The 70324-nt window shown below is 41.3% G+C and overlaps 7 protein-coding genes across 10 annotated transcripts in view; 5 read left to right on the forward strand and 2 right to left on the reverse strand.

Annotated features, from left to right (window-relative positions):
- Positions 1 to 1137, forward strand: part of LOC108933638 (pepsin A-like) — a 3766-nt gene extending 2629 nt beyond the window's left edge. Inside the window, exons 7-9 of the mRNA XM_018750814.2 lie at positions 56 to 200; positions 284 to 382; positions 1000 to 1137. Of these exons, the coding sequence (XP_018606330.1) occupies positions 56 to 200; positions 284 to 382; positions 1000 to 1137 (382 nt within the window). The remainder of the gene's footprint in view (positions 1 to 55; positions 201 to 283; positions 383 to 999) is intronic.
- A 4289-nt stretch (positions 1138 to 5426) lies between these two features.
- On the forward strand, positions 5427 to 9326 carry LOC108933633 (pepsin A-like). Its single transcript, XM_029258959.1, has 9 exons — positions 5427 to 5482; positions 5622 to 5772; positions 5939 to 6056; positions 6797 to 6915; positions 7208 to 7404; positions 7526 to 7642; positions 8108 to 8256; positions 8336 to 8430; positions 9189 to 9326. The coding sequence occupies exons 1-9, from the start codon at positions 5427 to 5429 to the stop codon at positions 9324 to 9326; spliced, it is 1140 nt and encodes a 379-aa protein (XP_029114792.1).
- A 3388-nt stretch (positions 9327 to 12714) lies between these two features.
- Positions 12715 to 19849, forward strand: LOC108933561 (pepsin A-like). 3 transcript variants are annotated; one of them, XM_018750724.2, is made up of 10 exons: positions 12715 to 12856; positions 16052 to 16121; positions 16329 to 16479; positions 16743 to 16860; positions 17502 to 17620; positions 18104 to 18300; positions 18403 to 18519; positions 18861 to 19005; positions 19088 to 19186; positions 19566 to 19849. In XM_018750724.2, the coding sequence occupies exons 1-10, from the start codon at positions 12808 to 12810 to the stop codon at positions 19701 to 19703; spliced, it is 1203 nt and encodes a 400-aa protein (XP_018606240.1). In that variant the 5' UTR covers positions 12715 to 12807; the 3' UTR covers positions 19704 to 19849. The 3 variants fall into 3 exon arrangements, with proteins under 3 accessions (XP_018606240.1, XP_018606241.1, XP_018606242.1); XM_018750725.2 differs by having other exon boundaries at positions 16055 to 16121; XM_018750726.2 differs by having other exon boundaries at positions 12834 to 12852; positions 16055 to 16121.
- A 1527-nt stretch (positions 19850 to 21376) lies between these two features.
- On the reverse strand, positions 21377 to 34961 carry irf6 (interferon regulatory factor 6). Its single transcript, XM_018751100.2, has 8 exons — positions 34667 to 34961; positions 31103 to 31281; positions 30036 to 30231; positions 29140 to 29223; positions 28634 to 28834; positions 28026 to 28418; positions 26441 to 26559; positions 21377 to 22481 (listed from the first exon to the last, which is right to left on the reverse strand). The coding sequence occupies exons 2-8, from the start codon at positions 31274 to 31276 to the stop codon at positions 22239 to 22241; spliced, it is 1410 nt and encodes a 469-aa protein (XP_018606616.1). The 5' UTR covers positions 31277 to 31281; positions 34667 to 34961; the 3' UTR covers positions 21377 to 22238.
- A 7081-nt stretch (positions 34962 to 42042) lies between these two features.
- On the forward strand, positions 42043 to 52455 carry LOC108933767 (uncharacterized protein C6orf132 homolog). Its single transcript, XM_018751061.2, has 5 exons — positions 42043 to 42205; positions 45350 to 45438; positions 47668 to 47758; positions 49195 to 51508; positions 51842 to 52455. Exons 1-5 carry the CDS (start codon positions 42127 to 42129, stop codon positions 51939 to 51941), a joined length of 2673 nt encoding a protein of 890 aa, XP_018606577.1. The 5' UTR covers positions 42043 to 42126; the 3' UTR covers positions 51942 to 52455.
- A 478-nt stretch (positions 52456 to 52933) lies between these two features.
- On the reverse strand, positions 52934 to 61733 carry wdr77 (WD repeat domain 77). Of its 2 annotated transcripts, XM_018751063.2 has the most exons (11): positions 61657 to 61733; positions 61393 to 61542; positions 60360 to 60545; positions 59991 to 60132; positions 57910 to 57959; positions 57479 to 57549; positions 57332 to 57386; positions 56875 to 56946; positions 56404 to 56509; positions 54811 to 54879; positions 52934 to 53304 (listed from the first exon to the last, which is right to left on the reverse strand). In XM_018751063.2, the coding sequence occupies exons 2-11, from the start codon at positions 61493 to 61495 to the stop codon at positions 53148 to 53150; spliced, it is 1011 nt and encodes a 336-aa protein (XP_018606579.1). In that variant the 5' UTR covers positions 61496 to 61542; positions 61657 to 61733; the 3' UTR covers positions 52934 to 53147. The 2 variants fall into 2 exon arrangements, with proteins under 2 accessions (XP_018606579.1, XP_018606578.1); XM_018751062.2 differs by having other exon boundaries at positions 61393 to 61731.
- Positions 61734 to 67311: 5578 nt separating this feature from the next.
- LOC108933656 (amphoterin-induced protein 1) overlaps positions 67312 to 70324 on the forward strand; it is a 4182-nt gene continuing 1169 nt past the window's right edge. Inside the window, exons 1-2 of the mRNA XM_018750847.2 lie at positions 67312 to 67697; positions 68479 to 70324. The exon at positions 68479 to 70324 is cut by the window's right edge and continues 1169 nt beyond it. Of these exons, the coding sequence (XP_018606363.1) occupies positions 68563 to 70074 (1512 nt within the window). The 5' untranslated portion in view covers positions 67312 to 67697; positions 68479 to 68562 and the 3' untranslated portion in view covers positions 70075 to 70324. The remainder of the gene's footprint in view (positions 67698 to 68478) is intronic.

Here is a 70324-nt window from a genome sequence, read left to right on the forward strand (position 1 = left end):
GAAAATTACCTGATTACTTAGGTTTAGAACAACTAACCATTATTACTCATTTCAGTGTGACCATAAATGGAACTGTTGTGGGATGTTCTGGAGGCTGCCAGGCGATTGTGGACACCGGCACCTCTCACATTATTGGGCCAACCAGTGACATTGATAACATCAATCAATGGGTGGGAGCAACTGTGGACCAGAATGGAGATGTAGGTAGAAGTTACTTGTTCTGGCCCTGCACTTCACAGGTGCTCTAAGCAAAAGACCAACATAGAGGACTCTTTCTCCACAGGGAATTGTGAGCTGTAGTAATGTTCAAAGCATGCCTGATGTGACCTTCACCCTTAATGGATATACTTTCACCATCCCTGGCTCATCCTATGTCACTGAGGTATGACTTAAAATAACTGCTGTTCACTTCACATACCCACTGAAGTTCCTGTATGCTTCTAAATAAGTGGTGAATATTTATACAGCATAATCAGTTAATAGAATAAGACTATAGTCAATAGAAATTAATAACTTAAAATTAAAAGTAAGGTTATAACTGAAAAAATCAAACAGAAAAACATGACTTTTCGAGATTTCCATTTTAAAACATTTCTTCTGCCTGTATGTGTAAGTATGGCCACACTTCAGTTTTATATAAGGTATCCAACTGGATATAACTGATAAAATGAATGGGAACTGAGAGAATGGAACGGGTTTCTCTTTCAGAATGTATCCTTTTGTTATTGTTATGCCTTATAGTAACAAGAAACACATGTCATATATAAATACATATCAGTGTTTTCCTTGGAGTGTCTGGTGGTAAATCTAGAACAGCAAACATCACTATTGTTTTGCATGTTTGATAACTTGTCAGAAGACCAGATGTGCACACAAAATGTTGTATATTATTTTTCCTTTTTAAAATTTTTCATGGGAAAATAGAACTTGACAGACAGTAAGACATGAATACCTTAGAAAGAGTTATAAATGTTTGTTTTTCACACTTTTTCTTTTTAGTCCAGCGATGGCTGCACCACTGGGTTTACCGGTAGTGGCAGTACCGAGTTCTGGATCCTGGGTGATGTCTTTATCAGAGAGTTCTACGTCATCTTCAACAGAGGCAACAATTCAGTAGGCCTTGCTGTAGCTGCATAATTTGACACAAATCATAAGGCAACATTAACAATACTGCCAATTTACCATCTGTAAACATCGTTTTGTTGAGTAAATTCAATAAAACTTCAATCATTCAAAGTTCTCTTTTTTCTACTTAATGAGCATTCTTTAAAAAAACAACGGGATAATTACAATAAAGATTTCAATGAAATGATTAAATTCAAGAACAAACTGTATACAAGAAGATACCAGAGCAAGACCTTTGTGGAGTTTCCTGGCAAGTTCTTCATTGACTGAAGCGTGAACAAAATGCCACGATGCTGTTGAAGCAGAGGCTGAGTATTTAGAGAAAACTTCACTTGACATTCTGCATATATCTCTATCCTTACCAGCTGTCTTGATCTTGAGAATAAACAGCAGAAATGTGATTCTTCCATTGGGTAGGTGGGCTCAGGTATACCTTCATTTACATTTATTCATTTAGCTGATGCTTTTCTCCAAAGCAACTTACAATGTTATGGTCACAATAATTACAAGCCTATAAATATTTACCCATTTTTACAGCTGGGTAACTTTACTGGAGCAACTGAGGGTAAGAACCTTGCCAGAGGTGGGTATCAAAGCTGTGACCTTTGCGTCCAAAGACAGTAGCCCTTACCACTATGCTACCAGCTGTCCCACCTCCACATTTGGATTACTGCTACACCACATCGAGAGAAGCCAGGCGATTTGGGCATCTGCTCAAACAGGAAGGAGACCCAAGGAGACCCATTATTTTCACATTTCTAGTTACATCACTTTATTCAAACTCAGTGTGGGGCAGGTGATAGCACTGCTATCTCACATCTCATGAGCTGTTTGGGTGTAGGTTTGAATCCACCTCTTTCTGTGTGGAGTTTGAATGTTTGCGGTGTTTCTTCCAGGTTTTCTGGCTTCCACTGACAGTGCAAAGCCATTCAAGTTGTTATCTTGTTGTGTAGCTAGCTTGCTAACTGTGCACTACAGTCTTTTCCCACCCTACAAAGGCAATGCGTTCCTGAGAAAGGTCAGTTCCTCAGAAGGTGCAGACATAATTTCCATAACTTTTAATGTTTTATACATTCCTGAGGCCCAAAACCCAAAAATCCCCAAAATCCCAAAACACACACACATACACAGGCTGAAACCACTTGTCCCAAGTGGGGTCATGGCAAGCCGAAGCCTATCCCGGAAACACAGGGCGCAGGGCTGGGGTAGAGGGGATACACCCAGGATGGGACACCAGTCCATCACAAGGCACCCCAAGCAGGACTCAAACCCCAGACCCACCAGAGAGCAGGACCCAGCCAAACCCACTGTGCCATCACATCCCCCAACCCCAAAACTGACATCATTTATATCAATTTTGGGGTTCAGGAAGGTATAAATTATTCATTAGTTTTCACAACATGAGATGGAAGTTTCCCTTTATTTTATTATATTGAATAGCTACATGTAGTCATTCAGTTCTTTCATAGCTCTAATGTTTTGTACACTGAAAAAACATTCAGAAATAAAAACTGCAAAGATATGATTGTGTCTGTGTATGGATTCAACCTTTAACTGAAAAAAAGGAACAGCAAAGAAAAAAAAAATCAATCAAAACAGTACAAATTAATTGTAACCCGAAGAACATAAATGAATTCATAGTAACCCAACATGCTGACATGTTGTCTCAGCACCTGAGCTGTGTGATTCAATGTGGGTCTCAGTTCGATGATCCCTGCTCAGTCTGTGCGGAGTTTGAACATCTACAATGTGTAAATATGTATATGTGTGTTTCACATTCCTCTGCTGGGTGCATGACTGTAAAAAGTTTAAAGCAGTTCATCTAATACCGTAAACTTCCTGGAATAAAGGTATCAGCTAAATACTAGTTAATCATTGCAAGTCACTTAGGAGATGAGTGAATACAATACAATACAATATTCAAAAAGAGTACACAGATACATACAGGTGTGGCACGGTGAGTAGCACTGCTGTCTCACAGTGCCAGGGTGGTGCGAGAGTATGTGGGTTCGAGCCCCCTCAGCCTGTGTGGAGTTTGCATGTCCTCCCTGGGTCTGTGTGGGTTTCCTCTGGGTGCTCTGGTTTCCTCCCACAGTCCAAAAACATGCTGTTCAGGTTCCCCATAGTGTGTGAGTGACAGTGAGTGTGTTCCACTGATGTATGGATGAGTGACCCATTGTAACTAGTGTATCTAGCAGTGTAAGTCACTGCGGTGAATAAGGTGTGTGGGCTGATAACACTACATAGAGTTCTTTGGAAGTTGCTTTGGAGAAAGGTATGTAATAAATATCAATATAAACACATAGTGAAGAAACAGAGATACATAATAGGTAAATAATCAGTTAGACAAATTAATAAGTTAGGTAGATGAACAAGCAAGTGTATTTCCATACAGAAGGGTTTTGAGACTACTCGAACAATGAACCTCGGTGCAGCAAGAAGTGGTAGGGAACAAACTAGGTTTGCTTGAGACTTTCATGTCTGCAGCTATGTCTCCTTCTCTTAATGTAATGCATAAATTGTACTTTTGCTGAGATGAACGTCGCTTTGGACAAAAGCGTCTGCTAAATGAATAAATGTAAATGTAAATGGGACAGCTAAGACCAAGCTTAGTACCACTCAGTCAGGTCACCCCCTGGCAGCGTGAGGATGTGTTGTAGAGTCTTGTGGCTGTGGGGAGAAACAACCGTTGGTAGCACTCCTTGGACCCCTGCGACTGTAGCAGTCTGGTGCTGGAAGTGCTTGTGTGTTTGAGCAAGGCTCCAGGCAGAGGATCTCAATCACTCTCCATGATAGACTGGACTTTATTTAGTGTTAGATTCAGTGAGTCAAGCCTCATACCCAGAAACTGTCTGCTGAATGAATAGATGTAAATGTCTCATGGCGCTCAGCTGTCAGCAGACAGGTAAATTAGAAAAAAGTACCTTGTAAGCCAATGTTGTGCTATTAATTGAAACTGCATGCAAATCTGAATTATTATAAGCTGAATGGGTTTGTCTCAGGGTATGACTGTAACTGAGTGACAAACTGTGCGTGTTTTCTAAACAGAATGCCAATATAAACATCAATAATGCAATATGATTTAATAGTGAAGTTAGACAACATAATTTAGCTAATGCTTGTACTGCTAATGTTGATGTCCAAAGGGCCTGGCAAGACAACAATAAAATCAGTTATACTGACTGAATACATAAAATAGGACTAATCCTATAACTTTTCACCTTTCTTTGAAGTTTGAGCATCTGAACTGTCTTTCATTTTAACATTTCTCATTTGTTAGTTATTTGCATATTACTTTGTATCTGGATTTTTTTATTACTGGAAAGTGAGTAGTGTGGTGATTAAGGATAATGACTTGTGACTTAATATCGTCTGTTCAAAACTGGAACTGCCAGTCTGTTGTGAAGAAGGCTGCCTTTATCCCAGGCTATTCTTTTGGCCTGTAACTCAACATCTCGGCCCTCTCCAAATCAGAGATCGCCCCCGGAAATGCAGAAAGGATGTAAATACAGCCACAGCTGCAGAACTTCAGCCAACTAATTCTTCTCTAAGAGTCCTCGTGCCTCTGGTGCCTCTTTCCCCATCAAGAATATTTGTTTCTCCCTGTCCACCACCCTAGCGGATGCCCCATTCCAGTTCCAGATTGTCTCTCTCACTGTCTGACTTGACTGCACACTTGCTGCTTGTCCTCTAAGTCCTCCTCTCCCATCACCTGCTTTTTGAACAACTACCCAGATGTTTAGACGAGTTTCCTCCCAATGGACAACACCCAGAGATGTCTTTCCTAAATGACTTTAACTTGCATCTTCATCACATTCATGCAACCAGCTCTTTGTCCCTTCTACAGCCCTTCGACCTCAATTTCGCAGTCCTCTCCCACTAAGAAGGGCGCAACCACCTTGAACCTTGTCTTTTCTGGGAATAGTTGCTTTCCAGTCATCTCTTCTAGTCCCCTTGATGTTTCTGATAATTTCCACTTCAAAGCCTTACTCAGTTATCCTTTTTAAATATTTTTTTTCATTAATTGCCACTTCATTATTGTATTCTCCAATGTCACAAGGATACTAGGCAAATACTATGCATTTGAAAGGCTTTTAATCTTTTCTAATCTTTTCTTTTCATAAAATTCTTCTGTCACTATCAACTTTTCTCCTTAGAAATTGAGTGTTTGCGGTGCTTTCTTAACTTTTTTCATTTGTATTGATAACAAGTGAGAGAATGTAAAATGGGTCCCTGTATATAAATCCCAGAACAGTCTCCTGACTAGGATGAACAAAGACAAGTGGACACAGACAGACATCATGAAGATAGTTGTAGTGTTTCTTGCTCTTGTGGCCCTGTCCGAGTGCCTGCACAAGTAAGAAAAAATATTCCAAAGTAAAATTTAACTCCAGTTTTACTTCTGAATATGTAACACAGAATGCAGGACAATGCTTCGAAATATGTGAAATATGAGTCTAAAATGTGACAGCATCCTGAGCTTTCTGTTCTTTCAGGATCCCCCTGATTAGGGGGAAGACAGCAAGACAGACCCTGAAAGAAAAGGGACTATGGAAGGAATTCAGAAAGAGACATCCCTACAACCCCATGGTTAAGTTTGATACCGAGTTTGCTGTTGGGAATGAGCCAATGACCAACGATGCAGATGTGAGTTTGCTTTCTCTTTCAGTGCATGTTAAACATTAGTTAATTCAAGTTGATCTGTGTGTGAATCTGTAGAAGATTTTTGTTAAATTGTTCTATAAGAATTGTAACGTAAAATGCCTTACCTTAATGCCATTGAACAAGCTGGTTCTGTCTTTCTTCAATGCAGCTCTCCTACTATGGTGTCATCTCCATTGGAACTCCACCTCAGTCCTTCCAAGTCCTCCTTGACACAGGCTCCTCCAACCTCTGGGTGCCGTCTGTCTACTGCTCCAGCCCGGCTTGCAGTGAGTGAGGGGCACTGGTGTTGATCATGGGGATGGTTATGGCAAGAAAATATGCCACACTGTTCTGTACTGTATAGTTGGTAGCAGTTTTTTTCTGACAATGAATGAATAATTTTGAGTTGTGGAGATTTCATTTTGATGGTCAAAGCTGATATCTTTACATTGTCAAATATGAGCAATAGTCCCCATAGGAGTTTTTTTAATATGAATTGCTTCAGTAAATATTAGTCAGTATAATAATTAGTACAACTACTACTTCTACTACTACTACTACTACTACTAATAATAATAATAATAATAATAATAATAATAATAATGATGATAATAATGAGCAACACAACAGGTTACATTGTGGTAAGAGCTGTCACCTTTCACTCCAAGGCCTACAGTTGGAATCCCATTTCCTGCTGTAATACCCTTGAGCACGGTACTTGGTCTAAATCGCTGCAGTAAGGAATGATCGAGATGGATAACTGGGCAAACAATTACAAGTAGCTAAACAATGTTAAGTACTATGTTGAAAATCATCAGCTAAGAAAATAAATGTAAATGCTACCTCCTTCATATTGGTTGGCTTCTGAACTGGATACTTTTTGGCGAAGCCTGAGTTCTTAAGTATAATTCTTGAGGCTAAAAATATGGACACTCAGTCAAAGTGCTATTTCACTTTTTAACATAACAATAAAAAATTATGATTCACAGTCTCAAATTCTTCTCAATCCCTCCCTTCACTTTCCAAGGCAACCATGCTAGATTCAACCCTCAGCAGTCCTCCACTTTTGAGGTCACCAATGAGTCTCTGTCCATCCAGTATGGAACTGGGAGCATGACTGGGGTTCTGGGATATGACACTGTCCAGGTAAGTGTTCGAAAGCTCTCCACCTTTGTATCACTGGACAAGTGGCAAATACAGTATAACTCAAATAATGTTCTGTGTTAAACTGACAGCCTTCCACTGTCTTAGTAAGAACTTCAACAATTTACTTCATTATTTTTATAATAATAAGCAATCAATTATCACCATACCCGTAGCCACTGCAGAAGACTGGCCGCTATAGGATTTGATCAAAAATCTCTACCTTGTGAAAATGCTTATTTTCATGGTAAAATGATAAATAGAACCAAAAAATTGTTTGTGTTCTCTTTTAAAGGTGGGTGGACTCTACGTTACCAACCAGATATTTGGTCTGAGTGAGACAGAGGCTACTTTCATGCAGTACATGCAAGCTGATGGAATCCTTGGTCTAGCCTTCCCTTCTATCTCCTCATCTGGTGCCACCCCAGTCTTTGACAACATGATGAGTGAGGGCCTTGTTTCTCAGAACCTCTTCTCTGTCTACCTGAGCAGGTAAAACCTAAGCAGATGGATCAGGAGCAAGTTGTTATGTCATTATCAGCACAATTTTTAATCAAAATTGCACTGTCAGCACTTTGGCTTGTGGGTGACCACCATGATTTCTTGCTTTCAGTGACTCTGAAAATGGTAGTCTTGTCATCTTTGGTGGGATTGATTCCTCGTATTATACCGGCAACATCACCTGGATTCCACTGTCTGCTGAAACATACTGGCAGATTACCATGGATAGGTATGCTGGACTTAATCCATTCCGTTCATTTCAGTAAAGTTTGTGCTCTTCCCAACACATAAACTTTGTTGTTCAACTATAGACACACTGCCTTAAATGTTCTTGGATTCATATGGTCATATGTTAATATTCATATTTAAAAAATTTTTTGTTTCCTATAAACTACACTTATACACTTTACTTTGCATCCTTGTAAGTTCTAAGTTCTGTTAAAATAAGGCTCTAGCTAAGAAATATGTATAGACTTATATATGTACATACACAGGACACACAAAGACATCCAGAACACAGGAAACAACCGCACTGTGTTGGTGCAAATAAGAAGCAACTTTAAGCGAAGTCAGGCTGAACTAAAACCATAGACTTTCATCTAATATAAGGTTTTCCTTACATTAATTCCAGCAATTGAAAAAGGTTTTTCCATGGTGGTATACTGTTCATTCACACCACTGTTACCTGTTTCAGCATGACCATAAATGGAACCACTGTTGCATGTTCTGGAGGCTGCCAAGCAGTTGTGGACACAGGCACCTCGCTCATTGTTGGGCCAAGCAGTGACATCCAAAACCTCAACTCGTGGGTAGGAGCATCTGTGGACCAATACGGAGATGTAGGTAGTACTTACCTTATTTGCCACTGCAATTCATCAGTCCTGTATGCAAAAAGACTAACACATGGAACCTTCACAGGCAGTTGTGAGCTGCAACAACATCCAGAGTATGCCTGATGTGACCTTCACCCTTAATGGAAATTCTTTCATAATCCCTGCCTCAGCCTACATCTCTCAGGTATGACTTGAAACCGCTGGTTATTCACATGTTCAGCTGTTTGTTTCTAGATAAAAAGTGTGTTTAAGTGCTAAATGAATAAATGTAAATGTAAGTGCATGCTACCTCAAAGAAAAACAACAAGGACAAAAACACAATGGAAATAGTGTGCACATAGTAACAGGAAGATCCAAGGGTGGGATATCATGCAGTTCAGTTTGACAATTTGACTTATGAGAGTGAATATAATAGCAATGTTGTAATGCTGATCAGCAGCTTGCCATGGTTCTCCTGCATGTCCCTACGTGACTAAACCAGCTATTTAATAAAACTCGAAAACATTATTTTAATCAATAGTACTTCACATCAATAATCTCTCAAAACAGAGATGCATGAGTCTTATATTTATATAGCATAATATAATTAAATGTCATACCATATGCATTCTCTAAAAGTTTGTATGCATAACAGTTGCTGTTCCAAAAAAAAAGAAATGTTCATGACGACGGTTAACTTATATAACAGAGATGAAATTGATCATCGAAGGATGATGAGTTTGTTGGATGCTGTCTGTCCACAGTTGAGCAACAGTCTGTATCATAATAGACTGTTTTTGGCAGTATTCTCAGCCAAGCCACGAACACTGCTGTAATTAGAAGTTCTGAAAAGTGCTCATAGGCATGATATTACCATGCAAAGGAAAGTTCAAGTACTGATGGACTGTAAAAAGATATATCCAAAAAGTCATTAATGTCTGTTTACTGAATTTTCCATTGCAGTCAAATGATGAGTGCACCACTGGTTTTGGAGATGGTGGTGATAGCCAGCTCTGGATTCTTGGTGATGTCTTCATCAGAGAGTTCTATGTCATCTTCAACAGAGGCAACAATTCAGTTGGAATTGCTGCAGCTGCATAATTGCCCCAAAATTAATTTAAAAACATGGGAAATAAAAATTTTGCTCTGTTAAATGTGCTGACAATCTAAAAATCACAATAAACTGCTCTTTCCAGTACATTATACTATATACTAAATAGAAATAATGTTTCATTGATTTGAAGGGGGCGCAGTGGTGCAGTGGGTTGGACCAGGTCCTGCTCTCCGGTGGGTCTGGGGGTTCGAGTCCTGCTTGGGGTGCCTTGCGACAGACTGGTGTCCTGTCCTGGGTGTGTCTCCTCCCCCTCCAGCCTTATGCCCTGTGTTGCCAGGTTAGGCTCTGGCACCCTGCGACCCTGAATGGGACAAGCGGTTCAGAAAATGTGTGTGCGTGTTTCATTGATTCATTAAAAGGTTTCTAGGATTTTGTTTCAACTTAATCTGTAAAAATTTGAAAAGTGTAGTGTGAATCATGTAAATTGTTTAGTTCTTGCTGTTATGCCATATTTAGACTGGAGCTCAGACAATAATAGCACCCTCCTCCATGCCTCAAAAGAAACCCAATGGAATAAGAAACATTACAGTACACATACAGACAGTGGGTAATCAATCTTACAAACACACATTTTCAGAACCGCTCCTCCCATACGGGGTGACGGGGAACCAGAGCCTACCCGGTAACACAGGGCGTAAGGCCGGAGGGGGAGGGGACACACCCAGGATGGGACGCCAGTCCGTCGCAAGGCACCCCAAGCGGGACTCAAACCGCAGACCCACTGAAGAACAGGACCCGGTCCAACCCACTGCGCCACCATGCCCCCGCTGGCTACAAACATACAAAATAACCCACTTCAGTAACACATTATCAACACCACAATTTTTGATGAACATACTACAATTAGAAGAAGAACACACAACATGGGAAGGCATGATGAGAATACTCCCCTCAAACCATACTACAGTATTAAAGAATCTCAAAGAGTATCACAGCGCCTGGGTAGTACAAGAGGATGTGGGTTCGATCCCCACTCAGTCTGCGTGGAGTTTGCATGTTCTCACCGTGTCTGTGTGAGTTTCCTCTGGGTGCTCTGGTTTCCCCCTACAGTGCAGAGACATGCTATTCATGTTCACCCATAACGTGTGAGTGACAGAGAGAGTGTGTTCCACTGATGTATGGATGAGTGACCCAGTGTAAGTAGTGTATCTAGCAATATAAGTCACCACGGTGAATAAGGTGTCTTGGCTGGTAACATTACATAGCATCCATTGTAAGTCACTTTGGAGGAAAGTGTCTGTTAAGTGAATAAACGTACGTTGTAAATATAAAGATTGTACATCAACATGTACCTGAAGAATATATTTTGTAAAAACTACACTTAAATAACATATAAAACATTGTGCATAGCGAATGAGTTAATGTGTGTTTTCAGTTCATTTATTCTCCGATTAGCGGACATTCCTTTTAAGGAAATCTGTTACAGCGCACAGCACAGATTTATACCAATTTCTTCTGAATGTTTCCTTGCCATAGTGGACAAGATTGTTGGTAAATTCTCTGAACAGATGAGCTCTTCACCCTCTTTGTGTGTAAGTTTTTAGTCAAGTACAGGAGCATGAAAGTTCAGTTTTCCATAACCTCCACACAGTAAAAACTTGTATAGTTCTTTTCCTCAGTCTTCTTCAGAAATCTCCTAGTTTTTCAGCCTGTTTGTTTCATATTTTACCACTTCTAAGACTCATTTTTTCTCAAAGATAAAATCAATGCTAGTTTTATCAGGATAACCATCCCTGCATAATAGTTACGTGATGTCATAATAAGTATTGTGTGTGCATGATGGCATTTCCTTATAAGAAGTAATGCAAACAGTTCTTTGATGGAAACTCATCTGTGACAAATTTTCAGGAACATACGGCATTCTTTCACAAAAGGTAGGGCACCAGCATAATTCCATGTCCCTCACAGCAAAGATGTAATTGTGTACAGATGTGGAAGAAATATTAATACATATTTGTATCTCTATACAGGGGGTGCGGTGGCGCAGTGGGTTAGACCACAGTCCTGCTCTCCGGTGGGTCTGGGGTTCGAGTCCCGCTTGGGGTGCCTTGCGACGGACTGGCGTCCCGTCCTGGGTGTGTCCCCTCCCCCTCCAGCCTTACGCCCTGAGTTGCCGGGTTAGGCTCCGGTTCCCCGTGACCCCGTATGGGACAAGCGGTTCTGAAAGTGTGTGTGTGTGTGTGTGTGTGTGTATCTCTATATGTGTAGCATTTGTGGGTGCCACTTTCTGTTTACCCCTCTTCGGGGGGGACTCAAGTCCCAGGGCCTGGAAATCACTCACGTGATTTGGATCAGAATGACCTTTCTGCTATATAAACTGAACTGTAAGGAGCTGCCAGTGCTGAGTCTTGCCCTTGGCACCTGGTGACACTTTCTTAGTTCCTGTCATGCTGTTGCACCGGAAGGAAGCTGTCAGACCCAAGTGCAGAGTGTCGGCGTTTAATAGGGGAATCCAAGAAACGTAGTCACAAAACAAGCCAAGGGTCGCCGATGAACAAACATAAGCAAAGGGACAATCCAAAAGCCGTAATCCATGAGACAAGCAGGAGTCGAGGGAAGGTAGGTAGCCCGGTGAGCACACGAAGAACAATGAGCAGGGCTCAACAAGGTGTTCCGCGTCTGCATGTGCTCCGAACCTCCGTTTTATGCTCCCGTCCCCTGATCCGCCCCAGGTGATCCTCGTTGCGATGCGGGGGGCGTGACAGTTCCTTACTCCGTCAGTGTTGCTCATTTAGTCTGTTCACTTATCTTGGAAAGTTCTGCACCAGTGTTTCACTAACCACAAAACTAAAAATGCACCATCCTGCCCCAGGCAATGATTGTTGTGGTACCTTGAATTACTTCCATGCACTTTTCCAGTATCATTTTAAAAATGAAAAAATTGATAATTCTATTATAAATGACAAATATGATCATTCTACTGAGGTGCAAGATTTTTACAGAACCTAACCCACAAAAAAACAACAGATGCTTCTTTAAGTAAGCTTATATTGATTGTGACTTTTAAAAGCTTTTGTTAATCATTCCTTTAATGACTGCATACAAATTAAAAAAGCCAAAAATGGGATGAATCTATTAGAAATCAGAATAGAATAGGTAGCTAGGGCAGTGAGGTGTTTTTATTTTATTAAAATCAATTAATTTCATCAAAAATGATATTTGAATAAAATCAATCATTAAAATCAACTGAAAATGTATTAATGTTGTTTAAAGCGATTAAAAAATTTATAAAACAAATGTTTACATTGTGATGGACTGGGTGTACTCAGCCTTGTGTTTTTCATTGGAAGCTTTTATTGATTGTAACGCAGCAGTTGGACTTCGAGTTTTGAGCAGATTTCTAGTCTCAGTTGTGTACATAAGATGAGGTACAAATGCACTTTATCTGGATGGTGGAGCATTGACCTGTGCAGCTGATGACGGCCTTCATGACTTCCTTTGGATCACAGCTGTAATACAGGCAGCTGGATGGATGGTTTGAGGTGGAGAAACACTGGAGTACTTCATGGAGTTGTGAGTAGGTGTCAGCCTTCCAGTTCTTCAAGCCTGGTCTGTTCTTTCTTCAGTGCCATCAAGTCAGTGATAACTCTTAGCGACACATAGAGTGTCTCCAGAGACTTCTGTCCTGCACTTGTGCCTTTTTCCAGTTCTTCCATTGCAGCTCTGCCAAGTGCTAGTCTTCAGCCGATCTCATGGATGCTGGAGCCTTTGTTGCTGATTACTTATTCCAAGAGCCAAACATTGTCAATAACGTCTGTGTCTTCAGAACGAAAGTGTGTTGCCGTCTAAGATGTTACGATTTCTGTATTCTTTGGGTTTAATCATAGCTCTACTGTACATGCTAATATATGAGATCACTGATGTTCAATTCATCGACCTTGAAACCATGGAGAATGCAGCCTTGCCTTGCTCCTTTGCCAGTGGAAAACCATTGTGCTTCTCCCTGATCTGTTTTATCTGTTGCATATACCAGTGCACAAGATCTTTGCCAGGGAAATCAGGTGTTCTAGTACACCCATTTTCTGAGTGCATTCCCTATTTTAACATGGCTGGAGTAATCAAAGCCTTTGCTGTAGTCAATAAAATAGTTGCAGATCTTCTTCTGATGCCCCCTTGTTTTTGGAATTACCCATCTCACAGCAGCAGCAATGTCACTTGTCTCTCATTTGATGAAACTGGCTTGTGTGCCAGGGAATTCTCTTTCAATGTATGACTGCAGTCTAGGTCGAATGATCTTGAGATTGGCATTACTGCCATATGAAAGTTACTGTAAGTCTGAAATGGGTGAAAATAAACCTCATCACATTTGCCTGCGGTTAATTTGATCGGCTCGCTAGAGAGGTCCCATGAGGGATTGATGGCCCCGTCCAGCCAGCGTCTCCATTCCTCCAGCATCTCCATTCCTCCAGCATCATGGGGCAGATGTTAGCATAGTGCTCAGGGCTGTTGCCTTCAGACCCCCCCAAGTTGCAGGTTCAAATCCAACCTCCAGTTACAGTACCCATGAGGAAGGTATTTACCCTAAATTGCTCAGCTGTATAAATGGGCAGATAATTGTAGGTGGACCAACATTGTAAGTTGCTTTGGATAAAAGTGTCACCTAAATGGGCAGGACCTCTTGATTATTCACATCATCCTTCTGCTCTGCTAAAGATCATTTCAGGAAAAGGAACTACAAGGATGCAATTTTGGTCGTGACCTATGGCCATGGCAAATCACTGCTTCAACTCCAATTTCTGATATCTCTACCTGACCTTAAATGGATGAGAGGGACTGGAATGTTTTAAAATTACCCATCTCTGTAAATGGCTAAATAACTGTAAGTACCTAACCAGAGTAAGTTGTATTGGAGAAAAGCGTCAGCTGAATAAATGTAAAATGTAAATGTTTTGGGATTGGACTGGATGTGAAGCATTGCTTTAGTTCCTCAAAAGTACCACAGGCATCCAAGAGAACTTTTAAGAATTAGCCCCAACAGATGTAAGGCTACTTAAATGGTAACAATGCCTGAAAATGTAAAAAAATTCTGAAACTCTTTCAGTTTGGGGTCCTGTCCAGAATACAACTTCTTACATCTGCTCTCAGTCTGTTTCCTAGGCATGTAACACTAAAAATAACACTGTGCTACTGAGAAACAGGTGCTCTTCAGCCTTAACAAATTATAATAATGTTCTTATGTCAAAATTTCTGACTCAAACATTCATAACATGAGGTGGTAATGTAATGGAAAGTACAATCAATTGAAAACAAGAACAGCCCCGTCCTACAGTACACCTGACCCCTGACAGCTCCTTCCTGTACATATGGGTCAAACAAATTCAAAAAGCAGGAAGTCTGCAATCAAACACAGTTCAAAAGGCATGCAGCCTTCTATTGTCAACATGAGCACCAAGACTTTGATAACTATTAATAACAAGCAGGATAACACTGAGATAAAGGTTTTCAATAGCCTGGCACTAATGAGGTTGGGTTGCTCTATAATTAGACAATTACTAGTGGTCAGTCAATCCCTAAAAGTGGAAAAACACTTCAAATGTTCCAGTTTCAGCTTTAACAGTAAAAATAACCCTTGGGTGGCCCGCTGGTACAACGAATAGCGTTGTTGTCTCATAGCGCTTGGGTGATACAAGAGGATGTGGGTTTGATCCCCACTCAGTCTGTGTGGAGTTTGCATGTTCTCCACGTGTCTGCGTGGGTTTCCTCCAGGTGCTCTGGTTTCCTCCCACAGTCTAAAGACATGTTGTTCAGGTTCTCCCATAGTGTGTAACAGAGAGAGTGTGTTCCACTGATGTATGAATGAGTGACCCATTGTAAGTAGTGTATCTAGCAGTGTAAGTCACCTTGGTGAATAAGGTGTGAAGGCTGGTAACACTACATAGTGTTGCTTTGGAGAAAAGTGTCTGCTAAATACACACACACACTGTCTGCAACCGCTTGTTCCTGTTTCCTATTCTTGTTATTGAATCAGGATCACACTTGAAGATCATTCCACTCTTCTGCTGAACTAAACATAAACATTGTCTTCTCATCTTAAAAGCACGACAAGGATCACAATTCTATTCACATTTTATTTTGCTCCCAACCCCAAAGTCACTCAAAGTGAGTGACAAAACTGGATTTTGTAACGAGGGACATTTTAAGGTCAGTTTTTCCACTAAACTTGCTTTATTTAAATTCACAAGGACACTAACTCTGCGTGATCTGCTATGCTGGTACATGTGTTTACTTGTATAGTTTCTACAATTGAAGTCTTGACAGGCTACAATCTAAGGTATCGTACATCGTACAGTTGATTTCATTGGTTATACTCTGGCTGAGCATTCGTGAATCTCCCCACGGTACAATTACTGGTCCCATGGACCACACATACGTCTACAACTGACAATACATCCCATGGCTTTTCCGACACCATCGAACTAATGTTATTTACATCATTGCACTATGTTATGGTAAATGTTACCTTGTCTCGCACATCAGTGTCAGAAGAATGTGATGAAAATGTATTTAAAGAGGGTTTGACCTTTTTCTTACAGAATGTCCGAAAGGACATTCATTGATATCTTGCTTTCATTATCACACCATAAATGTGCTTATCTCTATTTCCACTGAGAGTTTGTGTTGTTTTCTTATCCAACTGATAAAAAAGTTGGAGCCGGTGAGGTCGGTCTTTGTATATAAATGCCAGAATGTAATGTTATTTCTTCATTCCAAGCAGAGACTGACAACATGAAGCTCATTTTTGTGCTGTTTGCTCTCGTCGCCCTGTCTGAAGGCCTGAAGAAGTAAGATCTTAATGCTGTTATCTCATATTTTTTGCACTGGATATTCACATATAAAAAAGTAATAATCTTTTAAAAATGTTCTGTTTGTAAGCTAATATTTGTGAATGTAAGTAATATAACACAATGTAAAAGACTCTAGAAAGTGGCACCAGGACTCGCGGGGGGGAATTGAACAGGCAGCTGAGTCTGAGCCTTCTGTTCCTTTAGGGTCCCTCTGGTTAAGGGGAAGACAGCAAGGGAGGCCTTGCAGGAGATGGGACTATGGGAAGAATTCAGGAAAAATCATTCTTATAATCCCATGAGCAAATTTAATAGGAGTTTTGCCTTTGGGAGTGAACCAATGACTAACGATGCTGATGTGAGTGAAACAAATAAATTTTTTTCTTTCTGTTTTTCTCTATAAACTCATAATGTGTGATACATGTGGATCAACGGAAATAAGAAAACCTTTTTTTTTTATACTTTAACCCTACAATGCAATATTAAATTAGCTGTTATTTTGTGCAATTATCAGGTGTTTTCTCTGTTTTCATTTTACATATTCGTATGTTTCACAACACCAGAATCTAATACTTATTTTCCTCCATTCAATAAAACTGTCACATCTTTCTTGCAATGCAGCTCTCCTACTATGGTGTCATCTCCATTGGAACTCCACCACAGTCCTTCCAAGTCATCTTTGACACAGGTTCCTCCAACCTCTGGGTGCCGTCTGTCTACTGCTCCAGCCCGGCTTGCAGTGAGTGAGAGTTCCTGTTCACACCCGAAATCTGGATCAAAGCTCAGGCAATCTTTAATTTTTCATGTCTGTGATCAGAATTAGAGGAGAAACCAAACACGTGCTAAGGGAGAAATCAAGCATTAACCTACATTACACAATGTCCTTTATAAGTTTTTAAATAGGTACCCTCAGAACTGCTGAATCCTTCTCAACATTCAAGTAGAGTCACAAAATACATTCTTGCCTACCCCTTTCTGTTGTAACCTCTTACCTCCTCCATAACATTCCACTAAATTATCTGTCACAATAACCATTGTATTCCTTATCAATTATATATGCAGCTACTAATGTAAAGTGCACCTGCAAAACGGTATTATTGGACAAACTGACTGTACTCTGAGAAACCCTAACTCTACATCTTTGGACTTTTATTTACTCTGAGTTGTACACCACTTTGGAGAAAAGCATCTGCTAAATGGACAAATATAATGTTATGTGAAGGTACAATAGCAGGACTCCATGGAATATAGAGAGAAACTTTGGTTATGATTTAAAAACCTTAGCGCTTCAAAGAATACTTGGTCTCCCAAGAAAGCATATGTAGGATCAGATCACTTTATAGCTAAATTCCATAACGTCCCTCTCTTCACTCTTCCCAGCCAACCATGCTAGATTTGACCCCCAGCAGTCGTCCACTTTCAAGGCCACCTCCACTCCTCTGTCCATCCAGTATGGAACTGGGAGCATGACTGGGGTTCTGGGATATGACACTGTCCAGGTAAGTGTTCGAAAGCTCTTCACCTTTGTATCACTTAGTCAGGTGGCAAATATATACACACACACATTTCTGAACCACTTGTCCCATACGGGGTCACGGGGAACCGGAGCCTAACCCGGCAACTCAGGGCGTAAGGCTGGAGGGGGAGGGGACACACCCAGGATGGGACGCCAGTCCATCGCAAGGCACCCCAAGCGGGACTCAAACCCCAGACCCACTGGAGAGCAGGACCCGGTCCAACCCACTGCGCCACTGCGCCACTGCGCCCCCCTTGTGGCAAATATAACTGAAATAAAGTTTTCTGTTAAATTTCAAAAAATGGCTAATGACTATGTGTATGTTATGTGACATGTGTTTGTGTTTGGGTTTGTATATTAAATGGCAGGTTTTTTTAGAGGCAAGTGCTAATTTGTCAAATTCTATCACTAACTTTCCGAGAAAAATTACAAAGGCAGTCACTAATCTTTCCGTTCTCTCTCAAAGGTGGGTGGATACACTATTACAAACCAGATCTTTGGTCTGAGTAAGACAGAGGCCCTTTTCATGGAGTACATGCAAGCTGATGGAATCCTTGGTCTAGCCTTCCCTTCTATCTCCTCATCTGGTGCCACCCCAGTCTTTGACAACATGATGAATGAGGGCCTGCTTTCTCAGGACCTCTTTTCTGTCTACCTGAGCAGGTAAAACCTAAGCAGGTGGATCAGTGGCACATTACTGTTTCATTATCATCACAACACTTTGTCTTGTACGTTAAGGTAACCAGTATTATTTTTCACTTTCAGCAACTCTGAAACTGAGAGTGCTGTCATCTTTGGTGGTATTGATCCTTCATATTATACTGGCAACATCTACTGGATCCCACTGACCTCTGATTCCTACTGGCAAATTACCATGGACAGGTAAAGTGCTTAAGATCCAATTATTACAGCTTTTTGCTATTTATCAATATGAAATAATATTCCCTGTCTTTCAGTTACCTCATAATAGTGCAGTGTTGGTTCAATAATTTTTTTTTCTTCTGAATACTTTACCACATGTAAATAATCCCCAACACAGCCTTTATGGGTTTTTATTAGGAGCTATTCCATAACAAACCCCAACGAGACATTTCAAGTCAAAGTACGTTTACATTTATCCATTCATTAGGTAGAACGGGCAGTTTTCTTTAGTACAAACACCTGAGATCATCTCATCCTCATTTACCTGGATTTCAATGTCTCAACATTACTACCTATTGCAGTGTGATCATCAACGGAAACACTGTCGCATGCGCCAATGGATGCCAGGCAATTGTAGACACAGGAACTTCCGTCATTGTTGGACCAAGCAGTGACATCCAAAACATTAACTCCTGGTTGGGAGCATCTGAAGACCAGTTTGGAGATGTAGGTGGTATTTATTTGTTCTGCGATTGGCATTCTAGTTGATCCAAATGCACCGAAGTGAGATGTACGACTCTCCCCACAGTCTTTCGTCAGCTGCAGTAACGTCCAGAGCCTGCCTCATGTGACTTTTACCCTTAACGGATACACCTTCACACTTTCTGCATCTGCCTATATTTCTCAGGTATGTTTCAAAACATTCAATATGAATAATTCAAATGGAGCGGGATGTGGTGGTGTTTGGAAAAATGTCATACTCCCGTTACATCTGCCAAATTTTGTGACAGCAGTTTTAACTCATAAATATGAGCAGAAAGGGTTGCGTTTTCTTCCCGAACATCCTGCAGCATTTCTTTTATCTACCTCAAAGTTTATCAGTTGTACTAATATATATGGCTATCATATGCCAATGTATAAGGGTTGCCAATGGTAACCATTTCATTTGCGTTAATCATAAAAATAATGGTGGACAAAATTAAAACTATAAATTTAACATTGTTGGATCATTATCGTTACATCATTAACACCTTTTTTTTTTTTTTTTTCTCACATTTGTCTTTCAGACCAGTCAGAACTGTAAGACTGGCTTCGGCAGTGGAGGTTCTGACCAGCTGTGGATCCTGGGTGATGTTTTTATCAGACAGTACTATGCCATCTTTGATAGAAGCAAAACTTCAGTGGGTCTTGCTGCAATTGCATAATATGAGAGCAACATGCTAAAGATATACTATTGTGAACCAAAATATTTAGTAAATCCTTGTCAAACCTGAAGAGTGAATGTGTTACACTGTATCCTAAATATTGAATGTAATAAGCTGCCTACAAATAAATCATTGTTCAAGGAAAATTGTCTTCAGGTTTCTTTGTAGACAGTGTGAACTTTTAGATTTTCTTCTAAAATATTACAGTAACAGTGTTAAGGTGTTTTATGGACCTGAAATGAAATCACTCTCTGATAAAAGTCATTGACAGAAACTAATAATTTAAATTACTTATTAATTTGCATGAAATAATTTTTTCATAATTTGCATGTGTTAAAATGGGAGGGGGGCACAATGGCACAGCGGGTTTGATCAGGTCCTGCTCTCTGGCGGGTCTGGAGTTCAACTCCCCCTTGCGGTGCCTTGCAATGGACTGGTGTCCCGTCCTGGGTGTGTCCTCTCCCCCTTCAGCTTTGCGCCCCGTGTTGCCGGGTTAGGCTCCGACTCGCCACGACCCCGCTCAGGACAAGCAGTTTCAGGCAGTGTGTGTGTTCATTGAAATTGATTAAAGGAACCAAAATAGCTAAACGGCACATGTATGTGTAAGCAAGCATGGGGAGTGTAGCAGAATGAAACTGGATTTTTCCAGCTCAGTTCCAGTGTTTACAATTCTTGCCCGGTGTTTGAGTGTGTTGGCGATCAAGATGAACATTGCACGTTTATGATGAAACAGTGAACATTCACTACTGAATAGGAGTTTGTGGGCATAATGGAATTAATTTTAGTATTAATTATAATGTAAGTCAAAAATAAAAATATCTTTTTTATTTTTATTACAGAATGTCCCATAAGAACGAATCATTTTAATGGTTGATCCTGTTCATAGTCTCGGTATCAGTTATTTTTGGGGGGAAATTTTTTTTTTTTTTCCTTTATACATTGGAAGAATAGTGCAGTGTGCTAGCAAAATAGAATAAAACAAAGAAGCTATGCTGTAAGAATCATGTTTGTATATACCATCTATTGTAGAATGTACTTTTGTTTACTCTTGCTTGTACGTCACTTTGGAGAAAAGCACCTGCCAAATGCATATCTATCATCCGAGACACCCAGCAAAAAGTTTCTGGATATACTTCTGGGATGTTGTGCATGCCCCACCCCAGTCATGAACCATCATATATTATTATAATATTTAATAATGCGCAGTATTAACTACAGTACAATTACCTCTGAATTTCATTTTATAATGCACTATATACTTATTTTAAGAAGTCAAATAATACAGTATGTCAAATCAGTGAAATTTATATTTCAAAGGCCTTTCATGTAATGTACCACACACATTTATACATCCTTATGGTTCATACAATACAGTACAAGGGGGTTACCAACCAATGAAGTAAACCAGGTATCACCAGAAAGGAACTCCCTCATGAGTGGAGGACCACTTGTACACCTGGTTATTTATTTATGCTCTCTGCTAGTTAGCGTGTGCTTACGAGCCAGAAACGGCAACTCACGTGTGAATCCATGGATTATTTTCCTAAAACTAGGAAGAGCATAACATTGTGTGTACATGAACAAAAGGAATGTCAGTGCAAAGTGCACATAAACGTGCCTTACGAGGGTGATTAAAAAGTCACCATGAAGACTGAACACCATGCTTAACAGTATTTAGGGAGTCATTTTTTATATCTGAACTATGATGTTATGATGATGAATCTCAAGTGCAATCATCAGCAGTTTAATGCTCTTATTTAAGGATTACAACATTTATTGCAGTCTGTTACTTCAAAATAGGAAACAAAGCAAATTAACAAATGAAAACTAAAAAAAAGCAGCCACCACAATCCCTTAATAGGGCAGCAGTATTTAGTATAGAATTTAATTATATATTTTTGGAACAAACTAATTATATTTTGCAGTTATGTACTCCAGGGATGGGTAACTCCAGTCGCTTAGTACTACAATAGGGGTAATACCTATAATTAAGTTTTGAGACCAGGTGAAATACTTGTAGATGACATTCGCAGCACGCCTAGATCCTTAGATCAAATGCTAAATAAACTCCAAGGTACACTACATTCTTGAACAGAACTCTGCCTCAAGCCACATTCACATTCTTCCAATTTAATCCTAGGCACAGCCTGCTAATAAATATACATAATGATTTGCACTGGCGATATATGCACAAATGATCCTTTTCCTACCAACTCTAATCTATAAACTGTAAAATGCCAAAGTTCTTCGCATACTGAACAAAAAGTAACAAAATGTCAACAGAAGATGTTATCTTAAAAATAACAGCAAATAGACTGATGATGAAATTTTTCTTTACATAAGTAAAACAGGTTTTCTATCAAATGCGGCAGGTCTTGAAGTCTTACGAGAATATTTCTTTTACTGTGCTATTCAGACCACTAATCTTTCACACGAGTGAGAGAAAATGTGTGCTGATCTACAGTGTCAAACTATGCAGAGAATGCGCACCATCCTGAATAAACACGAAGCGTGGGGGCAAGGTTGTAAGATTCCTTACTGGGGCTGGAGGGCAGTGTGGAGGGGTGCAGAATGGGGCAGGTTGGTCCCAGGAGGAACCAGCCAGGCTTCAGACCCCTGCTGGTTTTGTAACATGCAGTAAAGCTGCTTCAGTTGAGCCACAATGTTGTCCTTGATATCAGGCATGGAGATCTGCAGCCGAACACTGCCGCTGTCAAGGGACCGCATGGCATCCCCCGAGAACATCTCGTTGATGATCCGCGCTACCACCGGTATCACCTGGAGGGCAGGAGTAAGAAACACTGTCTTGGTCAGACAACCATCTCACTAGCATTTGCATTCATTCAATTACATGACACTTTTCTCCAGTGTAACAATGTTAAACTACTTACCATGATTTACCCATTTATACAGCAGGATCATTTTTACTGAAGCAATGTGGGTAGTTACCCTGATGAAGTGTACTACAACACGTGGTAGGATTTAAACCTGCAACTGCAAAGGCAGCAGCTCTAAGTACTTCGCGATGAAAGATTATATTTTCTGCCCATGCAAGATCATATTTTCAGCTACGGACAGAGCTTCTTACCTTGTGCAGCCATTTAAGGCTAGTCCCCCTAAACAATCACATACTAGTTATCGTGGTGTGAATTTTTGGATCTGCACAATATCAACAATCCACAGTCAGCCTGATTAGTCCTGATTAAAAAACAACCTACAGTTTTCAAACAACGTCAGCGAGTGACATTTGCGGCCTTGGTTTCATGGCTCTCCATTTAGTGTCACCACCTTTTGACGAAACAACTGTCTTGTTCATGTTGATCGACAGACAAAATGTGACCACCCCCGTTCTCACCAGCAGCACTGGGTAATTCAGTAAAAATCACCGTCCACCCTACTATGATGAAATTCAGCATCTGAAACATCATTTTCAACCCAATCTGTTCTGCAGCAGAAAACCTTCCTACCTTGCAGACAATCCAAAATGACTGTCATTATATTGGTCACATGACCATAATCACAAAAAATAACTTGATACTAATAATTTAAAAAAAAAAAAAAAAAAAAAAGATACCTAAAAGGGCTTGATTGTTACAAAGCTTTGAAGAATTGTATTGCAATAACTAGCAGAAGAGTAAGAAATTTGACAGTTTCAGCTATATTGTCATTTTACATTAATGCTAAGACCTTAAAATGATCAAAATTAGACACTGCTCAAAATGTCAAATACAGAACAGTACTGTCACTTTTGAGTTCTCACATTAGAGACACAACCGATAGCACAGTGCTTAAAGCTGCTGCCTTCAGTCCTGAAGGTGACAGGTTTGAATCCCACCTACTGCTGTAATACCCTTGAGTAAGGTACTTACCCTAAACAGCTCCAGTAAAAGTTACCCTGCTGTATAAATGGGTAATACAGTGTAGGTAGCTTAATAGTGTCAGCCACATGAGTAAATGTAGAGATTGGAGATGGGCAAGTATAATTAAACCATTGTGTTATCTGGACAAAACTCATTCAAGAACTGTGTGTCCCAGAAAGGTTTGTAAGGTACATGTGACCATTTCACATTACAATGAACAAAATAATTTGGTTTTGTGCGTAACATGATACCTGAAGGCATTCCTGTTTGACCACATGTTTGTTTTAAGTGATGTAAACTATCTCAGGGCAGCCTGGTGGCACAGCAGGTAGCACTGGTGTAGAACAGTGTTAGGGCTGTGTGTTCAGATGTGGATTTCAGTTCCATGTTTGGGTGATCTTCCCTCCATGTGCTCTGGATGAACCCCCCCCCCCGTCCAAAGGCTGGAATTTCAGGTGAATTGGTGGCTCAAAATTTCCCACAGCACGTCAATGTGTTTTTACTCAACTACCCTGAAATGGACTTGGGCCCAATCCATGCTGTACTCTACCTCTGTGTTTCAAAGAAAGGCTCCAGACCACCAAGACCATGCATTACAACACACACGCACACACACACACACACACACACACACACACACACACACACACACAGAGTCTGAAACCATTTGTCCCAAGCGAGGTCACGGCGAACCAGAGCCCAACCCAGCAACACAGGGCACAAGGATGGAGGGGAACACACCCAGGACGGGATGCCAGTCCATTGCAAGGCACCCCAAGTGGGACTCGAGCCCCAGACCCACTGGAGAGCAGAACCCGGTGAAATCCGCTGTACCACTGCGCCCCCGCATTACAATACATTTATCAATAATAATTTAAGGATTAATTAAAATGTTTATCTGAGACAGCCAATTTGGAATTCACATATATCATCTTAAACTTCTTTTGTTCACGTCTCTTGGATGTGAAAGAAGAACAAAGGGCAAAACTCAGTGTTGCACTTGTCATAACATACATCCTGTGCGTTCACCTTAAAGCCAACCACCAAGCCAGATTCCAAGTCTTGAACGTCAACATTTTAAAATATCTTCCCCTACATGTTGAAAAAAGCGCCAAGATACAAAAAAAGATTTTTCTGTACGACACTACCGCGATACAACAATCATTCAAAAACTTGCAAATATATGAATAACAGGGCCTCCAGCTTTAGCCAGAGTTTCCATGAATGGGCACTGTATTTGTTTACACTACAATGAAGTCAACTGCCTTCCATGGGATCTAAACATCATTGAACTGGAGAGATTCGAAGATTAATGACGAAGCAGATGTTTTGTTTTTTGGAACTGTGATGTGCATGACATGGGACTGCTGTTATCTAGACACAGGTGCTGTCCCTTGGACCCCTCTGCTCTTCATATCTCGTTCAAACTGTTTCAGCACTTGCCCTTTGTACTCACATCTACACCCCGTCACTCATGTCCGACGGTAGTTTCCCCCCCACTTATGAATATTCATGTCCCCTCCCTTATAGCATAACATTTATACCTAAGCGATGCTCTCTTAGGGGAGCCTCTCTTCAGAGTTACCTCTCGGCCTGCTGTTTGTACGGACACTTGGAAAAATTTAAATCTTTGACGTATCAGACTGTGTGCATTCAAACCAAATTCCACAACAAACCTTTTAAGGAAAGTTCTGGAGAGCAGAGAGCAAACCAAATGTGTCTGTCTCCTTTTTGCCTCATTGAAGAAGAGGGCAATATCACACTACACACAGTTCAGGACTTCGCAGCAATGTAAGGAGGACTGAAGTCATTTTAAAGGATCAAGGTATTAGGTCCGTGATATTAATCTATTGTTAAGCATTTTCATTATTTTGTATGTTTAACGGGGGGGCATGGTGGCGCAGCAGGTTTGGCCAAGGTCTGCTGTCCGGTGGGTCTGGGGCTCGAGTCCTGCTTGGGGTGCCTTGCGACGGACTGGCATCCCATCCTGGGTGTATCCCCCTCCCCCTCCGGTCATATGCCCTGTGTTGCCGGATTAGGCTCCGGTTCACCGCGACCCCGTATGGGACAAGCAGTTTCAGACAGTGTGTGTATGTGTGTGTGTTCGTTCAACAAATGTTGTGCTAAAGTTTTTTTATGTTGATGTTTTACAGAAGTGAGCTATATTGCATGTTTGTTTGCCTACTGCATCTCCCCATCTGCTGTTTCAGTTTGTCATCTAGAAAGCTGCAACAAGAACTGCTGAACCTGCCAAACAATTTCCATGTGTCCCCCCTCCTCATCCCTCCACTGGCTTCCTTTCCTGTATCAAGACTCTTGCGACAGCCTATAAAGACGGTCAGAAACTAACCCCAGATACCTACAAGGCCTGAATAATCACTACAAATTTTCAATCATTAATTTAGGAGAGGTATTTAGACCGTGGGAGGAAACAAGAGCACCAGGAGATAACCCATTTGAACAAAGGGAGAACATGCAAATTCCATAGACACTGAGCTGGATTCAAACCCACAACAGAACGTAGTGATATCAACCAGCAAAACAGCAGTATCAGACAAACAAGCTGTGATAATTTTATTGTTGATATTTTTTGGCAGGTACCTCCGTATGTTGTTACATACAGCATTTTCTCCAGTAGCCGTTTTAGATTTTGGTAACTAGTGTCAAAAGGATCAATGTTTTCATTGCCCCTAAACATTTCAAAAATTAACACTGAATACAAGGATTCTCAGTATACGCAGCAGGAGCTATTTATCCTGACACCAAATGTAAAATTACACGGAAAATTTTAAACTTGGCTTGTCAGAATTGAAGCATATATAATAGACAGCATACAAAAAGCATCAATGACAATTTTAAAAAAAAAAAGAGAGTCACCTGCACCATGATGAGCTTCCGCTCCAGAGGCTTGCCATCTGGCCATTCCTCTCCAAAACACAGCTGTATCTCAAACAGAGGGGGTTGCTGTGCCTGGCCTTTCTGATAGGCAATCACACCTGCACAGGGAAACACCCACATTGCACACCTTTTCAAACCACTGTGTCACATACAAAATATACAGTATCCTCTGCTGCCACGTCCATTTGCTGAACATGAATTGGCTATAATGTGATTTACGAATAGGTGTGTGTAAAACACTGAGCAGGACCCGGTCCAACCCACTGCGCCTCCCTGTGTGTAAAACACCGCATGTAAAATGCAAACTTTGCAGCGCATAACAGCGAGGGTAGATAAGGTCCAGTAGAAAGATCGCATCCAGGTGGTTGTCTTCCATGGGGTAACATCTGGGAAGACTTTGCACAACTGTACCAAGTTTAAGCTCATCTGTGCCTCATTATTGAAACTCTAAAGAACCTGGAACAGTCTTGAAAGATCAGTTCTAAAAAAAGAACTAACATGTATTACATATAGTGTATGTGCTTAGACTTAATGTGCATAACAATGTGACATTTTTTCTGTCTACTGAATTAATTTTAGAAAAGGGCTGTTTATTAGCAGGGGGCGCAGTGGCACATCGGGTTTGATCGGGTCCTGCTCCCTGGTGGGTCTGGGGTTTGAATCCTGCTCGGGGTGCCTTGCGATGGACTGGCGTCCCGTCCTGGGTGTGTCCCCTTCCCCTCCAGCCCTATTCCCTGTGTTGCCGGGTTAGGCTCCGGCTTGCCGCGACCCCGTTTGGGACAAGTGGTTTCAGTCAATGTGTGTGTGTTTATTAGTACTGCTGTTTGTGTGGTTGCACTGTTTACTACGTGTACTTTTCGGTTGGGCGGGACTCATGTTCTGTATTTGGGTTTTAGATTTGGGGTTTGGGCAGCCATTAACAAGACAGCATGCACCTAAATGCACCCAATACATGGGTAAAATCAGGGAGGCTTGTCTCATAGCTGCTGTTGATGGTTCAAATACTTTTTTCAGTCTTATGATGAAGCTATATTTCGGGTAACCATATTTCTTGCCAACAGTAAAGGTTTTGCATAACTAAACCCTGTAATATCACGCTCTGACTAACTGAACAGCAGAATACACTTTTGTAAACTTACTATGCCAACCAAAATAACCTAATGCCATTGTGAAATTTTTATTGTGTATTTTTAATCCTAATTCTGCAGCCACGACAGTACCCAAAAACTATGACGACAACCCTTTGCAACCTCAAAGCCACCCTCCCTCCCTGTCAAGTTCTCTTCAGTTGTCCCCCCACATCATAAAGTGTTTATTTCAATATAAATTTCACATGTATTCAAAGTGCTATCATTTATGTCAGACCCATAGCACAAGATCTCCAGAATCTGAGCAAAGTGTCTGGCTTTGTGCTAAACACCTGAATTCATACAAACACTCAGTATGCAATGGTATTTTCAGATAAAAATTTAAAACTTCTGTGCGCCTCATCTTAGTAGGAGTATACGGTGCTGTCATTTTCTGGTGTCACATGACAGAATGACAGGCCACAGGTTACACTCACCACTGAGGAAGGACTCCAGGCAGAAGAGCTTGATCTTTTTCTGCCGTTCAATCAGGTTGGGCGCGGCTTGACTGGGAGCACAGGGACCAGACCAGTACACCTTGCACTGGCAGAGGCGTACAGCATATATATCGTGACCGCTGACCTCCAGGATGAGGCCACGATCCATTACATCCAGCAGACGGCTGGTGAAGAATCGTTGTTTGTCATTAGCGATGTGCTCAGCGCTGGGGAAGCGCAGCTGTTCCAGGCCTACAGGGCCAAACAGCTCCTCTTGATTAACCATGGGGCCCAGGTCGCCATAATAGAGCCGGCAGCCGTGCGGGTTACTGACCGTGAGAGGCGGACACACCTCTTTACCTCGGTACTGGAACTGAACCTCCAGGTCTGTCACTGCAGAACATTTCATGCAGAAGTACACAAACACAGACAAGAGCCATTAATGCAGGTGCATATAGGCAGAAGACAGCACAGATGGATACAGAAATAAAGATTTGTATTAAGGTAGAGATGTGCAGCTTGGTCAACAAGACAATGAGCCTGTAACTAAATGCAGGCAGAGCCTAAGACCTTCCCTCCTGAGCCACTGGAAATGGCTCAGCCCTTACTGGGAAGGGAGCTGATCCACATCTGGGGAGATGAGAGGAATGATTCTTGCAGGGGTGCAGCTGCAACCTCCATTTCCTGGGCCTCTTCTTTGGGCCACTCTGCACCCGTGGGTTGGGGTCTTGGGGGTGGCATGGGGGACAACAATGGAGATACAGACGCCACTGGTGACCATGCGGTAGACAGCGGGGATGCATCTGTCCCTGGAGATGTAAGTGCACGTGAGCAGACTGGTGGAGGTTGTTACAACCACATCCTCAGAGAAAGCGTGAATACCTGGCCTGAGTGCCCTGAGCAGGAAAAATCTTTACATCTTAAATCTAAATACTGATTAACTGTAGGCATTAGTGTCTTTTCCCTCAGTCTTGTCAAATCAACCCAAATCAAGCCATGAATAACCAAAATCACAAAGCTACTCTACCAGTACTCATCCAAAGGGTCTAACCAAGTGTGATGATATACACTTCCGTGACACATCCACCATAAATAGGAGAGAAATAATGCTCACCGTTAGCTGGGTATGGGGGAAGAGGGGACTCGGGGGTGTCTGGAGCGTCATCCTCATCTTCCCAAGGACCTGAGCCGGCTGACCCTGTGCGGCAAACCAACAGTTACTTTTTTGGCTCACAGGCTCACATATGATTGCACATCAGGAATAATTCTAATCACTTTTTATCTTTGGACAACCCTAAGTCTGTCAGCATGTTGTTATCCATACTATCAAGTAATTAGACTTTATAAAGTACCCCCACCACAATTTAGTACCAGACAGGTGGCTTCTAGTTAGAAATTTTAGCTTAGCATCTTGTTGAAAATAGGGCAGTCCCCACAGCAGTAAGAAACTAACTTCTTTTTATCTGGAATATACTAGTTGATGGCTGTGAGATCAAGGCAGAAACCAGCTAATGGCACTTTGAATGTAGATTTTTTTATTTTTTTTATTTTTTTTTTTTTTAAAAAAAAAAAAAAAAAGATGTTAAAGGAGGGAGGTTTTGTAGAGAACCTCCTTGTAAGCATTATTTTTGTTTCAGCCCAAATGCAGGCAACTGTATTCTAATAACATAACCCCTTAATCACAAACTGTCCTACCACTGTTTTGCAGGGGACCCTAAGCTGTACAGAGATCTCCTATCCCTGACGATAACTCTTACTACAGTCAGGTACAAACAGTATTGGTTCATCCTATACAGTGGTAAATGGACTATATAAATGCCTCCTACTTAAGAAGGATAAAGACAATTAAACACTTCTTACTACCTTGACAAAGACGTGCCACCTTCTGTAAAGGGGTAAGTACAAATAATGCCACATGTTGAGGACTTGAAATGAAAAGCTGAGTGAACATGAGCCATTGTTTCAACCGATTGCCTGGATTATTGACTAGAATAACGAGTGTATAGACACCTGGGTTGCTGATTGGTTGAGGGATGTCGCACACCTCATAGATCTTCAGCGGGTTTATGGGCACCTCCTTGGTACCATCGTAGATAAGCTTGAATTCACGGCTTTTGTTGAGGGCACAGCGGAGCTGAGCCTTCCACTTGGCAGGGTCTGGCTCATCCACGCCTTCTTGAAACTTCCCCGTCTCTACAGCCCAGGCCTGTACGTCAAGAGAAGAAGTTTAAACACACTAAAATATGCACAAGCACTTTCAGCATGTGTAAATAAAGCAACTGTGAGAAAAGACCAAAGGGTTCATAAACCTTATCTGAATTTCTGCCTGAATGGCTCCTAAAATGTGATCTGATCATCAAAGATATAATAATACTCAGAACAACAAATACAGACAGTAAAGTATAAACCACTAACTCAAAAAAAAGATATGTAAATGTGTGTCACTTAGATGAAGATCAGATTTTAGGAGCCATTCATGCATAAACCCTGATAATTACAGTCTTCACAAACTTTTTCCTCACAACAGTGTACAGGACCTTAACCGGCATGAATTCCTTATAAATGTTCTATAATGATGGAGAGGTAACAGCCTTTAAATTGTGCCGTTAACCACTTCTGCATCACAGCACTGCAGTACATAATGTAGTATCCCCAGATAAGCCTTAACACAACCACTACTCCTGTATTGTATGTAAATGTTTGTGTACCTTTTCCAAAAAAAAAAAAAAACTGTAGGAAGGTTATCAGGATTCAGCTATCCTGTGTTTTATGCACCTACTCGAGCGGTGAACATCAGTGCATCAAGTGGAAAGAAAAACTAAATTTACTTAATCACATGTCTGCAACTACGTCTTTCTCCTATAAATTGTATTTTTGCTGAGATGTACGTCGCTTTGGAGAAAAGTGTCTGCTAAATGAATAAATGTAAATGTACATGTTCCAGGAAGACATTGTCCATATATAGGTGAAAATGCATGTACTTTGTCAATATTCTTTCCACTGAGCACCGAGGCTGCAACTCAAGTAAACGAGACTAATGGCCTGACAACGTCTCCACACACAGTAAGTCTACATACCTTGAAGATGGTGTTCTCCTCATCCTGCTGTGGAGAGTGGCGTGTGGCATGCTTCCAGGGGATCTGGAAGCGCTTGGCCTCACGGTCTAGCCAGACCAGACCCGGGTACAGGCCTAAGTCCACCTGCGCCACCAACCAGGGCTTCAGACGCACGCGCCGGGGGTGAGTTGCCATCGTCCCTTGGAGAACAAAATTGTCCATAGGCATCAATCGCTTGCCCAGATAAACTGAAATTTATAAGTTTTTTAAGGTGGTATCTTTGTTCAACGTGACTTACAATGACGAACTGCATAATACAAAATACAGCTTGGAAGGTCAGAGGATAACAATAATACAATAACAGAACAGGATGTCAGTGTGTGGAGCTTGCATCTTCTCCCTGTTGGCATGGCTTTTCTCCAAAGACGCATTTCAAGCGAATTGACAACTCTAAACTGCCCACAAAGTGCGAATGTGCAAGTGAAAGTGTCCAATTGCCCTGCGACTCTGAAGAGAGAAAGTAAAAGTACCCTGATGTATGGATGGGTAAATCCCTCTACGTAGTTCAATGAACAAACCTGACCTTTTATGTTGCCTTGGACAAAGGTGTCAGTTAAATAGTTACAATAACCTACCTAGTCCAGGTAGGGTACACTGTTTTAAACATTCTCATGGAGGTCTTTAAGGATCAAAAGCCCCTGGTCAGCTCCCATTGGAGTTATGCCAGGCATGTCCTGCTAGGAGGACACTCCATGGAGAAATTAATTCCTTCAGCTGTCCTGGGAATGCCTGTGGATCCCCCAGGAGGAGCTGGAGACTGTTACTGGGAAAGGACATTTGGGCTTATATGTTCAGCTTGTCACCACCACGAAACTCCAGGACAAGTGAAAGGATACTGACAGACGGATTAGTCTTAACAACAATATCTGTGTTAATAACTCCCCCCCCAAACTTATACCCAAGTAAATTTCTATACGTTTTTTTTTTTTTTTTTTTTTTTTTTTTTTTAAAGTAACAGCACTTTTGCGTTGAAGATTCTACCCACTTTTGGAGATTTTTTTTTTTTTTTAAAAAAAAAAAGGGGTTTCTCCATGGTATATTTTAACTTTACCCCAGACAGTGCACAAATTCTTCATAAGAAATATCACGTGTTCTGCTACACTCATTTTCTTGAGTACATTTCACTTTTTAACTTGGGGAAGTCTTAATCAAAGATTATTAAGGAAACCTATGAAGGAAAGCCTTAATCAAAAGCTTTACTTCGCTCAAAACATGTTGACCTCCTTTCAGCATTTTTTAAAATTATCCATCGCATTCTGCTGTGACAAATGTAAGAAAAATAAGGCAGTTATGCAGACACCTGTACATAACCAGGTATGTGGAGACAGATGTGCACTCAGCACCAGTAAACATGCATCTTGTAATATACTGTAAATCCAGCCAAATAAAAATCAAGGTCTCAAGAAAATAACATAAGTATAATCAAACTTCTGTTCATAGATCACATACTAGACAGTTCAAACACCAGCAGAAGAACAGAATTGAATGACTCAGCAGACCTAATGTTGACTTTTCACTTCAGGTACACAATCACAACAGACTTCTAGTTGACATATTGTCTTCTCAATGTCATATACTTACAAGAACAATAGAGAGAGAAAAAAATATCAGACAATGAAATACAGTTGGTCCCCAACAGGAATTTAACTGAACAGATTCAAAACAGTTTTAGTCTTTGGGATGCTGTCATACAAGTCCTGAACTGTGTATAGTAGAAACTGCCACATTCAACAAGAAAAGCCTTCAGTTCTTTGAGGGTTGAAGAAGGTTGAAACTGATTTCACCCTCTGCACTCTGGCACATCCCATAAAGGTTCAATGATGTTTAGATCTCGTGACTGGGGAGATCATGGAAGGCATCTGACTTCATCATGGTTTTTAGCAGTATGTATGGGAGCATTATCATCCTGGAACAATAGAACATTACCAGGCACCAATGTTTGCACCATAGGATACACCTGGTCCTGTACAATCCTCTCATATTCCTTGTTTGTAGCCATGCAGAGTAAGTATTGGACCTTATGACTCTGATAAGATAGTGTCCAACCCATTACAGCTCCCCACCATATTTAACAGTTGGCAACAGACATTGAGTTGAAGGCATTCTTTGGCTAAATGTGAACATTTCCAGTTATAAAAAATGGATTGAATAATGAGTCATCACAACATATGCTTCTTCTCCATTGCTCAGCGAGTCAAATTTTTTCCTACTTACACCAGGTTGGGCATCTCTGCGTGATGGCCTTGGATACAAGTGGTTTCCAAATGGCAGCCCTTCCATAAATTCCAGATTTGTACAGTTCATAACATACAAATTTGTTCAGACTGGGCTACAGAGGTGGCGATTCAATTCAGTGGTAATTTTTGAGGCTGTACTTTTGTGGCATTTATCAACTATCCTGCAAAGTGTCCTTATATCTAGGTCACTGCACTTTGACTTGCGACCACCATTGCTCTTTGTTGATGCAGCATGTCCACGTTTAGGAGATTGCCATTATTTTTGAGACAGTTCCCCTTGACGTGTTAAATAATTTTGCAGTTTTTGTAATCAATACACCTGCAATTCTGGCAATGACTCTTTCGCCTTTTTGTTAGTTGCTTTTATGCCGCTTTGAAAACTCACATCAAAATACTAATTGTTAGATTTCTACAGCTGTTACAGCTTCAACTTTACAGCTGACACATAGTGCTGCCTGGCAATCAACCTAATTACATCTCACCTTCACAGTTCGTTTATAACTAGTTACTTAAAATTTAAACTCCCTCTCATGAATTTGTTATTTTGTCCAATCTCTATATCCAATTGTTCCCTTAATCCACATCAGTCTTGAACATAAGCTTCATTTTCACTCCATTTTTCACTGTTATATACATTTTTATTTTATACAGGAATAATTGAGTGCAATGTTATGTTCACATGATGAGCATTGACACAAATAACTACACAAGAAATAACTTTAAACGTTCAAAACGCATCTTCCTTTCAGAAAGGCTTTCTTCATGGTCTGCATGTAGGCTATTATGTAAAATAAAAATAATTTGTGACATGTCAGCAGCGCGTACCTATTCAGACTCACGAGTGCAAGGGTGCCGTACATAGATGATTCCCGCCTACTAGGCGCCAAAAAAAAGCGTAACGGCGACCACGATCGTATAACAGCATCATGTAACAAAAGAGAAGAACAACGAGTTTAGCTGCGACACAACAGGACATTCGCTTACGGCTGAGTTTTATCTGGATAATCGAACGCAAAAGGCCGCACTTGTCGAGCACAAAGCCAGAGGTATCAGTTATCAGCCCCACTCAGTTATCATAGCACATACCTGCAGGCTGCTGCTGCTCAGGCCCACCCGTTCAACCCGTTGTGTATCAGTGGGAAAACATAATGTAGCAGCGCATCTGGAATCAAATAGGCTACCGACCCCTCAGATTGAAACAGGCCAACTCTGTCTGTGCTGGTAAACTAGTAACTCTGTTATTAGAAGAAGAATAATCTACGCAGCAAGGCAGTATTGTTCACCTTACCTGCAGTCACGATCTACCAGGAAATGCGATCGGATCGGAGCGTTTCCGAACACCGAAACTTAAATAAATCACTTTTCTTTCACGGTCCAGAAGACTGGGGCTACAGGACGGGTGACTTCCACGACGCCCGCAGAGCGAAACGCGTACTTTAGACACTTGATGACGTCGAAAGCCGCCGTTGTAAGAAGCGACGTCGGGCTCCCGTCTCGGTACCGCGCAGCGCCACTGCGCCCCTCCGCGCTTCCCGAAACTCAGGTGAGTCGGTGACGTAACGCGCGCGGAGGTGGGACACACCTTTCGGCCGAGCAGCGCTCCGCCCCCCTCTCAGGGCGCGCGAGAGTAACTAGTAACATAGTTGCGCTCTTGGATTCTGTTGCTTCTACCATGAACTGACCTGCTTTGTCATTTGACCCTTAACTAGGGAGACGCTACAATACTCATAATCAACAAAGTAAAAATGTTTCTAAAATAATTAATGGCCGTATTATCGAAGAAAAAATATTCTAAAAGATTTTATTTACTACTACGGAGCTACTAGAGACGTGCGCTTTATTAAAAGCGCATATGTCTCCAGCAGCAGTCTTAACAAAAACGCTTCAGACAGTACAAGACACACTACACTTCCGAATCCCCCTGGGTCACTCCCAGCCCCCCTGCTGCACCCTATGGTTAAGGGGTTCCCCCCGGGACTCCCCAGAATCCCACTCTTGAACACTGAACATAAATAGGACGACAACCAATCAGAAACCACACACAACTATGTACACACACATAAACACTAATGCCAACTATTTACACATTTACTCCCCTCAGCGCTGTTACAGTATTATTTAATTTTCTTTCTTAAAGTCGAACCGCTCAATTTGTTGCTCTAATGCTGAGCTCATTCAGGGATGGTAAAGGTAGCAGAAGAGCGGAGCCTTAAGACATTAGAGAAGACTCTCAAAACACGTTTCTTTTGGACTCTCTTCAACATCAACTTGCGTCACGTGTCACGATCCCCTGTGAATTTCCTGCAGATTGTACACGTGACTACTCCCTTCATAAACACACACACACACATTTTCTGAACCGCTTGTCCCATACGGGGTCGCGGGGAGCCGGAGCCTAACCCGGCAACTCAGGGCGTGAGGCTGGAGGGGGAGGGGACACACCCAGGCCCGGATGCCAGTCCGCCGCAAGGCACCCCAAGCGGGACTCGAACCCCAGGCCCACCAGAGAGGAGGACCCACTCCAACCTCCCCCCCCTTCATAAACAATAAATAAATAAACGTAAAACTGAAGAATCGATTAAAAACACAGAGGAAAAAAAACTCCAAGTGAAGTAGCTGATATATGTTTCCCAAACAATGGAATCGGTAGATCAGTACCATGGCATGGGTGCAGTGGAGCAGCAAGCTTGTCCGGCCAGGTCCTGCTCTCTGATGGGTCTGCGTTCGAGTCCTGCTTGGCGTGCCTTATGATAGACTGGCGTCCCGTCCTGGGTGTGTCCCCTCCCCCTCCAGCCTTACGCCCTATGTTTCCGGGTTAGGCTCCGGCTCCCCGCTCGGGAGGATCGTTATGTGTGTGAGTGATGTCCTCTAACTGCTTTGTTATAATCACAGATTTTTTCTTTTTTTTTGGTCATTTCTGATCTGAGACATTCCTGTATTTACTGTGCTCCTTTACCACGCCCTGAAACGGCTGGAGGCGCATGTTTTGCAGAATACACCCGAACCGGTATCGACGTGCATGAGAAAAGAGGAGTGGAGCACGTCGAACAAGATTGCGCAGCATGACCCTGACTCAACATTCTGCCTGTGAGAATCAGTGCTTCCAAAATGTGCATGATAAATGAAGGGATATGAATGAAGCCCCTACCTGAGTTTTACAGCTTAAAAAAATAAATGAATAAAATGTAAAAAGAAAACCCAAAGTGAAAAGGCTTTTCAGTCAAGACCTGCAATAGGTGTTTATGTATAACATCACAACGGGCTGAACATTATATCAGTGTGACTGACTGTGCTTGAGAATATGGCAGAAACAGGGCCAACACGAATCTGTGTGTTGCTGGGCTCTTAACTTTTGAGGTAAGCTGCTACAAGGTGTGATGTCATCATGGCAAATCTCAGTCATGGCATTACTGGAATGTGTTTCTATTGAGTCATCTGAACACCAGAGGTGGCAAACCCAGGACTGAGGTACATATGTGTGACAAAGGAACATAGGTGTAACACCAGCGCCAGTATTCTGTATTGCTTTTATTAATGTGAAGTAAAGGGGGGCATGGTGGCAGCACAGGGGCGTGGTGGCGCAGCAGCGTGGCAGGTTTAGCCAGTGCCCGCTGTGTGGCAGGGCTGGGGTTCAAGCCCTGCTTGGGGTGCCTTGTGGTGGACTGGCATCCTGTCCTGGGTGTGTCCCCTGCACCCTGTGTTGCTGGGTTAGGCTCTGGCTCACTGTGACCCCACTCAGGACAAGTGGTTGTTGACAATGGATGGAATGTAAAGTAAACCAGTAAAAAAATAAATAGGAAAACATTATGTGTATACAAGTTATATTTGGCTTCTTGAATGATTTAGACTCTAATACCTTGAATTTTGAGGGGGCGCAGTGGGTTGGACCCCGGTCCTGCTCTCCGGTGGGTCTGGGGTTCGAGTCCTGCTTGGGGTGCCTTGCGGCGGACTGTCCTGGGTGTGTCCCCTTACGCCCTGTGTTGCCGGGTAGGCTCCGGTTCCCCGCGACCCCGTATGGGACAAGCGGTTCTGAAAATGTGTGTGTGTGTGTGTGTGTGTATATATCTTGAATTTTAAGCACTAAACATTGATTTACACCATCAAAATATTTGTTTCTTTGTTTATTACCTAATTAAGAAAACCTTGGTACCAGGATGACTATACCAGTACATGTGGGTTATCTGCGACACCCTTGTCTGCTCCAGCGAGCTAGTGATTTGTTTCACAGTGACAAACATGTCAGAATATTGTCCCCAGTACCCAAATTTATCACAGGAGAAGGATACCCACCTCCCCAAAATTAAATTTTTCAAAGTTGGGATTTGTGGAGAGTCCCAGAGACACAAATTCATTAAGCCCTAGAATTTCCTCTAGCTGACTGAGTTGCTCAGCAGGACACAATGCGCTGGTGCATGTGGTGTGTCTGCCAAGAGACGTGGTCGGTACAAGCAGGCCTCTCATGTAGATAAGATGTCCAGGAGTGGCCACTGATCAGCTGGACATGGAGATTTTCCTTAGTACTTGGGTTAATGGGTGGGTTTAAAGGATGTAGGGAGAACTTCCTCTATTGCTCCTTCTGGCTCTAGAGCATGTCCTGCTGGTTGTCTATCACCTTCTTCACATTGTCTGGCCCTGTGATGTTTATGGGGTTCGATGATCAATACTTACCCATCTACCGCATAAGTAATTCAAAATGAAAGCTACTTATAGGATTGTTTTTATTGTTAATAAAACTATTTGGAGTGTAAGTGCAGACCATGGCTGTAATGCATACCTAAAACTACTTCCATTTAAAATTGTGTCTGACAAAAGAAAGAAAAGATGAAGTATGCATCAGCTTTTATCTGCTGCTGTCCTCTTGATAAGGTCTTCTGATCCTACTGCATTTTCATTTATACCAAGGGCAGAAGGTAAAGTAGCAGTTATGGACATGGACTTGCAAAGTTGTGGGTACAAGCCCCACTTTATGCCAGGGCTGTAGTACCCCAGCCTTGCATTGCTCCAGCAGATATCATCATACTTGCTGAACTGTGAAATTCTTTGTCATCTTTGATAACTCGGGGAAAAGCAACAAAGGTGGCATCCAAATTCCCCACAATGACCATAAATTTATCAATCTGAAAGGAAAATAATAAAACATTACAAACATCCTGTACTTCCCATCCTGAACACCCTGAGACTTTCTAAGAACTTCTCTCAGACCACTGTCATTTCCATTGGGGTCTGCTTCAACATGAGACTGGGCTGCCTAGAATACATTTAGGAGGACCTTTATCCTTAACAATAAGTCAAGGAAACTTTAAATTCAGGGCGTGGCAACCTTCTGTGGTTGTGAAAAACCACATGAACTTCTGCTTGGGAACTCCATAACAGCACTAAGAACTAGACTGACTGGTCTAGAATGTACCAAGCAGAGTTGGGTGGGGTAAACAAGGAAAAGCAACCAGTCTAGTCTGCACTAAGTTTACGTCTTGTTCACATGAGTAAGAAATATTTATCTTTCTCTTCATCTCTTTTCTTGAGAATATAGATTTCTCCTCTGCGTTAGTTCTTCTTAAAAGGAGATAACAGCTGGTGCTTGCTTGATCAATACACACCGCCAGAGATTTACTTGTATCATGTTGCACATCATAGAGAATGTTTCTGAGTAAAGAAAAGGTTCTTGGTGTTGAGGTACAAGGTCTGCAGATTTGCCAATACAGCAAACAGCACCAACACCTTGTGTACCTGAAACCTGTGCTACATTTGCATCAATATTTGTATAGGGCATGTTTGGTTTTGCATGTGTAATGCATTTTTTTTCATGCCTCTTATATAACACGAATGTAAAATGGTTAATGGTTCTTTCTCAGCCCTGGGCTCTACAGGGACTTAGGCAACTTGGTTGCAACAATTATCCAACAACCTTAACATTTATATCTTTATTTAGTTTTGTTTTAGGTGTGATTAAATGACATGAAGGGGGGGGGCGCGGTGGCACGGTGGGTTGGACCGCAGTCCTGCTCTCCGGTTGGTCTGGGGTTCAAGTCCCGCTTGGGGTGCCTTGCGACGGACTGGCGTCCCATCCTGGGTGTGTCCCCTCCCCCTCCAGCCTTATGCCCTGTGTTGCCTGGTTAGGCTCCGGTTCCCCGTGACCCCGTATGGGACGAGCGGTTCTGAAAATGTATGTATGTAAATGACATGAAAATTTAATAAACATAAAGACTCTAGATTTTTGGATCTGAGTACAATCAAGGAGCACAATTTGGGTTAAGGTTTTGAACAGCAGTTTTAACTATAGTTCATACTTCCAGCTACTTGGAAATAGGGTTAGCTGGTAGTAGTTAATGCTGCTGCCTTTGGCTCTGAATGTAGCTGGTTTGAATCATACCTACCATTGAGCAAGATAGTTATCCTAAATTGCTCAAGTAGAGATCTCCAATTGTACAAATGGATAAATAATTGTAAGTAGCTTAACATTGTAAGTTGCTTTGGAGAAAAGTGTCAGATAAATGAATAATTTTTTCTGGTATATCAGGCATTGTCTAGTATCTCCTTAATTCAAGATACTGTACATTTGATATGTAGTTAATGCCAAATTTACTTGTTTTCTAATTTATCTGAGGTGCCAAATACAAACGCATGAAATTGTCATGATGAACAGAGGAAACGGAGGAGGCTGGTCCCAAGTGCAGGATTGTTAATTCAGTACCAAAGGACTAGGCTTGTTCTCATGGTCGGGGATGGGCAAATTGTCAGTCGATCAGCAAACTGGACAGAGCCGAGGATCTGATGTCGTGGTTGAGGGACAAGTTGAGTGGTCATAACCAAGGAGTTGTGGAGCAGGACTAGGGAATATGAGGAAGAAGACTTGGGATAAGCAAAGCAAGGTAGGTTTGAGAGCGCAGTGGTGCCAGTTGTCTCAAGTGAGATTCCGCAAGTGGTAGAGTGGTGCTTTTTGTAGCCAGGTGCTTCTGGTTGAGGTGCAGGTGTGGTCGTGACAGTAATAAAGCTGACAGTCATATGACAAAAGGCTACTGCCACATTATGTAGTTACAAACCAGCAACAAATCTGTACAAAGGAATAGCACACCTTGTGAAGAGAAACCTGCCCATAAGTTCATTTGAGCTATGAGTAAGCTGTACAGAAGCAATCAGATGGTTAGAAAGCAAAGTAAAATACAGTAACAACAAAGCAAAGAATTTATTTTCAGAAATGTACAATTGTAACTATGACTTTATTTGTTCATCTCAAAGAGAAGCTTTAATTGAAACCGAGGGAAGAAACTATTTTAGAAGTCCTGTATATTTTGTCTTAGCTAATATTTTAAGACTAAGAATCCCGTTATCTCAGTTTTGACTTTTCTTTATGTGTCTGTGCATCAGAACTGAGATTGTGGTCATTAACTGATGTTAAGAACTTATCTGTAGCTATGTTAAGCAGGTCTTGGTATAACTCCATTGAGTACTTTTGTTGAGATTTTGTTACCTTCAATACCTGTCAAGTTGATACATCACTAGTTAACAGGCAGCCTTCTGGCTATGGGAGAATGTGATATCTGTGATACCTTTCTGTACAGACAAAAAGACAAAGACTTACTGTCAAAGTCAAGCAGCAGAACATTGTTGTGTAACAAAATTAAGGAGACAAATTGTGTGCATTGATCTAAAATACATTCAGTTACACATACTTGAACATGTTGTGTATTTAGTAGATGTATAGAAAGTCAAAGATTCCATTTTACTGCCATATCACAAAAAATGCAAAGAATTCTGTTAAGTGACAGTTAAATAGCAATGTCATATAAGGGGTGGATACTGGCAATATACTTGTGAAATTGTTTGCTTTTTATATTCAGATACATAACACTGAATGATCTGTGAAGGCCTTTTAATACTTTACCAAATAACTGCACTTAAAAGCATGTGTAAATATATAAATGGTTGGATATTCACTCAGACTGGTTACAGTGTAAAGCCACCCTTCTTCACTGTGTGCCAAAAGAACCGGTTTCCCGCAGGTCGCCATGGAGCATAACTGTCATAAACATACACTGTACCACTGTCAACTTGCAGTCTACACAGAGGATCTGTTATATAGTCCACTAACATTAATTATTATTTTCCGTGGTCATCAGCTTCCTGCACCTGAAAGTCACACACACAGCATCACTATTGTTGAAAAAAATGGTACTGTTTTACAACACACGTTCAAATTAAATTCATGTACTCTTTAAATTTTTATTCTGTTAATTCTATTATTATTTATAAAGTTCAAGTTTTTATTCTGGTTCAGGCGTTTCAGTGATTAAACTTAAAGTGGGTGAATCCCTGCCCTGGTAACAACAAATGATTGAAGGAAATGAGTAAAGAGCGACAGGAACGTCTCGGCCGCTGAGGCGACGTTGTGTTGTATCCGTTGCCATGGAAACGCTGAGTAATGAAGGGCGCGCGCCTCTGTTCACGGAATCAACCTGACGCCACCTCTGGAACTTGGGGGATGGAGGTGTGGCGTGTCCGCTGCCTTTGTTTATTTCACCTGTCGAAAGAAGGAGGGAGGAAGGGAAGGAGGGGAGGGATGGGGCGGAGACCATTTTATGAGCCCAGTGTCCGTGAGCACAGGTGAGGCAGACATACTGAATCTACCTGGCAGAAGGTTGCAGCTTCGAGGGTTGCCTCTGATTTTTTCTCTTTTTTTTTTTCTCTCTCTAAAGCTCCTCTAGAATGGAATGATACTGAAGACCTCTGTGGAATACTTTAGTAGATAAAATGAAGAAAGGAGCTTTGAATTTTCTGAGTCGGAAGAACCAGTCTCTTTTCGACCCGAAACTTGAAATTAAGGAGCTGGGTGAGTATCGATCACTGTCATTGACATTTTCAATGGTCGATCACTAAATTAACGGTCAAACATTTTTTTTTTTTTTTCTGTCTGATCGCAAAAATATCGCCGGTTGGCACCTGGGATGAAGGATTTACAAGTGCGTGAGCTGCGTAGATTCTGCGAACCCATGATGGACTCGGTCAGTCCACGAGTAAAAGGAAACGCGCAAATTCGCGATAATCTGGTCTCCAGATGCATTTGTGCAGGAGTCTTCAAAAGAGCGCGGTCAACGAGTAGTTACCCACACACACACACACACACACACACACACACACACACACACACACATTTTCAGAACCGCTTGTCCCATACGGGGTCACGGGGGAACCGGAGCCTACCCGGCAACACAGGGCGTAAGGCCGGAGGGGGAGGGGACACACCCAGGACAGGACGCCAGTCCGTCGCAAGGCACCCCAAGCGGGACTCGAACCCCAGACCCACCGGAGAGCAGGACTGTGGTCCAACCCACTGCGCCACCGCACCCCCCGAGTAGTTACCCATTTCTTTCAAATGTGATTTAAAATATGTTTTTTTTTTTTTTTTTTTTTTTTTTTTTTTTGGTTACAACAAAAAGGACAGGAAGCAACTTATTTTAAAAAAAAAAAAAAACTGACCAGCCAGGTTTCAGCTGCAAATTCTGTGGTGGAGTCAACTGACTTGCATCTGGGCCGTTTTTGTGTATAAATTGCTATACCCCTTACTAAACATGATATTTTATACAGTTATTTATTATTTAGAAACAAAAAAGAAACTGAGCACTTATTTAAAATAGTTACATGGTGCTGATGTTGACTTCTTTTTCACAGGCTGAACAAAACATTAATTTTTCATAAGACATGTACATCTTATATCAGTAGTGGAATTATAATTTCAGAACGTGTTACTTACTAATTAATAGGTTTGGAATTAACGATTATTTTGTGTCCTCGTCTAAAAATGGTTTGCAGTGTGCCATGAGTTAATTCAACAAAGTAGTTATTAGGCGAGCATGTGATTAAGAAGCTGTGTACCCAAGAGTTTACATCCCTAGTACTTTACTAGTATGGTCTCGTGAGGAGGCCATGGTTCTGAAAACCTGAATCACACCAGTTCAGCTGGTTCACAGGCGTATTCTGAAGATACACCCAAATGTACTGAGCTGTATCTGACATTTTAACTGGACTACTCTTGGGTGGAGCTTGAAAGCAAGAACATACAAATTTATGGACATAAACATACTTGAAATTTTGCATTATTAAGGTCAGCAAAATATCGTGCTAATTTATTTTTGTAGTACTTTAAATATTTTTATATGGTTTCATCTTTTGGAACAACAACCAATTTAGCCATTAAAAACTGAACAGTGAAGAATTTATGCAGACTGTGGATACTGAAGAGCACTGAAGTCATATTTCCCAAATAATTGAACATTATACATCCTTTCAGGGCAAGTGAGTTTTTACTTCATAGTTCTTACAATGAGAGAGAAATTGCATGATGGTTTATGTAAATTTTTTTTTATTAGTTTTGCTTCTCAACAATAACAAAATACTTCCTTTGATAACCAAAATGTATAGATAAGTATTAAGTTTTTTATGACTCCATAGGAAATCTGCTGGAAACCATTTGACCTTTTTGAGGATAACTGCAAAGTCGTTTCAATTACCAACCAATAGGTTAACTGGGGCTGCAGGTAGTGTAATAGTTAGAGCTCTCATGTTGCCCTTGAACAACCCAGGTTTGACTTGCAGTTCCTCCTGCAGTATCCTTGGTCAACGTACTTACCCTAAACTGCTCAGGTAAAAATTACTCTACTGTTTAAGTGGGTAAATCATAATAAGCTGCTTTGGAGAAAAGTGTCACCTCCTTAAATAAAATTGCTTTGCTTTGTACTTGAGTGGTAGTTATAGGTCTATGTTGCAAATGCCCTGAGTTTTCAGCTTACAAACCCGGGTGGGACAAGAAGTCTGCCCGTAACTTCACTTTTTTGAAATCCAGCTGCTATATCACAATCAATAAAAGCTTAATTGTACAGATGTTCCTCATTTTTTTCACAAGCTAGGTTGTATAACAGATTGACAATGAATTAGAAAATTTGCTATGAAACTTTGTCCATTCCTACCCAGGAAACACAGTGCATGAGGCAGGCTACTTAATGTACCAGGCACCAGTTCAGCCGAAGATTTTTATTATTTTTTATTTTTTTATTATTATTAGCTTCAAACAACATTAAAATTAAGTCCACTGCAAAATTACTGAAAATGAAAAATACACAATGTCCACAGTGCCCTTTATATTGTCTATTGTTTGCTCTTTTATCCCATAAACATGTTTATGGGAAATACTCTTCATTTTGTTATTGATCACTAACGCTCACGGACACCAGACACAAGCTGCAAACACTGTTGAACTCAGCTGAATTAATCCACTCCCCCATTCTTAGCCAATTACAGTAATGGGGGGAAAAAAAAATAATTTCACAGAGAAGCAAGAGACCAAACTCCTGTCGACATCCATTTTTCAATATTAAAGTGGGTGCTAAAAATCCTAACAAGCCTACACACTTCCGCTATTTCCAGCAACCGTCAGCCCATCTTAAACCCTGGCAGTGGCGTCACAAAAAAGGGAGGGCTCTATAACCTCATTCAGCAGCAGCTGCAAGGCTTTCAGAGGACTCCAAGCCCATCAAGTATTCGTCTAAAGACACAACCACCGTCTAACGCTTCCAACTGCTGGACTGACAGCTGGATGCAAAAACACAAAACCACTTGCTCTCCAGCAAAAAAAGAGTGAAGAAAATACAATACAAATAAACTGAGAAATATTCAAATCTGCAAAAATGTGTAACTTGCATCTTTTAACAGATACTTTCACATCACATACAGTTCATGTAGTGGTTGCCCTGTACTAATTATGTATCTTTGATACTTTGATTTCCACAGGAGAGCCTCAGTTGTAATTTCTTAGTGTTGGGCATGTGGGTCAGGTCTTAGTACTTCATCTCTTTTTATATTCACAATCCCTATGTTAATTTAATCCATGCTGACATCTTTTTGGCATGTGTCTTATATCGTATGTTATGACTAAAAACAAAATGGTGGTTATTAACTGGGATATCTTTCTTCCGTTTAGAAAATGCAGACTTTGTGTGGGATTCCTTAGCCATTCCTGAATCAGGAACCGCAAACGTGCGCTTCAGACCAACAGTCAAACATAATTCGGTAAGTCTGTGCTCACACCCTAGTTTTTAGGTTACCCTCAAAACTTGTCAGAGGGTAGTATGATAAAAACACATAGCAGAAATAATAATCACTAAAGTACTTAATGTGCACCCCTTCCCAAATTTTATTTGATGCCCTGAGAGAATGGGAATGTTTGCAGCAGGTGGCGCAGTGGTTAGAGCTACCACTTTTGGACTCAGAGGTTGCATGTTCAGATTCTTGCCCTTGAGCAAGGTACCAACCCTGAATTGCTCCTGTAAAAATTAGCCAGCGTGATGAATGAGTAAGTAACTCTAAAGAGCCTGAAATTGTATGTCATCTTGGGGAAAAGCATCAGCGGCAGGACCGCTTGATTCAGCTGGCTTCCACTGTGTCTACAGCAGCTGTCTGTTGTTCCTGAGTGTTGATGACCAGTAACAATGTGTCAAACACTGGATAAAGTCATCAACAATGGGGATTGAACAGGAACTTACACTTTTTTTAATTTCAGTGGTTTCTAAATCTTATAATTTTAAGATAGCTGAAAGCTAATGGTAAAATACAATTGTAAAATCTATTCATTTATTGTTGCTATATTTGAAATTTTACAGAACCTTAGGTGTTTATTAATTGTGATTTAGGGAGTAAGAGTGACTTTGGAGTTACAAACAAAATGAGTTAACAGCAGACCTCTGGTTCCAGTTGCATGTGTAGGTTGAGGAGCCAGTGCATTTCTGTCATTTATCAATCTATATAGTAAACTTAAAAAAAAAAAAAATTCCTACACTGGGTTAATAACATAAAAAAAGAGAATCCCTACCCCTTCTGAACTTCTAACCCTTACTTCCAACAACACAATGCTGCTGTGAACCCAAAACATCAAGTCGGGTTTTGTTATGATCATTCAACACATACCTATACAAATATTATTATAATATTTTTTAAAAAATTTAAGTTGTAGGTTCCTGTTATTATAATAAAGGAACAACTATTTCCCCTTTAAGCTTTCAATGTATTTGCTAAAGTAACATTTGGTTCCTTCATTTGACGCAAGTTCCACATGACCTTTCAAAATGCGCCTATTGTAGTCTTTCGAGTACAACATTGGAACCTATCGGTCACTTTCATACATGAATGTTTATACTGTTGCTGAGCTTTGTGGGTTAGGTGACTGGCACTGAAAGCACTTCCTCATTGCTGTGATCAGTCATGTGGTGGTTCACACACCCAGTGATAATTGTCTGTGGCTGTGCGAAGACTTTGTCTGACCTTAACCAAGGTGGTAGAGCGGCCTCCTAGGCTAGAGGAGAAGTGCTTGTGCAAGGTGCCTGTTGACCTAATCGTCACAAATGTGATGTCAACAATACGACTGCTCTTTGTCCAGCTTCTCAGAATCAGGATGGGAGATTTCTCCCTGAGGTAGCCCTGAAATTCACACTGGAGCTGCTGGTTGGTGTATGCAGTAGAAACACAGCTCGTCTGCAGCAATGCCTCCTGTTTTCCAAACATGTCCTTGTGCTCTAGCAACAGATCATGTTGTGTATACACGGTCTGTGTGTCTTTCTAGTGTGCGGTTTGTAGGTCGCAGAGGAATATACATCTGACTGGACGCTCGCAAAACTCAAGTGGCTTTGAATGCAAAAGGAGTGCACTGATTTATACGAAAGATTTGTTTAAATCAAACACCCATCGCATGTATGAAGTATTGTTTTATAGTGGCCAGGGGCTGGTCAGGGCTAATCGGGTGACCGATAATAGAAACGGATTCAAAGGAAAAAACCCTGCAGGTGGAGGTCAAAGCCCAGTGTGTCACTGTTTCTTGGTATTTTGAGATTACTGTGTTTGAATACCTTTTAGCCTGACACTGAGCACATGGTCTTGGCAAAGAGTCAAGGTGCCCTCTGCTCCCTGGGAGGGAGAGGAAGCATAACCAGTTTACCCAAATATCTTCTAGCAGAAAAATGCATATGCAAAAATGCTTCCTAGTAATCCCTCAACACATGTATCTATTGAATTACACTGTAATACTCAAAAAACACAGCACACATATCCAAGGGTGACACTAACATAAGTGTGTCAGCTTGAACAGAAGAAACACTTGATTACTCTGTGTTCGGTGCCACCACCTCTACCCTACGACAGCTTTGGTCCTGCTATACCTGTTTCCTCACCTTCTCTCTGCTTAGTGCCAATATGCCACCTCTGAGGGTGGAACACCCAACTCACTGATGTCCTTTTTTTGTCCATTAGTCTTCCTCTGATGTACTTCAAGGATTTGCAGTCCCAACGCCGAAAGCCCCCCTTCTACCTTCTATCAATGGACTGCATACACCTGAGAGAGGTAATGCCCTGCCCCCTTGACAGCACGGTGCTTTTGGTACACGTTTACTGCATCTGCACTACAGGTGTCCTAAGCGGTAGGGCTGTCCAACATGCCAAAATATTGTCAGGATTAAAAATATTTCCAGTAATTATTATAAGACTTGGATCAAATAATTGTTTTACATACCAGAAATATTTTCATTTTGGTTCCACAGAATACAGAAATAAAAACTCAATTTCAAAGTAACTTGAATAGGAATTAATTTACAAGGCTTGTAATTTTAAAAGTTGCAGCAACAAAAGTTTAACAAAATTCTATTTTACATCTCTATAATTAGTCATTTTAACATAAGTTTTTAACAAATGGGAAACCCCCTCAGTCCTCCAAGCAGGTATAAGATTATAGATATTCTGTGTTTGGAAAAAACATCATGTTTAATTGATAAGTAAACCCTAATACATACCAGAATACATTTAGTCACTTGGGTGACCATTTTCTACTAAGCAACTTACAATGTTAAGTTAGTTACAACGGATTTATCCACTTACACAGTTGGCTAATTTTTCAAATCTGCAGCCTCCCATTCCAAAGACCACAGCTCTAATCACTACACCATCTGCTGGCCAGTAATTCAGTATAATATATTTTAAATTATTAAGAGTCAGTCTTCTAGCTAATGGTCTCCTACACATGTACAGAAAATAGAAAGGAGTCAGTCGGTCAGTTCTTGCAGCAGCTGACTAAAGGTATAGGGATTTTTTTTCTTACACAGTTCATAGACTTTTGCCAAACCAGTTAATAGTTTTAAATACACTAGCAGTGCTATGAAGGTGGACATCACAAATGGAGTTATTGAAAAACAATTTTGTGAGGATTTTTCTTAACACTTCCAACCTGATCAAATGGAGATGCTATTCCACAGTGAACCTCAGAGGCAAGTACCCAGAACACCCAAATACTTTTTGTGATAACAGTAATTGTGTGTTTGGTTTTTTTTTTTTTCTTCATATAACCCCAAGCAACAAATTTATTGGTTTTCTTGTCAAGTAAAATTCAAACCATCAAAAGATGTACCAGGCAGACCTACATAATGTGAAAATGATATATAAGCATTTTTATGATGAACATTGTAGAAGTAATACAGGAACAGATACCATTTTATCACCTATATGTAATTGTAAATATTTTGTAAGTTTTACTAAAGCAGTCTGTGCTATTGGTTAAGACCTTTTCTTAAAGATTTATCAATAATTAAAATAATGTTTAACATATGATGAACAACCTCTTATTTATAATATTCTTTAAAATATCTAAATGGATTGTACAGCACATAGAAGAAACCTCCTTGCAGCATTCATAACATCAGTAAATTCATTAGCTGCAATAGATCTAAAGAACAGTAGAGTTTTTCACTAGCAATGGAGTTTTGACATGGTCCTCTATTTTTCCTTTAGTTAATGGAGACCAGAATTCCAGAAGTGGCCCTTTGGCTATTCGTCATTCAGTTGAAGGAGAGATCTTCATCCCACCACCACCTTCCATGGCACCACCACCACCTCCACAGTTCATTCCTCCTCCACCAGAGTTTGGCAGCAGGCTGAACTCTTCTTATGAATCTCCACCTGCATCCTCTTTACAGCCTCCACCCATGTCCCCTCCAAAGCCTCCATCACAGCTTCCTGCAGCAGAAACTGACCTGGCTTCTCTCAAGCCACCATCAATGGCACCTCCAAAGCCTCCTATAAAACCATTTAGCACCAAACCCTCAGATGTTGTTGGATTATTTCCATCCAATGACGAGATCATTCCTGAAAAACCTACATTTCTTCCCCCACAACCTCCCACACTGTCTGTGGAACAACCTCAGATTGCTCATCTCAAGAGTCATAAAGTTCCACCTCCAAAGCCTGTGAGGCTCTCTTCCATACCCAGCCAAAATGATCTGCCTTCATTCATAGCCCCAGCTCTATCCACTAATGAACCCACACCCTCCAGCTTCAACCCACAGAATTCTGCTAAGCTCTACAATGTACCCAATACACCCATCCTGAGTGGACAAAAAAACCATGAAATAAAATCCAAATCCATTATAATTTTACAAGACCCCCCTACTGATAATCACACAAAAGGAAAAGTTCCTTCTGCTCTGACTGATGTCTCCACAAAGTCCGCCATACCCCCTGTGAAGCCTGCTCGAAGAAACAGCTCTGGAATGCAACTAGAGAAGGATGTAGAACATTTGAAATACAACCTTCAGTCCACCCTTCCTAGCCAAACCAGGCTCAGGGGAATTAATGTTTCTGAGTCATTAATGAAAAATGAAGATCCCCCAGAAGCCCTCTCTAAGCTCCAGGATGTCCCTACAGTCCCTCAAAGCTTAGAATCAAGTATTATGAAGTATTCAGCAGGGTCACCAGCCAGAACTCACAAGTCCTACAGCGCTTACAGCCACATACCTTATGGCCACAGATCCACTGGCAGTTCCCCATCCCCAATGGCTCTCCTGCAGGCTGCCAAAGAGAGAGAGAAACAGAAACGCACAATGTCTGAGGAAAACTACACTAAAACAAACAGCTCCAGTGAACTCCCCACCATGAGAATCTACTCAGCTGAATCCAGACCAAACAGTATCATGGTAGTTCCTAGGAGCACTTTGTCCTCTTCTCAAACAGGACAAGAGCAAATGGACCAAGGCCAGCTAAGTATCCCCCAAGACGTACATTCAATGCAGATGCTCTCTATTAGGCCTTACCAGATCCCTCAGAGCTCTGAATCAATACAGGAGAAAGTTGCTTTCTCTGACTTGAAGCCAAGTAATCTCCACTCCTCTGTATTTTCAGTCTCTAGCAAAGAGACTAAGCATCAGCCTGATGTGCACACCACTCCCACTGTGCCTTGGTCTAACTCATTCATGGATGAAGAGAATGGTGAGGATATGGGTGTGCCCCTCATCCCTCCTCCTCCAGAATTTGCTAACTCTGACATAGAGGATGACCGTAGTTTGGTCCATGTGGAACAACCCCCCAACCTGCCTCCTCCTGATCCCCCATCACAGAAAAGCCAGTCTCCTGCATCATTCACAATCGCAAAGTTCCAAAGCAACATTCCTGCACGTCCTTCTGATATCCCATTACAGAAAAGCAGCCACCCCTCTTCATCTTCTGTAGTACCCACTCTCCAGAGAACTAGTCCTCTCCCTACCCCTGATCCCCCATCAGAGATTACACAGCCCTCTGCATCATCCACAGTTCCTGCCCTCCAGATCAACAGTCCTGCACCTTCTGACCATTCATCACAGAAAATAACCCAGCACCCTGTACCTGCAGCCCTCAATTTCCAGAGCAGCCATCCTGCACCTCCTCCTGACTGTCCACCACAGCCACCTATATTACCACCGGTGCCAATCATCCACAACAAGGGTCCCCCACCTCCCCCAAAACCCAAACCTTATGTTACTCCTTTGAAACCCAATATGAAAACCAATCCCTTACCTCATGCCCTCCCTAAGGGAATCAATCCCATGTCTCCAAGTCAGGCTACTCTGTTGAGTATTTTGCAGAAGAAGATGCTGGAAATGGACCAGAAGCATCTGCTGCCACAAGTGGACTCAACAAGTGATGACTGGGGTACACCATTCTCAGATGAAGAGAGTGGTGATGTCTTTCCAAAGAAGAAGCAACTGTCTCAGAGCCAGAGCCTAGATCTGGGCAAGCTGGAGAGCAAAGAGGCCAAAAGGGTTCAAGCCTCATCTGTAAAACCTATTGCCAGGTACTGAATTTTTCTGCCATTCTAAGTAGCCTCTGATTGTTTTATTTTCTTCTTAGCATAGTAGTACTCTGTGAATCTCAAACATACATCTTGAGTAGACAGAAATCCATACTAAATGTGTTATTTTTGTAAAAAAAAAAAGAAACTTGTCTAACAAAGACTGTTGAGGATTTTGGGACCTGGCAAAAAGTTTATTTAAAAAAAAAAAAAAAAAGTTTGAATGCTTTCTTTGGCTATGAAAGGGAGCTCATAATGTTAATTTCACTAATGGTTTCTTGCAAAGTAATTTACCTGTTGCTTGTAAATAAGCTTTTCCTTTGTGTTTTCTTGTAGCAAGGGACCTCAGTCAAAGCCACCATGTGGCATGACTTTTACCGTCCGACCTGGAAGTAAACAACCCATCACCCTCATCAGTAAAGAGGATTCGTCCTGAAGAACCATAGGATATTCTACACTCTTGCAAGTGTATTTACAGCAACCTTGTTCAGTGCTGTGTCATGGGTGAGAACAGCACTCCATAACAAACAAATAAATATGTAACCAACTTGCAATAGCTGCCAAAACACAACAATATTTTTGTGACAAAAACTGGACTCAAATGAGGAAATGTAGACATTCTGTAAGTCTTAATAGCTGTATTACTATGCAACTTGTACAAAAAAATATTTATTGCAACTAAATCCACATATCCCATAAATCTGTCAATTAACATAGTATCATTTCACTACCTTAAATGGGTGAATATATCTATAAATGTAGAACAAAGAACAGCAGTTCATGTACAGTTTGAGTAATGTTTATCTGAAATGTTAAAGGAAATGTTTTTGTGAAGAGTGCAATAGCAGTAAATCTGTAAAACATGGGATGTTCAGGGGATTTCTATATCTTAAGAACTTCAATCATGTAATTAAAATTACTTCCAGTCAACTTGAGGGAAGGTCTTATTAATATTAAGTGCAATATTTCATTTGTTAGGTTAAGCCCTTTATGCAAGGTCTGCCCAGCAAGTTCCTTGACACTCAGGGCAAAGTAGAAAAGGCCAGTATGGACACTGAACAGATATGAGGGATACATACTACAAATCACTGAAACTTTACCCCGCCAACATTTGTCTCAGCTCTCTGAAAATCTGGTTTCTTAAGCTTCTTAACTAAGAAGCTGGAGTGTTAAAAATTAAGTGACTGGGGGATGGGCAAAAATCCAGATTAGTTTACAACTAACCTCTGCAATTGTAAAAACATGATACAGAGCATGAACATATTACATATTTTCATAAGAGAAAGACTTGTATCTGTATTAATATTCATTCTTTATTAAAGTGGGGCCAAACCTGCATGTATGCAGATACATTATCAACCCCAGAAGTTCTAGTTTCTATTAAAAACTATGCACATTTTCCAAAGAAAATGCAACGAAACAAACATGGGTCTGCTCAGACAAAATGGTGATTTAGGTACATTAAATGACTAAAACAGGTTCAGGGATACAAACTTTATTTACAGTTAGGGAAAATGGTCATCATCCATAGGAAAATGAAATGTATAAATTCCATGACTGCTCCCACATACTGAAGTGTTTGATCCTGGGCCTGAAGAGCCACATGATCTGGACTTTCGTCCCTTCCCCAACATGGGCAGTCCTAGGATGATGAGCTGCAGGCAGCAGGAGCAGGAAAGGCTGGGTCCACTGTGTGGTGGAGGACCTGATGGTCCCATCCTACTGTGGTCAAGGTGGTGGTGCCACTGGGGGTCCAGCAAAGGCCACTCACAAAGTCTTGGTGCCGTCGGTCCCGGTAACTGAAGAAAGCCCAGAAAAGCCAAAATTACAAGCTCTACAAGGTCACTGTTCTAAGTTTCCAACAACAACTCTAATGCCATCTGTACAGATATACACACAACTTTATTACACAGATTAAGGTCCAAGCAGCAGCTCAGCTGGATATTACTATTTTTTTTTTTTAGTTACCTCTCTTTTGTTCAAGGTGACTTAAAGTTTTCCTTTTACATTTGCCTTTTTAAGACTTACTGGGGTGTGCTTGTTGCTCTTATGATTGGAGTATTCAAAACAAACTTTAAAAGATTTTAACTACATTTTCTAATATTTCTCAGCAACAGAGCAAAAGGGACCTGTGGTTCTCTCCCTTGTTGTGAACTGGTAGTAAAACACACCAAAATAATACAGAAGTGTAGCATCACCTTCATTTAGCTCCCTTCCACAAAATTCATAACTTGTGCCTGGTGTTTGTGAAAATACAAGATGACAAACAATGCACATTTGAGAGGTAAAGTATTCTTATATTAGTCTAAATTAGTTTTAATTACACTAGTTTGAACTTAAAATGTTCACATAAGTCATTTTTTCTATATTATACCTCTATCTGGGACTTTTAGAAAACATAACCCATAAACAAATGAACGCCTGTATTATTCATCTTCTGGTTGAGTAGATCATTAGATCATTTGAAAGTGACCAAAAGCTGACAACACATACTTATAAATGAATCAGTAAACTCAGGACTGATAAGGAGATCGTGAAAATGACAATTTCAAATGACTTGGGGGGGGTAAGAAACCATTTTAATGCTTTTTGCAGTTTGTTAAAAACTTAAGCTATTCCCTTGCCTCCCCTCAGAAATTCATCAACAAAATCCATCTTTAATGCAAACCCCACTGCTTCCATTATCAGCATATTTTCAAGATTAGTAAAAATAAATTACTGCATTTCAGCAATGCAGCATTTAACAATAGTTTTCCTCTTTATGATAACCAGGAACAGTACATCACTGCAATGACGACTGACACAAAGCACCATTACGAAAAGCATCCAGATATAGTATTTATAAACATAATGCACATTTATCAAAACTGCCTATTGTCTTTGGTTTATTTCCAGTTGTACATTTTAGTACAGAAAACCAACTGCTACATCTATGGAAGACTTTCATATTTGCATTCTAGTCATGTTTTGGTTTACTTCTTGAAGTAAATTTCAAGCTGTTTAAGATCCTGTGTCACCCTACCTATTGCAGGTATGACAGAAGAATGAAGCAAAAAAACAGATGACTTTTTAGAAATAGGTATTTAAAAAATTTCAGTACAATAAAAACTTCCCCTTTAGGAAATAACAAATTAGCATTACATTCAAGTCTAATAAAGGATAACTTCAAATGCATCTGACTGCTTCAGTAAAAATTGGCTGCATCTGTACATAAATGTTTTAAAAAGCTTTTAAGTATGGTATAAAAAAAAAATTGCATGTGGTCACAAAGACGAAGCAGCTACGCATGGCTGTACAGTACTTACATCTCTGAGAGCTGAGTGTCCAGCACCACCACGGAGCAATCGTCACTGACAGAGGCTAGAAGGGGGGCACTGGGGCAAAAACAGTAAAATGGGTTTTTACTGCATTGTAATGAGCTCATAAGCAGCTCTACTTCCCAAATTACAACCATCATAAAGCAAATCTGGACAAGCAATTGGCCTGTTTGGAAGCATGGACTTCAATCTGTCTCTCATAGAGAAACAGGCATTTATACTGTAATCCAGTTGCACATGTAAAAGATCATAGTGAATTTGTAACACTGGTTTGGACTTTGGATTTTGAACCAGCCAAGTGTGAATACACTACAGAGATGATACAAATGTTCTGTGTTGTTTACAGGGCCTCTCTGGGTAACTTTAAAGTCACTAACTCCCAATAAATAACAGCATTCCCAATGCAGGGTCACAGTGGTCTGGAACCAATCCCAGAATCATATGGTGCCAAGCTTGGCATGGTAGACCCCAGATGAGACACCAAAGCATTAAAGATTAGCCCCACACACACACACACACACACACACACACACACACACACACACACACACACACACACACACACACACTACGGGTCATTTAAAGTCACAGGTCACCTGAAATGTTCGACTGCACAGCCTCTACTAATGAGGTTATTTCAATCAGTGAAATCCCTCCATTGGTGAATTCCTGTTGTGAGGGTTCATGTAATTGTTATTACAGAAAATTGTTTCATAGATGGAAAATATTAAAATTAATAAACCAAAATAAAAGGTATTTTATGCATGACATTTATATCTGTGTCAATGTTTTCTTGTAGCTTGTTTTTCTATGTGTTTCCATTCATTTATTCATTATCAATAACCACTTTTGGAGTCTATGACAAAGGTACTGGGTTTGAGACAAAGTACACTGCAATAAGATATTTTGATAATTTGGCTTATAGATGTCTATAACACCAAGTTGCTCAGGAGAAAAACAAACAAACAATCTAAATTAAATAATTTTGTATACATGGCTAAATGAATTTTTTTTTTTTTTTTAATTTTCTTAAAATGTTCCCATCTGTTGCTGCTGTGGTAAATGACTGCTCTAAACTGATAACCAGCTAACCAGGGCAAACACCTAAGTGTTGTGGACTGCAGGTCAGTGGTTCTACTGTATGATGAGTCTTTCTCTGGCTTGGCAAAGCAATTTTACAAAAGGAAAATGACCATATAATGAACCAAAATGATAGTACACCAAATTCATAAGCCCATATTTTAGAAAAGCGTTATATATTCCCACAAGCCATTATAGCAATTTTTCACTGTTTGGGATTTCTTCATGTGAAGGACATGTGTTTATGTTCTGATTTGCAAAACCACATTCAAGAAACAAAGTGGAAGAGTTCTGAATGAATGACAACATTTTAAACATTATTTCTTGCAGAAAAAAAAAACATAAAATTGCTGCCAATCTGCATTCAACTTATCCTGTAACACAAATCTAGTTAAAAGTACACTGGCCATATTATACACATTTGTTAAGATGCAGAAGGGATCTAGAATTTTGGCACCATTCCATTACATTGGTAAAGACAACCACATAAAGACTCCTTACCTGTGTGAAGAGAAAGCTATGCCGGAGACATGGCGGCTATGGGTGCTGAATATTTGTATTCGCTCTCCTTGGATCTCCCTTAGAGTCACTCGTCCCAGAACATCACCTGAGCAAGATGACACCTCCTTTATCACAGCAAGTCAGATGTGAGACATAGATTTGCATCTGGAATCCCTCTTCATCAAAAGGCCAAAGTTCTTTGCAAATTTAATCTTTTAGTATTCAAATCTGTATTTTCTAATATTCTATCAGTCGAAATTGGCACAGATTAGGTGCATAAAAAATAAAAATGTATCAAACTCCAATTTCTCAGAAAACTAATAATTGTGTTGAAACAAAGAATTAACACTTGAGACATAATTTCTCAATATGGGCTTCCAGTCACCTGTTAACCCTGTTGTAGAACTCATAATGTCAGATGCTAGGTGTATGGAACATGAAAGAGTATCAGTGTTTTTCTATTTTCATTACCGTAGGCAAACATGTTGACATGTTGTGGATGCCATGCCAGTGATGTAGGAGAGCAGCTGGGGGAGACAACATCTGAAAACAAACCATAAAGCATTTTGAACAAGGTCTGTTGAAAATGTAACTCGTCTAGCAAAAATTAATGTAGGGAATGACTTCATAATGTAAGCATACAGGTAAATGAAAGAGATGCACTGAATATGTGGATACTAGTGCCCGACTGCGAGAGCCAACAGGAAAATTTGTTTAGACAACAGTTTTGAAAATGTCAAGTTCTAATATTACGGCACTTACACAAGTATACATCCTGTAACTGAGATGGTACACAAATACTGTAATCCCAAACCTTATCACTATATCTACATTAGCAGAAACACACAGCAACGTTATGCAGATTTGCAAAACCACATAAAAAGTGCTGCCTTCCTGAAGACCTGGTGTCCTGAATATCGTCACTCACCTATACGGGTGGCTGGCTGTGGTTTCCTCTTATCCCAAAGCAGGATCCGACCATCCTGCAACAAAAATGTGGGAGTACCACAATCATTGACACAGCAAAACTGGAACCATGAAGGGTGACTGAAAGAAGACACTGAGGTATTCTCACCTGTCCAGCTGACAGGAAAAGTGCTTCCTCAGTTGGGCAGCAGGACACACATGTGACTGAATCTGAGTGAGCTGCAGAAGGGGCAGAGTCCAATGAGAACACAGGTGGCAACACAGGTATGAACACTCAGGACAAAATATAGAAGGACTCATGAGGCAGGTGTGGATGTGGGTGTCTGCACCCACTAGCTTACTCCAGGAGGAATGCAACAGCACACAGAAACCCACATCCAGCAGAGTCCAGCACTCTTTCAACATTTAGGTGTGGAAAGGAATATCCAGACTCTCAGTAAAGTTTCCATAATAATCAAACTCAGTGTATACTTTATAGAAACAATAAACCTTGTGTCAAGGACAAGCGCATGAAAGATATATCAGCTCAGCCTGACCTATTGACCCGGATACAGTCTATCAGAAAAATGCCTTTCTTACCATTGTAAGAGTTAACCACTGTCTCCTGGCTCAAGTCCCACACCTTGATACTGGAAAAAAGCAAATGGGAAAATCTTAAGGTATGACAATCAAATAATATCAACAGTGTGCCCAAACACAATGCAAACAGCTGTCCATAAATGCAACTGTCCAATTAGAAACAAACACCAACATTTACATAAAGTACAATTTCAGCCTGCACTGAGTCATTCTTGAGCATAACCACAAAAAGATCTTTTTACACTGAACAATTTCAACTCAAGGTGACAGTAAGTACTGCTCAAAGCTCAAATTAAAAATTTAGCAAAGATACCATTGCTAGGATGCAAATAACTACATAAATCACAGAACAATGGTTAACTGCTTAATTGCCAACTGTCATTAATACACAAGATGATCAAAAGTGCAAAGGAAAATGAGCAACTAGTACAAACCCAAAGAGCCTGAAATAATAAGATTAATGAAAAGCAGTTATAGACCAGTACATTTTATAATAATATACACAATGTTAACTATAAAGTAAATCCGTAGCAACAACGCTTTGTGTGTGTGAGACTGCAAAGGAAATGTGTTAACTAACAGTCACTCTCAAGCTGTTGCCTACCACAAACCCCAGTGTGAATACAACCACGTTCATTTCCATGATGGGACAAGAATCTTGACCAAAGGTGAAACATTTCCAGCAGGGTTTAATTGCCGGAAATTAAAAACGGCAATATGAAAATGCACATGCTAGTAGTTTAAACTGCTAGTAAGAAAACAGCTGGCATGTGCGGAGTGACCTCTCACTGTGTGAGATGACATGGGTTTGGTCCCAGCTTAGTATATGTTGAGTTTGCATGTTCTCACTGTGCTTGCATAGCTTCCTTCTGGGCACTCTGGTTTCCTCTCACCATCTAAAGACATGTTTCAGGTGAACCAGTGACTCTAAATTTCCCAGTTTTTGTGTGTGGGAGAATGTGTTACATTGCTCTGCTGTATAGATGACTGTATCTAACATTTGATTTCACTTTGGATGAAAAAGATGTCCACTATATTCTATACAAAAAATAACAAGTTAAACATGCTAAATGAATAAATGTAAATGTTCCTTTACAGGTCACAGATTTCTAAATTTACAAAAAACTACCACTTTCTGTATTTAAAGAAAACTAACAGTTTAACAATACAATTTTATGCCCATTTGCACAAACCATCTGGAGTACACATGAAGGTTTCTTAAAATTTCAAAGTTGCACAAAATAAACTTCTTTAACATCCCTAAAAATACAAATTTTAACCTTAACTCATATGCACATTATTATCCTTAGAAATCTGCTAATAATTGTGCAAAATATCTTAACAGGAAACACTGAATAATTAAAAGGAAAATAGTAACTACTGTGAGTGTTTTGAGATAAGGAAAATATTCCTAGAAAGTTCTTTGAAATTTGCAATGTAATGAACACTGCAAAACTGCTGATGTGACAGCAGAAAAGTGCCCAGTATGGATACATAAGTGGATTTATGAAACAAGCAAATTGCACAACATGCACTTCTCCTTGATGTGGATACTGCATCACAATTTTAATTAAAAAAAAATTGCAATATATACTTCTGTCAGTCATCACATTAAAAAAATACAACCTGATAGTGACTGCAAGGAACCAGTTCTACAGCAGAATGACATTCTTTTAAAACTTACCATTTTGGTGTAATTTTCCATTATATATGTATTATGTATCTATTTCAATAACCCCAAGGATGTTTACAGTTTCAACCAACCAATCTCACTTTCAATCCAAATTAAAATTCTGCTTCACTGTATTTTTCTGAAAAAAATAATGGTATTTAAAGCTATAGTACCTAGGTGATTGAACATCTTCTGCATACAATGAAACTGTCAGGTCAAATCATGTTGTAAAACCATTAAGTGCTTTGTGCAATATTCCTGCTTAACTTCCTTAGGTATGGGGAAATAATCACGAAAGGGACAGTCTTATGGAAGCGTTCAAGAGGTGTTTTGCAAATCAGCACCGAAGTAATACAACTAGAGTACAACTGGAGCGCAACACTAGCATCGGCCAGTAGGCCACACCCACCAGCAATCAAAGCTGCCGCTGACAGCCAACCTGCCGCCGGCCATGGGACTGATGCTACTGACGATGTCGTCGTGCTCATGGCGGCTGAATTTGTTAACAATCAGCTCGCAATCCTCCGTCAGCTCCCAAAGTTCCACAGCACCTGCAGACATCAAGGCCAACATCTCACACCAAGACACAGGTTTGCGGTCACACTTAACCTCCTAAAATGTTTCTATGTCCTGCTCAGTTAACACCACAACAACCAATGAAGTAGTTTTAGGAATTAAAAAAGTCAAAGCCTAGATAACAATAACTATTTTACCCTGAAATTATGTTTTCCAGGTTAGAAAATGCTGGAAAAGGGAGCACAAAAAGATGCAGACTCACCTGAATCGGAAGCCACGAGAATGCCTCGTTCCATGACCCACCTGGCCTCGGTGACGCCAGCCTCTATCTGCACTCCTGCACTACAGCAACCCTCATTGGGAGACTGCCTGGGGTCCTGGTACACCCAGATGGAACCTGACCATGATCGGCCAGTCAAGCTGGAAGCCCCCAACACCAGAAGGCCATCTGGGGTCAAGGGAATATCACACTAATGTGAACAGGACAAATGCAAAGCTATTTCCATTCACAACAGGTACCTGAACTGAGAGTTTTCACCCACTCTTGCAGGAACTTTGGATGTGTAGCTCCTGTAAATATCCATGTACATTTACTCATCTGGCAGACATTTTCTTCCAAAGCGACATCAAACTCTGATCAAACACCCCACAACAAATAGGATGGCACGGTGGCACAGCTGGTAGCACTGCTGTCTCACAGCATCTAGGTGGTGCAAGAGGACATGGGTTCGAGCCCCCTCAGCCTGTGTGGAGTTTGCATGTCCTCCCTGGGTCTGTGTGGGTTTCCTCCAGCTGCTCCGGTTTCCTCCCACAGTCCAAAGACATGCTGTTTAAGTTCACCCGTAGCGTGTGAGTGACGGAGAGAGCGTGTTCCACTGATGTATGGATGAGTGACCCATTGTAAGTAGTGTATCTAGCACTGTAAGTCACCACGGTGAATAAGGTGTGTGGGCTCATAACACTAGAGTTCGTTGGAAGTTGCTTTGGAGGAAAGTGTCTGCTAAATAAGTAAATGTAAATATGAATTGCTTTAGAGATAATAAGAATACAAAATCAAGTCCAATAAGTTTCTTGACAGGATAAGAAGTTATTGACTATTACATGTGTTTCTTAGGTGACATTCGACTGGATGAAATTCAGACCAAGGCAAGGGGTTAAGTTAAGAAAGCTTAAAGAAAACTATTTAAAACCCCTGGCTTATTTTAAACACAATTATCCACAGGAACTGGATTTTTCCTTATTAATTAAAGCTTTCCCTGCACCGCATAATTAACGCCTGGACGTGACTCACGTACCTGCTCTATAGTGCACCGTGTTCAGGTGCTTCTCCATACACGCCGGGGCGCTCGGGGACACGTTCCAGGGGTTCTCCTTCGTCATGGCAGCCGCACAGCTCATCCAGCAGACACCGCGCCGACACTCCGACCGCTTACTTCAGCCGCCCGCTGACAAAGAAAGATGCAGCTCACCCGCTCCAACGGCTGAGAGAAACTCTCGACAATTCCGTACCCGCAACAAAAAGCCAACCCACTTCTATCGAAACGCTCGCTTGGACTTACACTCTTCCAAGACCGCGCACGTCGCTGGTGAATGAGCCGCGGTCTTCGAGGAGCTGGTCAGCACGTGCGATGCCTACTTCCGCTTCCGGGTCGAAGGTTCACACGGGTGCAAGCGTCCTCGTGCTGGACAAAAGAAGTTTAATTTTCAGAAAAGACTGACACCAACTGTGCGAAGCGCATTTGTTTTGCGCTATGAATATGTACTGTTTGAGTTCTTCCATTTTTATGGGAGTACAGCGAAACAGGCATATATCATTAATTTATTAATCATTTTAGGCGCATATATTATACACAAGTCTAAATTTGCTAATAAAAAACTAATATTTCTGTTTTTCTTAAAGAATTTACGCAGTATATAACACTATTGATAAGTATAATAATAAGGCCATTAAGACTGTATATTATTGTAATATTTTTTAGAATGTTGATGTCTCTGATTACCAGGGGGTGCGGTGGCGCAGTGGGTTGGACCGCAGTCCTACTCTCCGGTGGGTCTGGGGTTCGAGTCCCGCTTGGGGTGCCTTGTGACGGACTGGCGTCCCGTCCTGGGTGCGTCCCCTTCCCCCTCCGGCCTTACGCCCTGTGTTGCCGGGTAGGCTCCGGTTCCCCGTGACCCTGTAAGGGACGAGCGGTTCTGAAAATGTGTGTGTGTGTGTGTGTGTCTCTGATTATTGGAGTGTCTTCTAAGTTTTTCTGTGTATTTATTTATATTTATTTACTTATTTCTTGAAGGGGTGCGGTGGCGCAGTGGGTTGAACCACGGTCCTGCTCTCCGGTGGGTCTGGGGTTCGAGTCCCGCTTGGGGTGCCTTGCGACGGACTGGCGTCCCGTCCTGGGTGTGTCCCCTCCCCCTCCGGCCCTATGCCCTGTGCTGCCAGGTTAGGCTCTAGTTCCCCGTGACCCTGTATGGGACAAGCGGTTCTGAAAATGTGTGTGTACTTATTTCTTTTTGTTTACTTTCCCCTGGCTAGGTTTGATTGTTCTGGATTAATGTTCTTGTATTCTGAGTGTCTGAATTGTTTAAAAGGGGGGTGTGGTGGCGCAGCGGGTTGGACTGGGTCCTTCTCTCTGGTGGGTCTGGGGTTCGAGTCCTGCTTGGGGTGCCTTGCGACAGACTGGTGTCCTGTCCTGGGTGTGTCCCCTCCCCCTCTGGCCTTACGCCCTGTGTTGCCGGGTAGGCTCTGTGACCCTGTATGGGACAAGCGGTTCAGAAAGTATGTGTGTGAATTGTTTAATTTAACAAAAAAAAAAGTGTGTGAAAAGAAATCTGAAATTGTTCTGAACTTATTCTGGCAGTGCTCAATGCTGTAACACTTTGGCAAAAAGTGCACAATTTATCAATGTAAATATTCATCATCACAAACCATTGTGGGGAAAAGTACAGTTTGATTTTTGAGTGCTCCAAGGACACACATACAGTCTGAACTGCCTGTCCCATACGGGGTTGTGGGGAGCCAGAGCCTAACCTAGCAACGCAGGGCGAGAGGACACACCCAGGATGGGACACCAGTCCATCGCAAGACACCCCAAGTGGGACTCAAACCCCAAACCCACCAGAGAGCAGGACCTGGTCCAACCTACTGCGCCACTGTGTCCCCCCCACTCCAAGGACAACAAACAATTTAATTTAATCAGTCTAATTTTATTGTAAACTAAATTACATACCCAGAAATGCACATTTTCTAATAAGAAACCTGACTTTATAGCACTCTCAAATGAACTCAAAAAGTACATTACTACTGTCCAATACTCTACCAATAAAAAGCTATTAAAACTATAACACTCTGTAAATCTTTCCACATCTTTAGATAAACGTAATCTGCATTTGTATTCCCCTGGCTACATTTTTTATATATGGTATCTTTATGCTTTTCTCCTCTTTGCTGCTGTCGTTTGTATTATTGTGTCACGTCACAAAAAAAAAGTTTTATTCCACCAAGTACTTCAACACTTTCCAATTCAGACAGCACATCTAAGAATTACATTATTTTTAACTATTACTGGTTTTATTGATTAATTTGAGCTTACAGTTCAAATTTATACTTAATATGGCAAAATGTTTAACAGTGAGAATGTTTTTAATGTCTTTAAGGCATACCACCAACGTCTTTAACCAAATGTTAAACATGTGTAAACATTGTGTAAACTGCTTTATTAGGCTTTCATTATTGATGAATATTCACTATTGATGATTTGATGATACGCAAAATGAGATTGCAAAAAGCCCAAAATTATCTCACTCAAGTTGCTGAACTGTGACGTCACCGGATGGAGGCGTTTTGATGCCTTTGTCCTTTTCCGCCCTGAGAACGTTTGCCGCCGGAAATAACGGAAAAAAACCCGCTGGGGCTCCCCCTTGCAGTGATGCTAGGAACTGAGCTGCTGAAGCTGTACCGATCAGTGTGAAAATTGGGGAAAATTGCATTACTTATGTTGATATAAAAATTTTGTATTTGGTTATAGATATTGGAGATTCGCCAGCAGTTAACTGGAAGGCATGTGCCAGTGCAAACCTTTAAGAGGCTGTATGAATGAGGTTCTGGTGGTGTTCTAGTATTCTCTTGTTGTGTGATAATAAATATGGCTTTAGAGCAAAGGCATTCTTACTATAAGCTTGTCTTTTCATACTCTGTCATCAACCTTTTTCTATAAGAAGTTAATAAATGACTTGTAGGCCTGAGTCACAGTATTCTTGCTTATGATTCCTTAGGGGCCCTCGGGTGTCTGGGGGGAAAAAATGAATGGATTACATATAAAATCAAATTGGATTTAATTCTTTTTTACCATCAATTGACACACAATACCCCAAAATAACAATTTGAAAACATACTTTTAAAAAAATTTATTAAAAATGAAAAACATAGATCCCACATTATATAAGTATTCAGAACCTTTACAAATTGATGTTAGATTTCTTTTAGTAATCTTTTAGATCTCTTTAGAACTTGAATGTAGTCCACCTTTAGTAAATTCACTTAACTGGATAATGATTTAAAATGCACATGCTTGTCTTTATATGGTCACACAATTCACAGTACTTGACAGAGTAAAAACTAAGCTGTTAAGTTTGAGGAATTGCCCTAGACCCCCAAGATAGGATTGTGCCAGTGCATATAGCTGGAAAAGGGTATAAATAATAGTCAATGAACTGAAGATTTGTAGGAGCATAGTGGCCTCAATCATTGTCAAATGGAATAAATTTAGAACTTTCAAGACTTTTCTTGGAACTGACTGTCTGGCCAGATTTGGTATTTGGGCAAGAAGAGCCTTAGTCAGGCAGGCAACAAGAACCCAAGAACAGCACTACAGATCTTCAGAGTTCCTTCATACAGATGGGAGAACCTGCTTGAAGGACAACCATCGGTGCAACACTCATTCAATCATGTTTTTAATGTACAGTGGCTAGACAGAAACTGCTCCTGAATGCACATGCACACCATAACATCATATGACAGGCCACCCAGAGTTTACCATGTGCATGAGAAAAATTATTCTCAAGTCTGATGAGATAAAAAATGAACTCTAAGACCTGAATGCTAAATGCCTCTCTGGAGAAAATCAAGTGCTCATCACTTGGCTATTACCATTCCATAGTGAAACAAGGTGGTGACAGCATCATGCTATGTGGATGCTTCACAGCAGTAAGGGCTGGAACAGTGGTCAGGACTGAGGAAAGGTGAATTGAGCCAAACACAGAGAGGTCTTTGAAGAAAACCTGCACTACAGTACACACAACCTTGGGGTAGGATGAAGAGTCACCTTTCAGCATGACAACAATCCAAAGCACACTACTGAGACAGTGCTGGAGTGGCTTCAGAGCAAATCTCTGAATGCCCTTGAGTGCCTGTGTTTAAACCGCATGGAAAATCTGTGAAGAGACCTGAAGACTGCAATACACCAAAGCTCCTCATCCAATCTGACAGAGCTAGAGAGGATCTGCAATGAAGAAAGTTAGAAGCTATCTAAACCCATGTGTGCAGAGCATGTAAAAGCATATCCAAGAAGATTTATCATTCCTAAAGGTCACATATTAGGAAATTGGATCAGTCTTCAAGAACAAAAAAAAAAAAAACTGGTTTCTATTGCTGTGCCAGTTCTGAAAACTTCACATCCACCACAGTCATTATTTTTTTCGGTCATGCAGGTCTATATTTTGGTCCAGTTCTGATATTTTATATGCAAGTTTAACTACATGCACTTTTGAAATACTTTCTAGTAATGTGAATAATGTTTCTCTTGTTAAAGCACAAATTAAAAGACCAAAAAGACATTTCCCAGTATTCATAAATGAAGTAATTCATTCCCATGTCTTTGGTAGCATGCGAATGGTTTACTGAGTCTATTCTCTTAGTAGCATTAGCCTACATCTAAAAGTTGATGTACCTTACTATATAGAGAGAGATGAATTCATCTCATATCTATCAGACATTTGTTTTACAGAAAAGTGGCAGGCAAAGTGAGAAAGCATATACCGTATGTGTTTGTATCTGCAAAGATGTGTCCACTCCCAGGAGCAGGGCAGGAATGAGTAGACTTGAGGAAGATTTTATTTTTCTGTAGTAAGTTGAAAGAGAACTCAAAACTAAATAATTCAGTAAAAGGAAATGGGCTTTTGGCTCAAATACATGAAACCAAGAGAAAAAAAAGCTCTCAAGTGCTATATTATGTATGCTGTATGTATTAGTATACATGTGTTACACAATTACACACACTCAGTCCTAAGTTTGTACGTCACCTTAGACAACATCAACTAGATAAATATATAAAGGAAATTAGCAAACAGTCTAGCAGTCTGAGTGGGTTTTCCATATTCACTTGGGTTTCGCTGCAGGTTCCTGCCACAATTCCAAAAGCCTGCTGTTTAACGGAATTGGCAACCCTAAACCCTAGTGTGCCTTATGTGAGTACCTCCCAACAGACTTGTTTAGCTCCTATAGGGTGCACCTTCTCTTGCACCGTGTGCATCCTAGAATTGTCTCTGGATTGCTGTGTCCTTGTCTGGGAAAAATATCAAAGTGAAAACAGATTATTAAGTGTAATTTTTCTTAATGTTAAGCCTAAGAAAAAGTGTTGGTGCCAATTCTATAGGAATTGTTATATGGGAATAGCAACACACCCTGTTTTCTGTTATATTAATGTTAAATTCCAAAGGAAAAGAACAAGTAGACATTGTCATTGTAATCTTTGGTGGGAAGCGTAGATTGAAACTGACACTTCGTCAAAGGTGGTCTAAAATGTTAATGTACACATTCATCCTTGTGTGAGCACACACACATTACATATTTATGTGTTTCTGAGAACTGATGTTTACCACTCAGAAATGTGCGTTATGCCACTTTGATGTATCTGTGTTATTCAATCAGTGAAAGGCATTTGGAAATTAAAAAAATCACAGTGGCGGAATGGGATGTGTGCTATGTAAAACAAGCATTAGGAATTGTTACCACTTAATGTAAAAAAAAAAAAAAAAAACTGATGTTCGTTTCTTTGTTGTTATATCTTTACCAGTAGAGGCAAATGTATGCAATTTACAGTACTGCACTTATTCCATTCCACTGCATTGAGAAAAAAACTGACTGGTACGCAACGAACCATCTAACGCCGGTCTTTTCTGGAAAAGACCGCAATAAAAGCGCACACACAGCCGCTCAGAATCCTGCAGCCGGCCGCACTGTAACAAGGCTGCGTCACTGGGCTGTGCATCGCTGCTGTTTCTCCTTTCCAGCAGCTGGAGGAGCAGCTGCTGAGACGCGCCGAAGTGTGCGGGACCAGCCATGGTGGAGCGGCCGCCCCCCGCAGCCGCAGCGCGCCGCGGCTCGCCCGAGGATGGAGACGCCGCCGCCGCCGTCGGGCCATCGCACGCGCATCACGCCGGGGCACTTTGTCTTTGAACCATCTTGCTTTGATCCACATGGGAGGGACGCTGCGCGCGAGGCCCCGTTTTCCGAATAAGAAGAAGAAGCGTTGGCAGAATTTCGTGTGCCGATCCGATCGGTTCAGATTTCCATCGAATCGCTCTTGTGAGGAGGAAACCGCGGGAGGTAACGTAGCGAGCCGCGTCCCGAGGGTCACTTTTATTCCTCTCTAACGCATTTATCACACGTGAAACGAACGCGCGAATGTCAAGGGGTGTCTGTCGCAAGAGCTCCGCTTTGCTCTCCGTCATCGTCTCGTGCTTGTGTAATCTGTCACCTAAATCATAAATGCGTTATTCATGACCAAAGCCGCTCGTCCTCACCCGAAATACTTATTTTCACTCATTTTCAGTGTCTCCCCGTGTGTGTTGCAGCGACGCGCTTTGTAATCAGTGTTTAAAAAATATTAACTTAATTTGGTCATCGCTCAGCTGCGGAACTGAGGATAAACAAACGTTCCGTTGGTTTCTAAACAAACTTCTGATCCCGCCGTGTAGATTGAAAGGAAGGGGCTGAGGATGATGATCGACGCCACTCATGACTAAATGAACTTTAAAAGGTCCACTGGCGAGGGTTTGCACGTTCGGGCGTTTGCGTGGAAAAATGGTGCAATGCAACACCGGTACCCGAGGACTGCCGCTCCACCGCCGGACTGCGCGTTCCCGGCCGCGGGACAGCAGCACGTGCCGCACGCCGCGGACATCACATGTCATGTGTCCACACCCTAGGTTTTACTGCGCGAAAGCCCGAGTTCTTGTTTCTGTGGTGCTCCGTGCTGTCAAGTAACCAATATACACAATTTGGCATTCTGATAAAATGCAGTTTGTGTGCTTGTTTGTGTATTAGGGGATGTTTATTCCTGTTGATCCATGAAAGGTTTTTTCCTCTTTTTTCTTTACCCTTACAGCAATTTATTAATGATGCCAGAGCTCCCAGCCACTGCAGGCTTAGTCTGCGGTGTAGCATTCTGCTGACTGTGGACTCTTCCATCATGCCCCTTTCCAGCACTGAGCAGCAGCCTGGTCCAACCCCCCTTAGCCCCGCTACTGTCTGTCTCCTGCTGTCCCTCACCATAGTGATCCCATGGCCAGCAGCAGGCTCTACCCTCAACTGTCACATGACCTGCATCTGTGCAAGCAACATTGTCAGCTGCTCAAAGATGAACCTGACCACCGTGCCCACAGGTCTGCCTAAATACATGGCGGTGCTGGACTTGAGCTTCAACAGTATAACACGGCTACGTGCCGAGTGGACCACGGTCAAGCTTTCGAATCTCCACAACTTGCAGCTCAGTCACAATGGCCTGACCTTCATCTCCACTGAAGCATTTGTGTATGTCACGTGCCTGCACTACCTGGACCTCTCCTCTAACGCACTGCAGCAGCTGGACGAGCTTATCTTCGAGCCCTTGGGCCAGCTGGAAGTGTTATTACTCTATAATAACCATATATCACAAATAGACCGCTCAGCCTTCACAGGCCTCAACAACCTACAGAAACTCTACCTGAGCCAAAACCAGGTGTCCCGCTTCCCACTGGAGCTGGTCAAGGAGAAAACACGGTTGGAGAACCTGAGCCTACTAGACGTGTCCTCCAACCGGATAAAGGTGATACCTCTACAAGATCTTAAAACTCTGCCGGCCTGGATTAAGAATGGTCTTTACATCCATAACAACCCTTTTGCCTGTTCATGTGAGTTGTACAATCTGTTAGCACACTGGCATTTCCGGCAACTTACCTCAGCCATCGACTTTAAGGATGACTATACATGCATCCTGCCTGGGCCACAGAAGACAATGGTGCGGGTCTTTGATCTGAGTGGTAACTACATGAACTGTAGTACTGTGAAAGAGGTCGATGAGGAAGCATACCTGGGTCAAACGCTGGTACTCAGCTGTGACACCAGACACAGAGACATGTTCAAGACCTGGGTGAGGCCGGGCAACGTTGCGGTATCCCTCGATGGCAACCAGAGTGCTGTGGTTCTCCCGGATGGTAGTCTTCAGATCAGACCAGCACGGCCTGAAGACTCCGGTACTTACATCTGTTATGCTGTGAGCCAGGCCCTCAACGAGACATTGTATGTCTCAGTGAAGGTTCACAACTTCACTATGGGTAGTGGCCATGACCCCATGAACACAGCCTACACCACACTAGTAGGCTGCCTGGCCAGTGTTGTGCTGGTGCTGATGTACCTATACCTGACCCCTTGCCGCTGCTCCTGCTGTCCGGACCGTAGCCGGGACAAGGGGCATAACGATGATAGCATTCATTCATCTGTGCTCAGCACCACACCTACACATGGCGACCTTGGTAACAAGGCTGGTCTTGCTCGACATGTTGCGTTCATTGATCCCAAGGAGCTGCAGGGTCAGAATGGCAAGGTCAGCCCCAACATGGAGGAGTGTCAGGAGCAAGATGTCCAGCGAGGGCGGAGACAGAGGAAGAAGTCGGACTCTGACTCCATCAGCTCCATTTGCTCTGACACTCCCATTGTGGTCTAAGAGCACAGCTGCCATATTAAACATGTGAGGGGGCGTCCACCGCACTTAGCAGAGCTTCCAAAACTGGTATTACTGTATCTAGAAATGGGATGTTGTCATAATGGTTGTTTTTACTACAGGAAAGCCAAGTGAAGAGAGCTTTCCAGCATTTAACTTGTAGCAATTCAGGATGTATACTGTGAAATTCCCGATAGTGCTGAGAAGAGTGGGAAGTGGGGACCAAGTGGAATTTGATGGAACAGGAACAATA

This window comes from Scleropages formosus, chromosome 16 (genome assembly GCF_900964775.1).
Source record: "Scleropages formosus chromosome 16, fSclFor1.1, whole genome shotgun sequence".
In the NCBI taxonomy this organism is placed as follows: Eukaryota; Metazoa; Chordata; class Actinopteri; order Osteoglossiformes; family Osteoglossidae; genus Scleropages; species Scleropages formosus.

Excerpts from the sequence above, each read along its gene's own strand:
- LOC108933633 (XM_029258959.1), top strand. The coding sequence starts at position 5,427 with ATGAAGATAGTTGTAGTGTTTCTTGCTCTTGTGGCCCTGTCCGAGTGC. Across the intron at positions 5,483-5,621 it reads CTGTCCGAGTGCCTGCACAA|GATCCCCCTGATTAGGGGGA; the intron begins GTAAGAAAAAAT and ends CTGTTCTTTCAG. Across the intron at positions 8,431-9,188 it reads CCTCAGCCTACATCTCTCAG|TCAAATGATGAGTGCACCAC; the intron begins GTATGACTTGAA and ends TTTCCATTGCAG.
- LOC108933561 (XM_018750724.2), top strand. The coding sequence starts at position 12,808 with ATGGATGGTTTGAGGTGGAGAAACACTGGAGTACTTCATGGAGTTGTG. Across the intron at positions 16,122-16,328 it reads CTGTCTGAAGGCCTGAAGAA|GGTCCCTCTGGTTAAGGGGA; the intron begins GTAAGATCTTAA and ends CTGTTCCTTTAG. Across the intron at positions 19,187-19,565 it reads CATCTGCCTATATTTCTCAG|ACCAGTCAGAACTGTAAGAC; the intron begins GTATGTTTCAAA and ends TTTGTCTTTCAG.
- irf6 (XM_018751100.2), bottom strand. The coding sequence starts at position 31,276 with ATGGCAACTCACCCCCGGCGCGTGCGTCTGAAGCCCTGGTTGGTGGCG. Across the intron at positions 29,224-30,035 it reads TCAACCAATCAGCAACCCAG|GGTCAGCCGGCTCAGGTCCT; the intron begins GTGTCTATACAC and ends TTTGCCGCACAG. Across the intron at positions 22,482-26,440 it reads GGAAGCTCATCATGGTGCAG|GTGATACCGGTGGTAGCGCG; the intron begins GTGACTCTCTTT and ends CCTGCCCTCCAG.
- LOC108933767 (XM_018751061.2), top strand. The coding sequence starts at position 42,127 with ATGAAGAAAGGAGCTTTGAATTTTCTGAGTCGGAAGAACCAGTCTCTT. Across the intron at positions 45,439-47,667 it reads CAACAGTCAAACATAATTCG|TCTTCCTCTGATGTACTTCA; the intron begins GTAAGTCTGTGC and ends TTTGTCCATTAG. Across the intron at positions 51,509-51,841 it reads TCTGTAAAACCTATTGCCAG|CAAGGGACCTCAGTCAAAGC; the intron begins GTACTGAATTTT and ends GTTTTCTTGTAG.
- wdr77 (XM_018751063.2), bottom strand. The coding sequence starts at position 61,495 with ATGAGCTGTGCGGCTGCCATGACGAAGGAGAACCCCTGGAACGTGTCC. Across the intron at positions 60,546-61,392 it reads CACGGTGCACTATAGAGCAG|ATGGCCTTCTGGTGTTGGGG; the intron begins GTACGTGAGTCA and ends CCTTGACCCCAG. Across the intron at positions 57,550-57,909 it reads AGTGGTTAACTCTTACAATG|CTCACTCAGATTCAGTCACA; the intron begins GTAAGAAAGGCA and ends CCCCTTCTGCAG.